The sequence below is a fragment of the Tenrec ecaudatus genome, chromosome 9, assembly GCF_050624435.1.
Source record: "Tenrec ecaudatus isolate mTenEca1 chromosome 9, mTenEca1.hap1, whole genome shotgun sequence".
NCBI lineage: Eukaryota > Metazoa > Chordata > Mammalia > Afrosoricida > Tenrecidae > Tenrec > Tenrec ecaudatus.
In genome coordinates, this window is record NC_134538.1 from 158,717,241 (window position 1) to 158,788,874 (window position 71,634).

Below are 71,634 nucleotides of genomic sequence, written 5' to 3' on the forward strand. Positions count from 1 at the left end.
CTGGTAGGGCATGACCAAGGGTAATGTAACCAAGAGGAATTACTGAAACCCAAATGAACACTGAGCATAATAATGGGACAAGAGGAAAGTCAAAGGAAATAGAGGAAAGAGCTAGGAGGCATAGGGCATTTATAGAGGTCTAAATAAAGGCATGTATATGTGTAAATATATTTATATATGAGGATGGGGAAATAGATTTATGTGCATATATTTATAGGCTTAGTATTAAGGTAGCAGATGGACATCGCGCCTCCACTCAAGTACCCCTTCAATGCAAGAACACTTTTTTCTATTAAACTGGCATTCCATGGTGCTCACCTTCCCAACATGATCACTGAAGACAAAGCGGGTGCATAAGCAAATGTGGTGAAGAAAGCTGATGGTGCCTGGCTATCAAAAGATATAGCATCTAGGGTTTTAAAGACCTGAAGGTAAACAAGTGACCATCTAGCTGAAAAGCAACAAAGCTCACATGGAAGAAGCACGCCAGCCTGTGTGATTATGAGGTGCCGAAGGGTTCAGTTATCTGGCATCAAGGAACAAAATATCATATTGTGAATTAGGGGGAGTGTGGAGTGGAGACCCAAAATCCATCTGTAGGCAACTGGACATCCCCTTATGGAAGGGTTGCGGGGAGGAGAGGAGCCAGTCAGGGTGCAGTATAGAAATGATGAAACATACAACTTTCCTCTAGTTCCTAAATGCTTCCTCCCCCTGGCCCCCACTATCATAATCCCAATTCTACCTTACAAATCTGGCTAGACCAGATGATGAACACTGGTGCAGATAGGAACGGGAAACACAGAGAATCCAGGGTGGATGATCCCTTCAGGACCAATCATGAGAGTGGAGATACTGGGACGGTGGAGGGAGGGTGGGGTAGAGAGGGGGATTCAATTATAAGGATCTACATATCGCCCCCTCCCTGGGGGATGGACTACAGAAAGTTGGTGAAGGGAGACGCCGGACAGTGTAAGATATTACAATATAAGAATTTATAAATTATCAAGGGCTTATTACACAGGCGGGAGTGGGTAGGGTGGGGGAAAATGAGGAGCTGATGCCAGGAGCTTATGTGGAGAGCAAGTGTTCCGAGAGTGATGAAGACAACGAATGTACAGGTGTGCTTTATACAATTGATGTATATATGGATTGTGATGAGTTGTATGAGCCCCCAATAAAATGATTTAAAAAAGAAGAGAAAAATATGAAAATAATAGTAATTTATAATTTACCAAGGTATCACAAAGGTGTGAGGGTAAGAGCCAGAGGGAAAAAAGAGGAGCTGATACTAAGGGCTCAAGTAGAAAGAAAACATTTTGAAAATGATGATTGTAACATATGTACAAATGTGCTTTATATAATTGATGTATGGATTATTATAAGAGTTGTAAGAGCTCCCAAGAAAATGATAAAGAAAGAAAACATCAAGCTTACCCCAGATTAAATAGAATTTAGGAAAGAATTAAGGTAAAAGCATACATTAATGAAATATAAACCGGCCAAATAATTGAGAAAATTTAAGCATGGTGGAAATGGAACGTCTTAAAAAAAACTAATAAAGTTCATAAACACTAGTTATCAAGGGACAAGAGGGATACACTATAAATAGCCCAGGCCTGTGTGGAAACAGGGTTGTGACAGTAGAGGCAAAACACCCTAAAAGTATGAAAGTGGAGACTGTGAGCAGCATTAATAATGATAAATTTGACGATAATGATTAATTAGGTAATTCACTTTAAAAACACAATTTATCCAGATGAAAACAAACTGAAATAGATATTCAGAATGTACCTACATATATTAAAGATATTGAATTTGTTCATAGAAACAATAATTAATAAAAACAGTAATGAAAAACATTCCGATGAAGAAAATTCCTAGCCTATATCTTCTCACTGATGAAAAATTCCAGGTAATTCAGAAGAAATTAACTCCATTATTTTAATAAACTCAAAAGAGTTTTGCACATATGTTGATATATGCTTTGATCAACAAAATGACTTTGATACCAAAACTTGGCAGGGATCTCATCAGAATGAAACACTACCAGCCAATATCTCTCATGAGCAGAGAGGTAACCACACTAAATAAAAGCTTGCAAGGAGAATTTAGGGATGGAAAGAGAGGACATTGTATCTCAGAATTTCCTGCTAACCTCCCCCAGTCAGTCTCCCCAGCATCAGGGCCCTCACCCTGACCGAGGATATCCTGCCCACATGGAGGCAATCTGAGAAATGCAGGGATGAAGGAATCAGGGAGAGACGCAGAGGAGAGCAGGCTCTGGCTCTCCACAACGGTGATGACCGAGGCTTTGAGGAAGGCAGCCTGATGCTGAGGGTCTGCTGACTGGGGAGATTTCAAGTTGTCCCACTAGACCAAACTTTTCAGCCTCTAGAAGTTGATTTCCCTCGGGAGGGAAGGGCAGAAAGTTTCTCTAGTTTAGACTTGACTGCATCCCTTGGGTCCCTGGGAACCTGTGCATATTTGTCTTCCCAGGAATAACACTCCTTGGGGACAGGGTGGAAAGAGAGAGGTGGGTGAGAAATGGGGAGAGGCAGTGAGACTCCCCTCTGCACGGCATTCCTGGACGTTCCCCGAGCTCCTGTGTGAGAACTGGGTTCTTCCTCCCTGTGCACGGAGACAGTCTGGTCCCCTTCTTCGCGTGACTCTTCACTAGCGAGGCAGGTGGAAGTTCAGGCTGATCCAGCTATCCATCAAACTTTCCACCTGCCCCCCCTTTCTCGAGGTAAGTGTCTCCTCAAGCTCAGTGAGAAGGGAGCTTGTGCTGGGAGGGAGGATCTGGGCTTGCATCCTTCTAGCGTGAGGAGCCCCAGGAGTGGCTGCAGGAGCTGCCAAGGGGACAACTGATCTCTGAGTCCCTCCTGCTCAGCAGGAGGTAGGTCAGTCTTATTCTGATCAAACCCAGGAGGAGACTAGATTCTCAGATCCCGTCCAACCCTGCTCGCTCCTTTCCCTCACCTCTTCTTTACATGTGTCTGCCATGTTGCTGGGATCTGCAGGGGGTGAGATTGCAGGTGAAGGGGGATGGCAGGGAAAGCCGGTCCATGTGTTCATCCGTTGGTCGGCATTTTGATTCATTTGTTGATTCTTCCATTCTCCGTTAGTGAACAGCACATACTTCCTGTGCTCAGAGCCAGGTTGACACTGGTAATCGGGCAGTAGACAAGACAAAGTCCCTGTCACTGAGAAACTTTCGTGGGGCTCAGATGACAAATGAAGGGACAGTTAAACCTGCTCCCTAATTTCAAGGTTGGGTGAAAGCTCATACGAATAAACATGTGATGTAGTAAGAGTCAGAGAGCAAAGGCGCATGTGCTGTTTTAGGAAGGAACCCCGAGAAGGAAACAGTTGAGTAAAGACCCGAATGAGGAGGGGACAGAGCTCAGACATCCCAGGCAACCAGGGGCTTCCATTGCGGTGTTTGCCGACCCTCTTCCTTATTGCTAGGGCTCAGGAGAAGATAGATTGTCATAGCAAGTCAATGTCTGGGGACCACGCCAAGACACTCTTAGGACTGAAACAGTGGCAGTGCAGAGAGTGAAGCAGATTGCTCATTTGGGGATCTTGAGCTTTGAGATCTGGGAAGATGTGGCTGTTGACTCTAGCTCACAGCCTCCTGTCTCCTTGCTCCCAGAGAGCACTGTGAAAGCAGATGAGAGTGGACATTCAAGCTTCACCCTCTTGTCCCTCTGGCAGTCCTCCTAGGGTTGTGTCATGTAGCAACAAGAGGAATTTCAGAGCTAGTGCCTACTAAGTGGCAGCTGGAGGGGCCTTGCCATCTTGGGTGAGACACACAACTGAGGATGGAGCTGGGTGTGGGTGTCTCTGTCAGTGGTGTAGTGAAATTGCTTGGTGAGGCTTTTCCATCCATTGTCTTTCCAGAGAAGAAGCAGTGAACTCTATGTTGGGGACTGGTCAGTATTGCCCTTCTGCTGGGTATAAATGTGAGCTGTCTGAGAAGCAGGAACAGGGCAACCCCATAAATACCAAGAAAGAACAGCCCCCAGTGGAGTGTTTGCACGATCCCTGCCTGAAGAGGCACAGGCAGCAGAGGTCACAGCACTGAGAACGTGAGACCAAGCACAGTAACCATGTTCAGGCTGATAGGAGTGGTGGGTTGGCTTCCTGGTCCACCCATGGAGGAAGAGTTCTAGGGACCAGTTGGCGGAGAGGTAAAAACCCGGAGAGACATGCCTGCCAGCATGGCTGAGAAGAGGCTCTGTGGACAAAAGAACTGTACCCTTAGCATTTAGTGACCTCTTCCCTGGTCTAATAAACGTCCCTGGTTATGATCATTGCCTGTGCGTCGGGGTGAGCACTGCAGTGGATCTTTGAGACTAGCAGAGAAGTAGAGGGTCATGGAGGGCCTGCGAGTGTCAGCAATGATGGAGCAGGCTGCGGGGTGGATGCACGGCTGATTCCTGCTTCACAGGAACCATCCTTCTCCAAACTAAGCTGGTTTTCTATTCTCCTAGTTGTAGCCAGCAGAGCTCAGAGATGGTTCCCATCCTGTATTCTCCATGTCATCAGAAAAATGAGGAAGATATGGGTAACCCAGCCCCATGAAGAGGCTCCCCAAATGAGGAATACATTGTTGTTAGGTGAAGTTTGGTCACTTCTGATTCCTAGCAATCCTGTACAGCAGAGTCAAACACTGCCCACTCCTGTCATATGTGGGGTCTCTCCCAGAAAACTGGACCGTTTTTTAAAAGCTATGTATTTAATTTTTTTTTTTTTTACAAAACAACCTTTTCACTGTCAAAGTACTCTCCATTGTACTTAATTTGTCAAATTTGTGATTCCATTCTTGGAAAAAAATTTTCAGGCTCATCCTCTTGGATGGCTGACCGAATCCCTCTTGGTGTTTTGTTATTGTCTTCATCCCTTCTATATCCTGATATCGCTGTCCTTTCGTGTCCCTCTGCATTCCTGGAAACAAAACGTTCACATGGAGCGAGGTTGGGTGAGTAAGGTGCATGGGGAAAGAGAGGCATGCTCTTTTTTGTCAGAAACTGGCTTATTGAGCTGGCTGCGTGAGCAGGTGCATTGTTGTCGTGGGAAAACCAGTCCCATCTGTCACAAATCAGGCCTTTTTTGTCATACGCTGTTACGCAACCTTTTCAGAACCTCTAAATAGAAAGCTTTTTTAACACTCTGACCTGATGGAATGAACTTCAAATGCACTGTGAGTCGATATTTTTTTCCAATTGGGAAGTTGCTGGACTTCCAAAACGAGGTTTGTCGTCAATCAACATTTCATCTTTTTTTGAAACAAGCAAAGCACTTGTACACTTGAGTTTTTCCCATAGCACTGTCCTTGTAATCTGTGTTCAACATCACAACAGTTTCTGTGGCATATCTCCTGAGCAGAGAAAAAATTTCACAGACACACACTGTTCTCTTAAATTGGCCATCACAAGAAAATGAGGTTTGAGCAAAACTGCTTTTACAAATGAACTGTGACCAGAGAGAAACTTCCCAGTCGATGTCAGTGGGTGCACTGACTCAGAGTGAGTTTCTTGATGCTTGCCTGGTGGGAAAAGTGCATAATGTGAAGGCCTTTTCTCCTTTTTTTGAGTGGGGGTACCCCCTTGCATATAAGAACAAACATAAGAACAGTGAAATCTGGTGACTTTCAAAATAGCTTGTATTCTATGCCAGTGCACTGGAAAGATTCTTCTTTTTGCACCTTGTTAGATTTGTTATCTTTGTGTATTATACAGACTACTCATCAAGCACCGAGCCTCAAACTTGGACGCAGAATGGTGGGTTATGTATGGACCTTGGGAGCAGGAGGGGAGAATTTCCTTAACCTGGACATACCTTTAGTCCTTTCAGATCACTATCAGTGTTCTCTCTCCTCTACTTTCCAGGTTTTACAGGAAGCCAGAGTGCACGCACAATGTTGGGGAACTACTCTAGTGCCACTGAATTTTATCTCGTTGGCTTCCCTGGCTCCCGCCAGCTACGCTACAGCCTATTTGCCACCTTCTTGTTCCTCTACTCAGTGACGCTAATGGGAAACTCTGTAATCATCACTATTGTGTGTGTTGATAAGCGTCTGCAGTCTCCCATGTACTTCTTCCTCAGCCACCTCTCTGTGCTGGAGATCCTGATCACATCCATTATTGTCCCTGTGATGCTCTGGGGGCTGCTGCTTCCTGGGATGCTGAGATTATCTCTGAGTGTCTGTGTGGCCCAGCTCTTCTTGAACCTCTCTCTGGGGACCTCAGAGTTTTTGCTAGTAGGAGCGATGGCTGTGGACCGCTACGTGGCTGTGTGTAACCCTCTGAGGTACGGCATCATCATGAACAGTCAAACCTGCAACTGGGTGGTGATTGGATCGTGGGTATTTGGGTTCTTTTCTGAAATCTGGCCCGTCTACGCCACCTTCCATTTCACCTACTGCAAATCCAATGTGGTGAATAATTTTTTCTGTGACCGAGGACAATTGCTCAAACTGTCCTGTGACAACACCCAGTTCACTGAATTTGTCCTCTTTTTAATGGCCATTGTCATCATCGCTGGCTCGTTGATTCCGACAATCATCTCCTACACCTACATCATCACCACTGTCCTCAAGATCCCTTCAGCCTCCGGTCGCAGGAAAGCCTTCTCCACCTGCGCCTCCCACTTCACCTTTGTCATCATTGGCTATGGAAGCTGCTTCTTTCTCTACGTGAAGCCCAACCAAACGCAGGCGGCTGAGTACAACAGGACCGTTTCCCTGATGGTTACTGTGGTGACCCCCTTCCTCAACCCTTTCATCTTCACCCTCCGGAATGACAAAGTCATAGAAGCCCTGCGGGATGGCGTGAAACGCTGCTGCCACCTCATCCACAAGTAGCCCTTCCCTAGGGCAGTTTTATGAAGGCAATAGTGATTGTGCATTGTAGAACATTCTGGGAATTCTTTACTTGTCATCTTGCGCTTCATTGTTGTAAGAGTCTGTGTTCCTGAGGATGATGGAACTACGGCAAAGGGAAAATGCAGAGTAATACTCCAGAGGTAGTGCACCAAACTCCGCCCTCTGTCATGGAGTCGATGCTAGCTAAGGTTCTACCACTCATGGCCTTTGTTATTTTGCTGTAGAAAGGCCTGCTTTCTTCTTCTTATTTTATTATCATTATTAGATGCATGAATATATATAGAAGAATAAGCCTTAAATATTGCTGTAGACTCATAAGAACTGCTATTAAACAAGAATATTTCAGCGTGAAGATGCAATTTCTCCACATATCTCCCATCTGGGTCAACACAGCTCTGAACATATTTTCTCTCCAATGAGCTTCGTGGTGCTGTGGTTTCGGCTTTGGGTTGCTCACTGCATGGTTCAAACCTCGCTGCTGCTCCGTGGGAGAAGGAGGAGGCTGTCTGCGCTAGTGAACACCTGGAAACCCTGTACAGGGTTGCTATGGGTTGGAATGGACTCGGCGGCAGTGCGTTTGGTTTGGGGTGGGACCCTTGTGTGAAGGTTGATTCTGGACCCTCGATTACAGCAGTGCAGACGTCTCGAGGGACTGTCCTTGTGCTTCTTTAAATGCTCCTTGAGTTCTGAGGACTGAAATCAGCGCAAGGGGAAAGATCCCGTCTTGGGGTTGTTGGGCAAAGTTTCCTCGTGCAGTTCTCCGAGGACAGCGCTTGGTGCTGATGAAGAATGCGCAGGCGCACTTCTGTCGGGGAAGCAAAGTTCCTCGGTGAAACTCCCTGGCCGTGTTCAAATCTCTTGAAATTCTTCATGAGACCCCCTCTTGATTGACCTGTCATTCAAGACAACCCACTGAAGTCACCCCGTTGGGCTCCCTGGGGACAATCTGCACCATCTCCTGAGTCGAACTCTGCCTTGAATGGAACTGGCCCAGCAGATACCCCAAGAAACCACTGTTGTGATTAGACCTTCTGTTGAAGGCACCACAATGAGACTAAGACAAGTGTGTTACCCAGAGACCTTGTCCTGCAGACCTTCCAGGATCCCAGAGACCTTGTTTACACATATTTTGTTTGGAATGAACCCATTTATATGTGAACTAGAGCCCTAGAAACAATATCGTTTGATACCTTCATTTATGTGTATGTTTGTGTGTACATTTTATGTTCTCCAAACAGTTTATGTACTCTTCTCAAGCGATAATAAATTTCAGAATTATTTGTTATCGACTTTCCTCCAAATGCATGCAAACATTGCACTGCACCATGAAGTGTTGCCTGGTATCGTACCTTATTTATGATCATTGCTGTATTTGAATCCATCGGTTCTCTTATTGTATCAATCCATCTCACTGAGGGTTGCCGTCATGCTTATCGGTGTCTTCTTTACCAAATATGAAAACGGCATCTCACAATAAAACATTTAGGTATTAAATACAAAAAAACGTGAGTGATATTTAGACCTTCTTTGACTGCAGTAGTCAGTGGCCACTGGACTTAGATTCTTGGGTCATCTTCCCACACATTTCCCCTGGCCTCATGAGCTCTGGTTATATGACCCTCCTGTGCCTCTCCTGGCCTATGTCTCATGCTTTAACATATTTCTGGATTTTTTGACCCCAGGTCCTGTTGCCACAGCACCTACATGGGATGGAAGAAATGCTTTGGTGAGAGACACACTGGTCTCAGCTGGTTCTACTGCTGCCATCCCAGAACCAACGTGGGCTGTGAAGCTGCTGTGCCAGAAACTGAGTGGACAGGGGAGAGCTGACCGTGATGTCCCTGAGTTGAGGGGGATGCTATGCTTCCTGCCTGTCCCACAGTCTGAAACACCATATTGGCCTTGGCCACCTCCTTGTTCCCTTTGTTCACCACCTCTCCTGCCCATTTTCTTTCTGGACTCATGAGTCTCTCTTTTGCTTTGCTTCTAGTTCCCAGCTTTGATTCTGGGTTCCCCCTTTACCTCACCTCTGATAACCCCTCAAATTTACCACATTATTATCCCGCTTTCAAAGCACTGCCCCAATGTTTCCTGGTCGGAATTGTCTGACCTCTTCCCTCCCCATGATCAGCCATAATTTGTCTCCAGTAAGTGGATTCATTTCTTATGCCAAAAGCAGCACTTTGTAGGGGGAAAACATTGACAATGCAATGGAATCTCCATTTATACTTGGTTAAACGAAGCATATTTCATTCATACAACGAGATGGTATGCATTTGTTTAAAAAGTGGAGAAATTTTATAATGGTTAGGAGAGGTCTTCAGTCCTTTACCAGCTGGAGGAAATAAGTGACAAAATCAAAAGACACATGGGCACATCAGCTTCCACAAACCTGAAACCAGAAAAACTAGATGGTGCCCCACTACCACTACCAGCTGCTCTGAAGGGGATCACATTAGAATAAATGGGAGAAACAAATACGGAGCAGAATCAAGCTTATCTGTTGGACAGAGACTGGGGGAACTCCAAGTCTATGGCTGTTAGTTTTCTTTCAGGTCTGAAGTGTAACTCACCCCCTTGTTAGAATAATCAACCATTTACAATAAGGGGCAGTGTTCAGTTAAGGACAAGAGGTTAGGAAAGGAGGAAAAGAAACAGGAAACACTGGGAGGAAGTGAGATAAATGATGGTACGTTGAAGGGATCAGAATGTGTGTACACTGAAGAATGCTAAACCTATGAATTGCTCAATAAACCTTTCCCTAACTCACAATTAATACATAAAAGTATCTCGATTACTCAGAAAAATTACCAAGTTTTAGCGTTGAGGGAGAAAAGCAAAATGCAAGACACTAAGTTTCGCAGGGCACCTTTTATGTAAGAAAGAGATAAGACTGAGTACGGATTCATGCTTGCTTCTGGAGAGTAACAGGAAGCCAGTTAATTGTCAGTGTGTGGTCGTGAGAGGTGGGAAGATGGAGTGGGGGAGGGGGAAGGACTTTGATGGTTAATTGTCATTAGGCTCCAGGTCATGGGAAACCCAATGAACAACAAAGAGAATGTCCTGCTACAGCCTCACAGTTGTTATGTTTTAGCCCATTATTGCAGCCACTGGTCTTCCTTTTAAAACAAGTTTATTTGCTGAGTCCCTCCGTGGCAGTTACATAATTTCACGTCAATTTGAAGATATATAAAAGTGTAGGGGTGGAGTCTAGCTTGTCAATCAGGTCACAGCCTGATGATGCCTCCTTGTGGGCGTGGCCTTCTCATGAGCAGGGTCCTGGGAACCTCCCTTTCTCTCTGCCTTTACCTTCCTGCTGGCACACCTTGATTGCTGCCAGAGCCCCATGATTGGGTCCACAGGACTTTGCACCCACCGGCATATGATCTTTCTGCATTCTTGCATGCGGCTCTGTGAGTCTGAAGAGGGACTTATGGACTAGTGCAGGCTTATGGACTTGACTTGGTCTGGGCTGGGATGTTTTCTCGATGTATATTTAGTTGTTGACATAAAGCTCTTTCTAACACGTACGTGAGTGTCACTGAAGTTGCTTCTCTAGTCAACCTGGCCTCCCACTCTCCTTTACCAAGCATGACGGCCTTATCCAGGGACTGATCTCTCCTGGTAACATGTCCAAACTACATAAGGAAATTCTCACCATGCTTGTTCTAAGGAGCAACCTGACTGTCCTTCACAGACAGATTGGCTTGTTCTTCTGGCAGCGCATGGCATATCCTCAGGGCTCATGCCAGCACCATCATTCAAATGAATCCTTCTTCTCCATGCAGCCTTCCTCTTTCCCACCTTTCACATTCATATGAGGTGCTTGAAAATACCATGGCTGGGCCCGGCACACCTGAGTTCTCAAGGGACAAGAGCCCGTATGTGGCAGACTTGCCCAATGTAACAAAGTGACTTAATTTCTGGATGGCGGCTCCCCTGAGCATTGATCATAGATTCCAAGTAAAATGAAATTTTTGGCAACTTCAGCCTTTTATATCGTCACAATGCCTGTTGTTTCACCTGCATGTTTGTTTATATTGACGTGTAATCCATACTGAAGGCCATATTCTTTGATCTTCATCAACAAGTGCTTAAAATCCTCTTCACTTTCAGCAAGCAAGATGGTGTCATCTGAATATCACAGGTTGTTCATGACTTTTCCTCTTATCTCGATGCCACAATCTTTCAATTTCTCAATTTGTTTGCTCAGCCTACATATTGACTGTTTTGTGAAGGCATACGACCTTGATGCATGCCATTCCTGGTTTTAAGCCACGAAGTATCCCCTTACTTTTTTTCTAGCAACTGCCTTTGGGCTGTGTACAGATTCTGCAGTAGCACAGTGTTAAGTATTCTGGAATTCCCGTTCTTAGAAATGTCAGCCATAATTTGTTACGCTCCACATAGTTGAATGCCTTTGCAAAGGCAATAACACAAATAAACACCTTTAAATATTCTTTTTATCATTTAAACCATGTGTATACATTGCCCATACAAAGATATGTCTCATGAAATGTACTGACTCCCACCTCTTTTAATAATCCAGGAATATCTGTTTTATTTACAGATATCCCCCCATTTTGTTCTTAAGAATTATCTTGGTTAAACTCAACTATAGATTAAAAAAATCATTTTATTGGGGGCTTATACAACTCTTATCACAATCCATCCATCCATCCATGTATCAAGCACATTTGTACATTTGTGGCCATCATCATTCTCAAAACATTTGCTTTCTACTTGAGCCCCTGGTATCAGCTCCTCATTTTTCCCTTTCCCCCATGGACCCTTGATAATTTATAAATTATTATTTTTTCATGTCTTACACTGTTCAATGTCTCCCATTGCCCACTTTTCTGCTGACCATCCCCCAGGGAGGGGGTTATATGTAGATACTTGTAATCGGTTCCCCCTTTCTGCCCACCTTCCTTCCAACTATTGATTCTTTCGTGTAATTTTAGAACCCAGATCTCAAGTTTTGAACAAATGGATTTGGAACCTTCGTTGGAGTTTCATAGATTTCACTGACAACTTTGGCAAGAACACACATTTTTGTTATACTGAGGTATTCTTCCTATGAAATTGTAACTGTCGCTTTATTTAAACCTTTTAAAAAGTCAGTTTGTAATGTCTTTCCTAAATATTGTCCATTTCTTCTGTCTTATTTATGCTTGCTGGTCTTGTAGTTTTTATTGCTATTATGAATGGTAATTTTTCTATTCTATTTTATAATTGATGATTACCATTTATTTGAACATTGTTTATTTTGATCCATATCTTGCAAAATTGTATAAATTGTAATAGTTCAGTCATTTTTCATAGATTTCCAATGTAGAAGTCATACTATCTGGGGAAAATAAGAAATTTGTAATATATATATATATCTTATTTGTGAATTGTGTGAAGGTTATTATTAAATACTTTTATTGGGGGCTCTTACATCTCTTGTAACAATTCATACATTCATCCATTGTGTCAAGCACATTTGCACTTTGTGAACATTATCATTTTCAAAACATTTTCTTTCTTCTTGATCCCTTGATATAAGCTCCTCATTTTTCCCATTCCCTCCCCCTCACCCTCCCTCCCTTCTGTACTTTTGATAAGTTATAGATTATTATTTTCATATCTTATATCGTCCTCTGTTGCCCTTCACCCACTTTCCATTGTTTGTCCCCATGGAAGGGGGTTATATGTTGATCCTTATGATTTATTCCCCCTCCCCCCCACCCTTCCCTAATCCTCCTGGTGTCTCTATTCTCATTGTTGGCCCTGAGGGGGTTATCTGTCCTGGATTCCCTGTGTTTCGGGCTCTTATCTGTAGCAGTGTGCATGCTCTGGTCTAATCCAATTTGTAAGGTACAACTGAGGTCATGATAGTGGGAGGGTAGGAATCATTAAAGAACTAGAAGAAAGTTGTGTGTTTCATTGGTGCTATACCGCACCCTGACTGGCTCATCATTTCTCTGTGACCCATCCATAAGGGGTTTTCCAGGTGTCCAGAGATGGGCTTTGGGTCTCTACTCAATGCCGCCCCCCTCCTTTCACATCGAGTATGATTTTGTTCTGGGTCTTAGATGAGTGATACCTGATCCCATCAACACATCATGATGACACAGGCTGGGGTGCTTCTTCCATGTGGACTTTGTTGCTTCTCAGCTAGATGGCCTCTTGTTTATCGTCAAGCCTTTAATACCCCAGATGCTATATCTTTGGATAGCCAGACACCATCAGCTTTCTTCACCACATTTGTTTATGCAATCATTTTGTCTTCAGAGATTGTGTTGGGAAGGTGAGCATCACAGAATGGTGATTATTAGAACAAAATGTTCTTATGTTGAGGGAGTACTTGAGTCAAGGCCCAATGTCCATCTGCAATCTTAATTCTTAACATATAGATATAAGTACATAGATCTATTCCCCTCTTGTTATATATAAATATATTTACATATATACATGCCTGTATTTAGATCTCTATAAATGTCCTTTGCCTCCTGGTTCTTTCCTCTATTTCCTTTTATTTTCCTATTCTCCCACCATCATATTCAACCTTCATTCAGATTTAGTAATTCCTTGCTACTACATTGCCCTTGATTAAGTCCCACTAGGCATGTGTGAAGGTTTATAGAACTGATCAGTTTTCCATCCAACAATTCATGCGCATCTTGTTTCATGTCATTGATTCCAATCCCCACAATGTAATATCACTTATCCAAATTCCTTGTGTTTCCTTCTTTCTTAGCCCTTCTGAACTTGGTTGTTGGGTGATTACTGCCCCTTTGATCTCATATGTTTGATGGTTCTAAGATGTGCCTGCCTCCATAGTGTTATTAGTCTCTGTAGAGACTTGTCTACTGTTTGGCTGAACACAGCCAAGAGGATGAGTCTCCAGACCTGAACGGACACTTAGGGTTGCAGTTTTGGTTCTGCTAATCTCTATCAGTCCTGGAAACCTGATCTTTTAAAAAAAATAATAATTTTGTGTTTTGTTTCACATTTTTCTCCCACCCCACCCAGGACTTTATAATGTGCTGTGGCAGCCAGTAGTAGCTGTGCCCTTGTTCTCAGAGTTACAGAGGCTGATGTCCATTGTATGGGCCACCGGTCTACTGGTCTAACAGTCTCTGTTGTCTTTCATTTTCTAGACCCTTCTGTCCTCCGGACAGGGAAAGACCAATAGGTACACCTTGGATGGACATTCGCCAACTTAGATGGCTGCTCCTGAGCTTTGAAGACCCAAGATGCTGCTCGCCAATGTAGGATATAGAACGGTGTCTTTGCGAACTACGTCATGCCGATCGAGCTTGGTATCCCTGAGGCTTTGGTCCCCATCCTCTAAAGCTATAGACTCATTTCAAGGTGTTTGACTGTGTTCAACATGCCTTCATAACATCTTCCCCTGTATCCTCCACCATTTTACTGTATATATTTTCAGCAAATGTAAATTCACATATACAAATATCTCCTTTCAAAGCTCTCTCTCCATAGTGGGCATACTCCCACACCTGACTTTCCATGTTGTACTCTTTCCAACGTCAGTCTGATCCTTCAGACTACCTGCACATAGCCCTTACCTGAGACTCTGTTCTGGAGAGGACCTAGAAAACAGATGGCCAGGATGGGATTCTGGACCTGGACACCTCCCTGGTCAGGTGGCAGTAAAGATCCTGGGTGGCCCGGTGGGAGGTGAGTCCCTTTGACATGCAACCGTGTCTTGATTGCTCTGTGATTCCCAAGGTCTAGGAAGAACTGAATAGCACCTGGTGGCACAGTGCTTAAGCAACCCAGTCGTTAACTGAAAGGTTGGTCGCTTCACAGGGGAAAGATGCACCAGTCTCCTTCTCTAAATGGCTTAAACCTTGGACACCCTGTAAGGAAGTTCCACTCTGTCTTATAGGATCTCTGCGAGTCGGCAACAACTCCTGACAAAGAGTCTTTTGGTTTGGAAGGAATTGAGCTTCAGAAGAAAGGTGCAGCGCTGGTACCATAGGTTTGACTCTGTGGGAGCAGAAGCTGAGGCGGACTTTAGGGCATCAGATACGTATCAGTAATCAACCTTTACCAGCCAGGGACACAAGATGTCTTCTAGTCCTGTTCCCTGTCCCTCCTGCCTATGAACTCCAGAGGAATGCTTGTGGTGGCACTTTTCATGGTAGCAAAGACTCACAGTAACCCAGTGGATCATCACCAGGAAGAGTCATGACTTATTCCCAGGATGGCATATGACACTGATCACAATGATCGAGTCTCCATCACATCGATGCATCTTTTAATATGAAGTGGAAAAAGAAGGTCCTCAGAGGATCTTTATAGAAAAATACCCTTCTGTAAAGATAAAAACGATACAGACACAAAAAGTGAGGTAGAGAGGAATAAAAAGAAAAGCAATTGTATGGTGAACACAGGGTTCCGATTGGGGCTACTTGAACTGAGTCTAGGAGAAGATCATACAGGTAAATAAGTTATTGTAAAAATATGTTTCCCACAGGGAATCCAGGGCAGATGATCCCTCCAGCACCCGTGGTGTGAGTGGCGATACTGGGAGGATGGAGGGAGGGTGGGGTAGAAAGGGGGGACTGATTACAAGGATCCACTTATAACCTCCTCCCTGGGGGATGGACAACAGAAAAGGGGGTGAAGGGAGACGTTTGACAGTGCAAGATATGACAAAATAATAATTTATAAATTATCAAGGGTTCATGTGGGAGGGGGGAAAGGTGAAGGAGGTGGAAAATGAGGAGCTGATGCCAGGGGCTTAAGTGGAGAGAAAATGCTTTTAGAATGATGAAGACAATGAATGTACAAAATACTTAACATAATTGATATATGTATGGATTGTGATAAGAGTTGTATGAGCCCCTAATAAAATTATTAAAAAGAAAAAATAAAGAGAAAAAATTTGTTTCCATATTGGGTGTTTTCGTGATGTGTTTTACATTTTAATAATGAAGTAAACAACAGAACAAATACATAAAAGAGAACATGGTTTTCTTGAGTAGGCCGTATATACTCGAGTATATGTGACATGCATGTTCTTTTGCACCCAGGGATGCGATGACTCAGACCCCACTTGAAGGTACCTGACAGCAGCACCCATACGTATTCTGGTGGTGGGAGTGCTTCATGAATGAAAGATTATGCTTATTTCAATTCTTTGAAATTTAGAGAGAAGAGGGGAGGGGAGCCTAGGAGAGGAGAAGGGAGGCCAGAGATCAAGAGCGGTGGCTTGAGAGATACTCAGATACATGCTCCCCCAGGTACACCAGGTGGCAGTGAAGATAGTCTGGTGGTGGTGGTGGGTCATGGTGTTACTGAATCCCGAATTCCAGTCTATGGAAGGGGAAAGCCGAGGGGAGGGAAGCTGGGAATATTACTGCACTGTGCAGTCCGTGCTGAGAGGGACACAAGCAGTGAAGCGGGCTAACTCACAATACAAAGATCCCCAGAGAACACGAATGTGCGAGAGCTGCTTATTACCAAGGAGGCCCTGGGTAATGTAAGGGTTAACGCTCTCAGCTACTATTCAAAAGGCTGAAGATTGGAGCCCCCTCAGAGTTGCCCCAGATCTAAGAACGGGTGATCTACTTCTGGAAAGCCAGTGGTTGGAAACCCTGTGGAGCACGGCTCTCATCTGGCACACAGGGGCTCGGCATGCACTGGTTTTGGCTCAAAGTAAAACATAGGACCTACAACTACTGTTTTCAGTCTTGAATCCTGGGATCACCTACCAACTTCTGAAGGCAGTAGCCAACGACTGGCATCATGGAACCAGTTGCTCACACATGGGACCAGTTGTGGGTGAGAGGAAGGTGTCTGTGAGCTGGAGCAGTAGAATTTTTGAGACACCCCACCTGGACTTAGAGTTCTAGTCCCATATTGTAAATGATGAAGGAAGCCTGTGGAAGAGTAAGTGGCTTGTCTAAATTCAGCTCCCAGCACAACGCACAGCCACTTTTAGGGTGACCGTCTCAACTTTAAATTTCCCAAGGTGTTTCCCTTATTGTGTATTGCCCCTGAGGTATGGTGTGTGTGTGTGTCTTTCTTAATCCACACCCTTTCGTTGAGGTGTGCATTTTATGATAAAGAAACCAAGACTCACATAGGGTAAGGCAGCCCTCGGTCCAGACCCACAAAGCACATGAGCAGCAAATTAGGATTCGAATCAGCTACACCACTGCTGTGTGACAAAGGCCATATTGACCAACTCTTCTAAGGGCCCCAGGTTTCCCCCAAGTCATGAACCTTGTGTGGAAGGGGAACCTTGGAGTATGTACTTGGGAAATCACTGACATCTAAAACATCCGGATTTACCAACTGAAAGTCTGCAATGATTCTGTCATGAAACAGGAAGTGTGGCAGTCCTAGTTCTCCCTTTGTGAAGCAGAAGGACCGCACTTCCTGCCCGGGGATCTGACTCCTGGGCGTGCATTGGTTGGAATCCTGTTTGCTCTGTTTCTTACCACAGACTCAGCTTCTCCTTCGTCCCCTGCCGTCCCTGCCCCTTGTTGATCCAGTCAGAGAAGTCCTGTCTCTGCACCCACTAATATTCTAATTCTTAGAGTCCTCCACTTCCCCCAGACACATACGATTCCCAGAAACTTCCTTAAATCAAGCTGTGCACCTGGCATATGATCCTTTTTACCCCCTTTCAAATTGTGAGCTGTGCTGATGGAGCCATAACTATGAAATTCAGACACACAGGGACAGAGCTTTGTGTGCCCATCCAAGTAAAACTTGCTGGAATTTAATGTAATAGCTGAAGGGCTTCAAAAAGTTTGTGGGACCATTCCCTTGCTTCTTCATTCCATTTTCAAAGAAAATTCTTGAGACCTCTTGTACAGGAAATGCTGCTGTTGGGTGCGCTTGAGTTGACCTTGACCCCCAGCAACACCATGTACAAGAAAGGGACACATTGCCCTGTCCTTTGCCATCCTCAGAATTGTTACTGTGTTGGCACCCATTGTTGATGCCACTGTGTCCGTCCATCACAAAGGGCAAACAGCTCTGTGTAGGCGACTATTTCTTCTCATTGGCTTTAGATGGTTTTTCACGATGGTTTGATGTTCACTCCACTAGATGCATCAGGAGGAGGTCTAGTGCCTCCTTTCCACACACTGAGGAGAAGGGAGTGGAGGCCATGTTGCCAGTGTGGAGAACCTATCTTCCTTCCTCCTGTTTCCCCCAGGATGGTCAGGGAAGCTCCCCATTCCCTCCTCCACATGGCATCTAGTTCCCTCTCTCTACTGTATGTTTCTCCTTGCTCCACCCAATGTTTCCTCTCAGGTCAGTGTGGCAAGACTGGGCATTGGGTCCCCAGTTAGTGCAGGCGGAGACCTCAGTGTCAGTAGATGGACACTGTCAGCGGGAGATCTCTATGACTATGGAGAGGACTGTATGGTGGGGCTCAAAGCCGCTCCCAAATTCTTAAAACACACCCAATGCTATATGGTCAGGCCATCATGGAAGGGAACCTACATATCCAAAATCTGGCCGCAAAGGAGGCATTTATGCTATATTGGAGGGTCAGGTCAGATCGAGAAAACTGCTCAGCTCAAGAGACCCGTTCGGGCTTTGTTGAAGAAGAGAGAGCCAGTTTGCTCAACCACCTGGCTTCATCTCTCTCTTCTGAGACCTGAGCACTCTCCTGCCTGATGCAGGCTCTGTTCTAGGTGTCCTCCCCCAGGCCTGACCTTACTGCTGACAGCAAAGGCCTCTGCCATTCCATTCGGGGGCCCATGGGAATGGGGGTCGGTGGTGTGTTTCTTGGGACCAGGGATGGGGTCAAGCTTAGTTTATCCTCTTCCACTCATAAAATTCTTCAAAGGACCTTCATGCCAGAACAGTCTTCAGTTTTCCATGGTAGCGTGGGCACGTGTTTAAAGATAAAGCTAACCCTGGCCACAGACTCACCGCTGCTGGTTAATCAGAAATGCCAAGTTCTATAGAAACGGACTCCATGTCACACGAGGTGAGTCCTCTCCATGAAATGGACCCTTTTCCTGAGACGACTACCACCCAGCCTCTGAAGCGGAGCCCCAAATTTCATCCCTGACATCAAGCAAGGACATCTACCAGTAGACATACTGACGAAGGGGTCATTGGCCAGATGACTTATGAGTATCTACAATGGACCACAAGGAAGAATCTCACAGGCAGGGGTCTTAGGGACGCTGGCTGAGAATGGGGAGTTTGCCTCAGGTGTGTGCATGCGAGTGTATTTGTAGAGTGGCGTGCGAGCCCTGGGATCCACTAGGGATCTCCTCAAGTAGCCTGTGGATGGCTGACGGAGTGCTTGGAAGCTCTGTATTTCCTGCTCCAGTTGTAAGTGCTCTTTCCGCAGCCTCCCCAGTGTATCTGGTGATCTCATCAGAGACCGAAGGGACGGTGGTCACTTGGCGCTCTTCTCGCAGATCCAGCGGTACTTGATGTCACACAACGCAGCATCGAATGTGTTGGTCAAGCCTATGGTCACACAGTTGAAATTCTGCGAGTAGTTGGTGACACTAGTGAGAAAGAAAGTGTGTTAAGGTCCCACTAGCTCCAGTGTGTTGGTCAAGCCTATGGTCACACAGTTGAAATTCTGCGAGTAGTTGGTGATGCTAGTGAGAAAGAAAGTGTGTTAAGGTCCCACTGGCTCCAGCGTGAGGAGTCTCAGCTCATGTCTCTGAGTTCCTCCTTAGAACCCACCTTCCTTTTCTCTTTAGACTCCCCTGCGGTCCTCGTCCTTCCCATGAGCTTCTATGAATTCAGAGTCTGGGATTAACTCACCATCCTAGTAATTGAATGATGCTGTAATAGAAATACCTTACCACGTGGGAGGCTTTCAAAAGGAGAAGTTAATTCTCACACTGTTCATGTGGCTAAAAGACCAAATTCAGGGCGCCAGTTCTACAGGTGGACTCCCCCTCTATTGGCTCCAGAGGAAAGTCTCCTGTGAACATCTTTGGGCCCAGCAGCCATAGGAGATCAGCAAGAGTCTAGGATGTTCTCAGCACCAGGACCTTGTGTTTATAGGACATGCACCACTGCACACAGAATGGAGATTAAGCGTACAATGTTGGGAATCATGGCCGAGTCAAGCACACACATATTTGGAGGGGCGTATAACAAATTGATCCATGACATTCACTCTTGTGTTTGGTAAGAACCTCTCATGGGTGTCCTTTTTTTTTTCTCCTCAGAACAATGTCCTAGATACTTGAGTACGTACTTGAGCATGGCAGAAGGATGGAAAGCACAGGAAAGAGAGCCCTACTCTTCCCCGAGGGACCAGCTGACTCTGGCATCTCTTGACGATGTTCTTCCACTGTCTGCTATTCAGTCCCTCACAGTCTGACAAGAGTGTTTCATGGAAAAGCCAAGAGTGAGTATCGAATCACATTGTGCCTCTACCACCTCCCATTTTGGGGGTATTCAGCACATTACCGACCCTCTCCAGCCCTCTGTCTAACCATCTGTCAAATAAGGAATAAGAGCCCTTAAAGAAATAGTATGTCAATAGCACCTTGCCCTGCTAAACGGTCATTGCATGATACCCACCTTCCCGACATGATCACTGAAGATAGATGTGTATATAAGCAAATGTGGTGAAGAAAGCTGATGGTGCCCGGCTATCAAAAAGATATAGCGTCTGGGGTCTTAAAGGCTTGAAAGCAAACAAGCGGCCATCTAGCCCAGAAGCAACAAAGTCCACACAGAAGCAGCACACCAACATGGGTTATCGTGAAGGGCAGAGGAAACCAGGTCTCAAACAACAAAGGCGGGGGTGGCTGGTGGTGGGAATATATCACTGTGAATGAGGGGGAGTGCGTGATGGGGACCCAAAGCCCATCTGTAGACAGCTGGACATCCTTGCAGAGGGGTAGTGGGGAGGAGATGAGTCACTCAGGCCTCAGTGTAGCAACAATGAAACTCAAAACCTTCCTCTAGTTCCTGAATGCTTCCTCCCCTCCAAATTATCATGACCCAAATTCTACCTTGCAGACCTGGTTATTACCAGAGGATGTACAGCGGTGCAGTAGGGATCTGGAAACACAGGGAATCTAGGACGGACGAACCCCTCAACACCAGTGGTAGGAGTGGCAGCACCAGTAGGGAAGGGGGTGTAGAAAGGGAGACCCGATCTTGGAGATCTATGTGTAACCTCCTCTCTGGGAGATGGGCAATGGGAAGGTGGGGAGATGCCGGGCAGTGTAAGATAAGATAAAATAATTATTTATAAACTATTAAGGGGCTGGGGGGAAGGGGGAGGTGGGGGAGGGGAAAAAAAGGGAAACCGAGTTGATTCCAGGAACCCAAGTGGAAGGTGAATTTTGAGAATGACGAGTGCAACGAATGTATAAGGGTGCTTTGCTCAATTGATGTATGTATGGATTGTGATAAGAGTTGTATGAGCCCCAATAAAAAGATTTATTAATAAAAAAAGAAATAGTATGTGATGAATTCTTCAGGAAATAACACGTACAGAATGCTTACTAGGGTACCTGGCCTTTACAAGACACAGGTAAAAGCTCAGCTCCTGCCCTCTTCGGGGAGGACCAGGAGCGCTGGTGACACAATGGTTCTGCATTGGGCTGCTCACCGCAAGGTCAGGACTTAGAAGCACCAGCTGCTCTGCAGGAGAAGGACGGGGATTTCTACTTCCATGAAGCGTTAGTCTCAGAAACTCACAGGGACATTTCAATACTATACTATAGGGTCACTATGAGTTTTCTTCAACTTGGTGGCGGTGCGCTTGTTTTTGGAATTTGGGGAGGCCCGGTTCCAGGTTGGCGAGCTCACTTGCTCTCTGTCTGGCTCCATATTCCCATCTGTGCACTAGGTATGCCGTGTTCTCCTCCCACTCTGGGATGATTCATGGGAGAGTGAGTGCTCACAGCTTTCAGTTATGGAAAAGCTCCTCAAGCCGCATCTGAGGAAATCTGTAGTTGCATAGCAATCGAGTGAGATCTATGACCGCGAGAGAGAGCCACCAAATGGGATGTGGGTGGATCCTGAGCGGGACGAAATGTTTCACTCTGTGGATTCTCTTCTCGTGCTTTTGAAGAGTTGATATTTGTTCTGTTACAAAGTATTTGCCAATGTTGTGTCTCTGGAAATAGATGGTTTGTTATGAATTGAATTAGTTCCTCCTCGAAAATGACATTGAAGTCCTGACCTCTGACCCTGTGGATGAGGTCCTGTTCAGAAACGACCTCCCCCTTTGTTGTGTTGTGTCATGTAGGGGTCCAGTGGGGTCTGAATGAATCCATTCTCAGTGGTTTTATGAATAAGGGACATGGACACACATAAGGGGAGACAGCCTGTGAAGTCAGGCAGGGGTACTGAGCAGCACAAGAATGCTGCGGGTTGCTGGTAGCTACTCATAAAGAACACGCACTGCCATCGAGTTGATGCTGATGCATAGTGACTCTATAGGACAGGGTCGAACTGCCCCTGTGGGTTTCTGAGACTGCAACTCTCTCTCTCTCTCTCTCTTTTACATATATACATGTATATTACTTTATTTAAAAATTTTTATTGGTTGAAAAATTTTTGAATATTTTATTGGAGGCTCTTACAGATATTATTATAATCATAGTTCCATCAGATCAGGCATAGTTGTACTATTGTTGCTATCATCATTTACAATCCATTTTCTTTACTCTTGAACTCCTTGATATCAGCTCCCCTTCATCCTCTCCCTCCTCCACCCTACCAGCCCCCTGAATCCATAATAAACTATACATAATCTGTTTTAGGTGAATAAATTCATTGGATGTGTAAGTTATGGCAAAACAACAACAACAACAACCCAAAACCAAGATTGTAACTTGTTATGGGAATCGAAAGCTATGTCTTCCTCTTGAGGAGCAGTTGGTGGTTTTGAACTGCTGACCATAGGGATCACAGCCTAACTCATAGCCACTACACCACCAGGGCTCCTGGCAGCTACAATAGTTGAAAAAATGTTAAGAAGGACCTTCCCCTAGAGCGTACACCCTGAGCTGTGAGGAAATGCATTTCTGTCCTTTCTGTGGTATTTGGCTATTTGGGGACAGCAGGTCTAGCACACTACAGAAATTAGGATGGAAGAAAAGAGGGGCACAGAACAGGAAGCCACCTCCCAGTGTTGTCTTATAGGACAGATGCCCGAGCCTCTGGTCCGGTCAACAAACGGGGCAGGCAGAGGACCCCAGGGAATGATGGGGATGTTCACATACTTGCCATTGAATTTGGAGTTGTTGATCCATCTCCACTTTTTCTCCTCGGGTCGGTACGTTAAGCCGATGAAGTGCTGCTCAGCGCTAGCTATGTTCCTCAGAAACGTCTGAAAGCAAAATCAAAACAAGCTCACTGCCATCCAGTCGATGCCAGCTCATAGTGACCCTATAAGACTGAGACAAACTGTCTCTTTGGGGTTCTCAGATTTTAAATCTTGACACAAGTCGACAGCCTCATCTTTCTCCCAAGGAGCAACTGGTGGATTCGAACCACTGACCTTGCAATTAGCAGCTCAGTGCACAGTCCATGATGCCACCAGAGCTCCCAGATATTAAAATTAGCAACAGAAAGCCCGAGGCTTGACAGCAAGCTGTTACAGCTGCCCACTTTGCGCCAACAGACCCGTGAGTACATCTTATTCTGGGACTCAGAAGGCTGGCAGGGCTGGGGCTGGCTGGCCCCTGGAACTCAGTCCCACCCCAAGAAGAGACCCTCCACCTCCAGAGGTCGGACAGGACTACGATTTGCTAAGACACAGCCTCCTGGGCTTCTGGTTCACTAGGTCTGGTGTGGGGACTAAGAACTTCTGCGGGCCGACCTCAGGGACAAGGCGGCTCGGTTCCAGACCACTGCAATAAATAGTGGGGGTAACACAATCAGTGGAGGTGGGCGAATGCTTTGGCTTTCCAGTGCGCATCACAGGCAGGGGCACACGATACTGTAGTCTGTGACACGAGCAATGGCGTGATGACGAAGTTTGCAATACTCTGAGAATGACTAAGATGTGACGCAAACACAGAGCGAGCACACACTGTTGGGAAAATGGCATCGTGCACATGCTCAGCACAGCCGTGACCCGGCCCTTCTGTTTCTAGAGCCCGCAATCTTCGTGACACACAATAGAGGGAGGAGCTATCAGTCAATCCAATGAGGTCCACCTGCGCATTTAAGAAATTCCAGGTGCCCCTGCTGCCCTCAGAGGACCACACTTTAAGAAGAAAGGGGAGGGTCATGGTGTCATTGGGAACAGGCTTTTCAATTATCGGTTAAATGACATGTGTTTTCTGCATAGGATTGTTTCCATCACCGTGTCTTCTACCTTCTAAAAGAGATGGCTCCAGCAATAGTAGAGCGTGTCCTGTTCCATGAGTACCCAGTAAGGACACGCCACTGGGGGATTTAAAAGCAGGAGACCCGAGGAGACGCAATCAAGCATTGACTGGGTATTTGCTAAATGATACATCTACGTTTGTGGACTAAACAAACAGACCTCAGATCATCACCATGCCAGGAGTCTGTGAGTTCACTTCCTTGTCCCCTCCCACAACCAGTGGGCACCTAAGGCTTACTCCTCATCCCTGCAGTGTCTTTTCCCAGAGTGCCCTTCTCCGAAGTAGCCTACCTGGTTACTTTTTAAAAAATGACTGAATTTACTCAAGTAGCGAATTTTGTGGAGTGTCTGTTATGTGTAAGGAATGGAGCTGGGCCGGGCTGGGGAGTGTGTGTGTGCAGTCCGAAATGTACCTGCTTCTGTTTCAAGTCATTGTGATCTCAGGAGGGGACGAATCCAGATGGCGTCCTGGTTTTGTAAATGAAGTTTCATTGGAACACGGTATTTGTTTATGTATTTGTCCATGGCTGCATTTGAGCCGAAATGATAGGGCGAAGTAGCTGGGATAGAGACTGTAGGGAACGAGACTCAGTTTACCATGCTCTCTCCGTGGCCCTTTAAGAAGTTCTCTGGCTCCTTGCCACTGTCTGATGAGAGAGACTGTAACTCTTTCCAAGGTCATTTAGAAAGCCCCAGCAATAGGATTGAGATCAATATGTGTGTGTACTGTTTCTGGGAAGAGGTGTACAACTTCCCAAAGCCAGTGGGGTGGTTCACCGGCATGGTGAGGCATCCCGGGTACAGTGGTAAGAAGTGTCTGACATAGGCACATCGTGGGAGTGGTCTTCCTAGGGGGACTTGGGCTTTCTAGCAGAACCATGGGTTATACTTGACAGCATCTCTAGAAACAGCTGTTAAGCACGTGAATGGTCGGGATAGTGTGGGTTGGGATTGAACTTCCTCGAAGAGGAGAGTTGGCAAGCCACCTGTGGAGAGCAACGTGGGGTGTTTGGAGCCCTGCAGGGAGTTCAGTGTGGTAAGTGCAGTGGCAATCTGGAAGTGTGCTGAGAGACCAGCCCGGAGAGAAGGCAGAGGAGGGAGAATGCAAAGTTGATGTGCCTGTATGCGCCGGGAGAACTGGCCAGTAATCTGGAGAGTCGGGCTGACATTTTAGTTCCTCAGAGGCATGTCACGTGAGTTCTGTGGAGAGCAGGCAGGCAGGGAGGTAGTTCTCAAACGATCTGCTTGCCAGTGGAACTAATGGCTGTGGGGTCAGAGAGGCTAGGACTTGGGTAGGACTCAATCGAGGAGCCAGGGAGCAGATGAAGGGTCAGGAAGCAATGAGTATCTGAAACGGAGCATCAGCCCCGAGTGACATGGCAATCTCCAGGACTGAGAGGACGATAGAGGAGCCGTGGGGGCAAGACATCGCGAGCTCCGTGTGGAGCGTGGTGAGTTTGTGGGGCTTTTGAAACACCAGGGTGGAACTTGGTGTGCCGTGTGAGCTAGAGAAGGCCGAGCTGGGCAGTAGACTTGAGAGTCAGCGTGACCAGCTCTTCCCGGGGCAAGCGTGGGAGTACAGGAGGTGGACCACGCCAGTGAGAGGACTGGGTTGTACCCAAACTCAGATGGTGAGCAGAAGGAGGCATCTTCTCCCTGTCCAGTGCTCATCGCCATTTCTGAATATCTAATACAGCGCCTGGCACTCAGAAAATGCTTGGAATTTGGAGGAGAGGTGATTGTAAGCAAGCTTGGTTAAGAGTATATTTTGGAGACGAGGCACCTGTATAGAACGCCATGTCTGTCACTTACTAGCTGTGTGACATTGGCCACACAAGGACACCAGTCCACACTGTGCCTGATGGGAAAGGCCACAGAGTGCTATTTTCTATCGCTCAGCTGGACCCAAGAAACATACTCCACTCCACTGAGGCGAGTCTTCATTTCAGGCTCAGAATGAGGAGCATCAATGATCCCTCCCTATTCTCTTACTTCAGCGTCACCCCTCTCATTGCCCTCCTGCCTTACCATCCCCCCAGCCCCCATGGTACCAGTGCAGGGTGGGCTGCACTCCCTCCCGCCCCCACGTCCTGTCGTGCTCTCACCAGCTTCTCTGGGGTGTTGACAATTGCCAGAGTGGCTCCCTCCGCTTCACAATTGCTCTTGCTTCTGTTCCAGGGTAGTTCCGAGGAGGACAAGAAGAAACATCTTCCTTGATGCAGGCTCCACCCTGTGGGGCAAACTGTGCACATCCACGGAGAGAGAGGAGGGGAAGTTGATGGTTGAGGTGGAACCTTGGAACGGAGTCCCGAGGCCATGAGACCTTAGCTTCTTTACAACTATGGTTGTTGGATGACCTTGAACCCAGTCTATTTCATAGTGATCCCAAGGGACGAACTTGCCCACAGAGAAGTTCTGGGGGGAGGGGGCGTTCTGAGGCTGTGACCTTCATGGGGACAGATGACCACGTATTTCTTCCATAGAACCACTGGGGCAGGTTTGAACTGCCAGGTGCACCACGGACACCCACAGGCTCCTGACACCCATCGGAACCTTTCCCAAGGAGGAACACTGAGGCTCAGGCGTTTCTGACCCAACTGGCCCCAGTTTTCCAGTCTGTAACTGGAATGGGTTTAAAGGCCAGTGACCCCTTTGGGCAAAAACCATTCTGTGGGAAAGTCTAAGGATTCAGCACACTACCTGCTCCGTAACTTCCTGTGGATGCAGAGTGGCCCGTAAACATCTGTGGGACTGCGAAGAGAGACAAAATGCGAGGTAGCCGGGCTGCATGAGGGGCGCAGTGCCAGCCTCTCCTGGCTGCCCTGTGGCTAGCTCTGCACAAGAGCGAATTCTGGGCACCTGGCCACTGGGTGCTAGAATTCTTCAAATGTTTTCCTTCTCTGAACCTCCCATCTAACGTCTACCGCTCAGTGCCACCCCCCAGGGTCAATTTTCCCACCTCTTCGAGGCTCGGCAGTCGGTATGAAGTGCTGAGGACAAAAGCAAAGCACCGCAGAGGAAACCGAGCACAATGGCAGAACGGGGCGCTGGGGCCAGCCCTCCGGTTTCCACCGGAATGCATTTCCTTTGACACTGTCCTCCTCTCGATTACTGGAGTCCTCGCCCCCTGAGAATCACTATGTCCTTGTCTGGGGTCCCTGCCTCGATGGGGATATCCCTATTCCTAGCAGGCCAAGGGCTCTTCTCTTCTCTGCATCCATCAGCTCTAAGGACTGCGGTGTGGTTCCAGGACAGGTGTCAGGACCAGGGCGGACAGAAAGTCAAGGGGCCAGGTGAACAGTTCCTAAGTCGGCTCTCTCCTGGTGACCCCACGGGCACCAGAGTCGAACTGTGCTCCCGAAGGCTTCCAGGGGCTGGCTTTTCAGAAGTGCATCTCCAGGTCTTAGAAGATACCTCTGGATGGATTAGAACCTGGAGCCTTTTGGTTAGCAGTCAAGACTTTAGCCATCGGTACCACCTAGGGATGCGGTGGCTGGAAAGGGCCCATGTACCTGTTTCAATCTTCACAGGAGGGCTCTCTGCTTAGGCAGCTGTAGCAGCGTTACAAACCGGTCAAGCCCATCCTCAGTGACCCCGTCGGCTGCCCACTGCATGTACTTTAGCTAGTCTATGTAGTCACTTAAAACTGTGTTGATAAACCAATTAGCCTTCAGTGCCCTGTTCCGAGACCCTTTGCAATGTGTCCCTCACCTCATTTTCATAAGAGATTGCTTGGGGTTTTAATTGCTCATAAGCCCAGTGGGTTTTTGGAGTTACTGCCTGCATATGATTCACTCTGCTAAATGCCTCAGTTAATATCCACTCCACCCGGTCGGTTCTCACTCACATTGACCCTCTCAGACAGGGCTAACTGCTTCTTAGGGGTTCTGAGACTGTCCCCTTCTAGGGGAGCAGACAGCCTCATTTTTCTCTCAATAAATGACTGCTGGAGCAGACAGTCTCATGTTTCCTCTCAATAAGTGACTGCTGGACTTGAACTACTCAACCTGTGCTTAGCCACCCAACAGTTAGCTGTTGGCCCAGTTGAGCAAGAAGAAAACGATCCTTCTTCTCAAGGATCTACAGTAATCAGTGTTTCAAGAGGACTCGAGGGAGGTCATTGAGGGAAAGTTTTCTGGAAACAGGGAGGGGTACATCTAGCAGGATCAGAGGTGCTCACGCCTGTCTTTCAGCCATCACTTCTGGAGTGGTGCCTTATGCTTGACAGGTGATGGTTAGCAAACAGACACTTCCCATTTTCACTTTTCTTCTACCGCTGCTTGAGGAGCCCTGGTGGCATGTCAGTGAAGTGCGTGGCCGTTAGCTCAGAGGGTGCTGGTTCAAGATCACCCAGGGGCACCTTGGGAGAGAGATGTGCTGTCTTTGGTAAAAGTGGTCATTGCTGTGGGCCTCCAGGTGGGCTCTTACTCACTGTGACATGTACAGCAGAGTGGAACTGTGCCAGAGGGTTTCGTAGGCTGTTCTCTTTGGGGACGAATCCCTGGTGGCCCAGCCACCAAGTGCTCAGCTGCTAACCACCCAGTCCCATAAGTCCACCCGCCACCCTGCAGGAGAAAGATGAGGCATGCTGAGCCCATTCAGATGGACAGCTTTGGAAACACACCAGAGCAACTCTGCTCTGTAAGGCAGGGTCACCGTGAGGAAGAGTTGACCCATCAACAAAGCTGGGTTAGGAAGCCTGGTAGCACAGTGGGTTAAGCAACCCACGGCTCACCTGCCGGTCAGTGATTCAACCCCCACCCACCCACTCCCCACCCCCCGCCCAGCGGCTCCTCAGGAGAAGGATGAGCCCGGCTGCTTCCAGAAAGAGTGGAGCTCTGGAAACCCTATGGGCCAGCTCTGTTCTGTTAGGCAGGCTCACTGGGAAGTTGGGTAGGTTTGGGTGTGTGTGTAGTTTGTTTGTTTTTAGTCTTCTTTACGACAATTCTTTATAGGATGACAACACTTTAGAGTGTATAAAGTTCCTTCACAATCACCTGGCAAAGATCACACCCAAATCCCCATGCCCAGGAGGAAAATTGGGGCCCAGAAACATCATCCAGTTTGGCCGTGGCTCCCACATCTACAAAAGGAAGGGGATTAATTAGAAAATCTTTTTGGATGCTTTGAGGAAAACCAGAAATTCTTGGGAAAGGAGACTTTGAAAATGGTGCCCAGGCCATAGAGCAGAAATACTCATTTGTAAAGTGCACAAGAAGTAGAGGGTGGAGAGGGTCGAGTCGCATGCTTTACCTGTTCCGTAGCTCTCTGTGGGGATGATGTGCTCGCTGCCGTGGCCAAAGATCTGCGGGACTGCAAAGAGAACCAGCAGTTGGCCAGCTGGCATCTGACTACGTGACGGGCATGGCAAGAAGGGAGCTAATGTGAAGCACTGAGTTCCTCGGCTCAGGCTGGTGAGCGTGCCAGGCTTGCTGTGCAGGTGTTCACGGGCTCCTGTCCTTTCCTGCTCCCTGAGGCGACAGGAGAGTCACCCTCTGTTTGCATCTCAAGGATGGCATCCCTCACCCCAGGACTGTCTCCTAACCCTACTTCCTGACGTGCAGGCAAACCCTGGGCATTAAACCAGGAAGTCTGAGGAATCGGTGCAGTTGGCACGGTGCTGGTGAAGAACACTGAAAGTGCGGCGGGCCACCAAAAGACCAAACAGATCCGTCTCGGAGGAAGGACAGCCGGAGTGTGCCTGAGAAGCAAGGATGGCATGCCTTCACCTTGGGACATGCTATCAGGAGAGCCGTCTCTGGAGAGGGGCATCTTGCTCGGTAAAGCACGGCAGTGTAAAAAGAGGAAGATCCTTGGGCAAGATGGACGGACACAGGGCTGCAAGGATGGGCACCAGTGTGAGAGCAATGGTGAAGATGGCCCAGGACCAGGTGGTGTTCGTTCTCTTATAAACAGGGTTGCTCGGGGTCAGCGCTGACTTGACGGCATCGAATACCACCAGCAACAAGAACAGCCAAATGTCCTTTCTCTACTGCTCTGGGTTGCGGAAGAGTCGGCTCGCTGCACTCGCCAGAAAGCCCTGTGACCAGTGGCCTCTGCTTCTAAGCATTTGACTGAATTAACGTCTATGCACACAGACCTCTTTCTCTCGGTTAAATTCTATCTCCTTACAATGCAGCAGTGACCACAGCCATATTCAGGCTAAACTTGAATTGCATTTTCAAAATTTATCAACACTGACCATCGTCGCTGAGTGATTTGGCCAGGAATCTCTGGCTCATTTTCTCAGAGCACACACTTTGTGTCAGGTCCCAAGCACGAGTCACTGGTCAATTCTTTATCCCCAAGGCAGAGGAGGGAGAGGGAGGGAGGGAGAGGGACATTGTCAGCCACTTTCAGGTGAAAAGACTGGAGTAATTGACCTTTACGCTTGACCATGCCTGTGATCAGAGTCAGAGAAAAAGACTACATGAGGGCTGGGGAGAGAGGTTGCTCTAATACTCACAGTACAGTAGGAAGAAAGTCATTCCAACGACTTTCAGGACCACCACGATCAGCCCCGAGATGATCATGTGCCAGTTCATGATGGCGATGGGGAGGGCCTGCAGGGACCAGAGCACAGCACCATCAGAATATGGGCGGTGTGGTTTCTTGCCACCAAGACCCCCTAATCTGTTTGCTCAGGGTAGCTGTGGGGTTTTGGAAGACCGGGACACATACCAGGAGGGGGCCCAGTCCCTGCCCAGGGAACAGGCGGGACCTAGTGCAGCTGGGGAGCCTTTTAACTTGGCAAGATGTCCCTCTACCCATCTCCCATATCTGGTCCTCAGTACCATCCTCATCTGCAGGTCCTAAGCTCCTCTTGAATTTACTGTGGACTGTGGGAAGGACAAACAAATCAGCCACGGGGGAATACAGCCCTTATCCTCCTCAGAAGCAGGGGTGGAGAGACCTCGGTTTACTGACTTCGAGCACATCATCAGGAAAGACTGAGGTGGTTGCTAGGTGCCATCGAGTTGGCTCTGACCCAAGCAACCCTGTGCACAACAGAATGAAACACTGCCTGGTCCCGTGCCATCCTCGCGGCTGTTCCTTTGCCTTACGGGAAGGGCGAGTGACTAGAAAATGACATCATGGTCGGCAAAAATAAAAGATTGCGTACAGTATCGAGAATAGCCAAGCATCATGAAGGTGTGCACGGCTGGGCAGTGTTTTAGTTTGTTGTTCGTGGGGGTCACCGTGAATTGGAGCCGACTCAAAGGAAACTAACAACAAACAACAACAACATCATCATCAACAACAACAAACTCTCCTAGTGAAATACACCTGTCTGCTGTGAAGTGGGCCTTGAGCCATAGACTTCTGCTCAGTAGTCTTGGCCATATTCCTTCCAGCCGTTGGCAGCCCCAGTCTTTTAAAGACTATGCCAGGACAGGCATCCCCGAGGGTTTGGGCATTGCAAGAGAGCCCACCATCTGTGCAGCTAGGACAGACATACAGACAGACTCACCTGCTCTCCCCCTGGAGGGCTGGCTGACTGGTGTAGTAGACAGAGGTCCCTTCCCCCAGGAGGATGCCTCGTCTGTTCAGGTCTCGTCCTCCCTCTTCACAGTCTGTGTGGGCACCGCTCCTGGTCAAGCACAGTTTCCTGTTCTGCATTCTTGGCAGAAGGAGTAGGCGGGGAGGGAGGGGAAGGAAACTGAAGTCGTGGCAGAAGGAAGGCCCCTGCTTATGTGTCTGGGGGTGAGGGTGGGGAGGCTAATATCCAGGAGAACATCTTTAGGAGAAGTCAGAAAATAAAGCACCTCATCAGGGGCTCCCCTTGTCTGTGCTGCTGTAAAATGGCAGCAAAGAGGGATTTTGGGAAAAGGGTGTTTAGAAATTCTCTGTATTCTTCTGGAACCCCCTTCTCTCGCTCTCTTCCTCTTTTTTTGAAGGATAAATCTACTATTTATTGCCAGTTTTTCCAAGATCCCAAACTAAATTAGCTTAATTGTTCCTTTCGTCGCCAGAACATAGCACCCCTTTCTCTCTCGCACGAGCAGATGCGACTACTGATGATTTGGATCCCCTCGTGTCATTAGGGACACCGACACGAGTGAATGAAAACATCAGTCGCTTTCCCCAAGGATGGGGTTCATTGCTTTAGTTTCTCACCCCCAATGTACAGGCAGAAGAAAACCAAGGGTGACATGCACCACTGGTTGCGTCAAAATAAGGACATGAAATGTCAATGTCTCATCATTTGAATATTTCTGTATGCCCGATGTCTTTCTGACTCCCTGCTCCTTTCCAGCTAACGGAGCAGCCAGCCTCCACTTACATAGCACCTTCCTGAGAGTCTACTGCATGGTTCTGCCTCAGCTCCTTAGCACGTGTGAGCAAAGTTTCAAACAAAACCACACGTGTTGGCGCTCATGCCTCTGTTGAAAGGGTGAGCTGAAAAGTAGAATAAAGGGGCCACAGGTTCCCCCCAAAGTGGGAGGAAACATATTTCTTTGCAAAAGAGAAGTAGGTTATGTTTTACAAAGGCAAAATGTCTTTGCCCAAACAAAGACAAAACATAACTTAAAGAGCTACAGCTATTCCACAGAAAAGACCCATGGTGAAAATTTTACTAGTTGAAGCAAAGGGAGCTTCCACAGCATGAATTTCTGAGTGTACCTAAAATAGGAGGATCCCTGGTGGGCTAGGAGTTGGGTTGCTAACTGCAAGGTGAGCCGCTCCAGCGCACCACTTGCAGGAGAAAGACGAGGCTTTATAGTCCTGTAATGTGTCTTAGAAACCCACAGGGACGGTTCTGCCCACTCCTGGAGGACTGTGATGAGTTGGAATCCAGGCAGTGAGTTCATTTGTTTGCTTGTTTTAGTGAAAAAAAAAATATTGCCATCAAACCTTGTCCAAATGGTGAGTGTCTGGAGGATTCTCTGGAGTCAAGTGGAAATTATATGACTTCTGCAGAATTAAACATTCACGAATAGATCCTGGTCAAAATACTGTCGATCAGAAGATTGGGAATGGCCGAGAACTTTTTGGAGAAAAATGAAATAATCTCTGATGTGTTACATGGCAGCTGATTGAAGCAATGACAGACATGCTAATATGCTTACTGGTAATATGGATGGAACCTTTTAGGTAGTCGATGAATATAGTAAAATGGAACAGGCAATGTGACAACAACAAAAATGACGCATCTCCGTGTGTTGAGAAAAGACGAATTAGCGAGTGTGACTTGGGAAGAAATCCCGTGATGCTGTCTGTGCGATGCAGACTGGACGAGAGCTTAGAGCTGTGTGGCAATATTTCATGATGGAGAGGAACTTGCTTCAGCCGCCAGGAAGCAGTGCGAAAATAGTCCTGGATGTGGTCATTTGCACAATGTACCAGGCATCCCTGACATCTGGACCCTGAGAACAATCCATAGTTTTAATGATGAGTTGAATTCTCAACAGGGAAACCTATTGCTCAACACACACACACACACACACACACACACACACACACACACACACACCCCAAACATCATTAAAAATGAAGAAGACATGCAGACAGGTATTTCAATCCCTCCATACTTCACGGACTCTGAGCAGCCCAGTGCTGTTGTGCCGGAGACTCTGTCACTGGTATTTTAGATCCCAGCAGAATCTCCAATGGTGCACAGGTGTCAGCAGTGTTTCCACACGAAGACAGCCAAGAACAAACTAGGTCACTAACTTCTGAAAATCAGTCCAAGGAAACATGGATCATCACCAAATATTTCCTGGCTTGCTTGCTCTGGCTACATCACCAGGAAGTACTAATTAGTGGAAGAGGACATCACGTTTGGTGAAGCCGAGAACTGGTGAAGGCAGGAAACCCTCAGGGACAGAGACTGGCACGCCAGCTGCAAGGATGAACTGGAGCACCTGGAGACAGTGAGGATGAGGCGAAGGGCTGAGCACACTTAATGCTGCCACATATATGGTTCATATGAGTCAGAATGGACCCATCTATGCACGCATAAACCTTTTACAAATCTAAACTCTCTCTCTATCATCTATCAACCATCTACCTAAATTATGTCTCTTACCTATTTATAACCTGTAAAATATACTAAGATAATCTCATGAGCCAATTCAAGCCACTGAAATGTTAAACTCCAGCTAAGCCTAAACGGAAGAAGCACACTAGCCCGTGTGATCGAAGGATTATGAATCATTAAGTCCAAGATCAGAGAAAGGAAATGTATTAGAGGTTAAATCCTGAGCCCCTGATTGACAGAAGGCTACGAAAGATAATGAAAATCCCAAATCCAGTTGAAGAGACCTCAGGGGGAGTAAGCCTTCATGGGGTGCCCTGGGAATATCGACCAGAGATGTGAAAAGTCAATTAATGTTGGTACATTTAGGTTAAAATTTAACATCGCTTGTTTTGCCTTTTAAATCATCCTTGTTCTTTTTGAAATTTATATTCTGCCTTCTTTTAAAAAAATATTGGCATAAAATCCACACATTGGACAATTCAGCAATTCATTCATATTAAGAAGTACAATCATCACCACAATGAATTTTAGAACATTTCCTTCTTTCTTGTACACATTGTCATTAGCTCTCCATTTCCCACAACCACCCCCTGCAACCCACCCAAGAAACCAACATTCTGCTTTATTTTAGCAGATCCCTTGCCTGGACTCTACTTTTTATAACAGTTTTATTGGTACATAATTTACATATCATACAATTCAATAGTGTAATCATTCAATCACATAAGGAGAATTGTACTATCATTACCATATTCAATTTTAGAACATCTCCCCTGCCCCATGGTCAACTCGTCTTTAGAATGAATTGTGCAAACACAGTAAGTCCTGGTGCTCCCTCCCAGACTCAGTGTTCATTTTTTTATTTGTGAAATCCCATTCCCCTCCCAATCACCCATTCCCCACTCCTGCATCCCCGATCAGCCCTTGTATCAGTTACTATCACTATGCAGCCACTCTTCCTGTGCACCACAAACTGGGAAAACCAACAGAAACCATAAAAAAATAATTGAAATAAGGTGGTCAGGATTAAAGACTAATAATATAAAGACCAACATACAAATAATATACAAGAAAGAAAGCACCTCCATCAAAAAGCCAGGGAAGAAATTTCTGTCCTGGAATAAGTAAGAGGTACTTGCACCAAGACCGATACAGGTTGGGTCTGTAGGGAGCTCATCTGACCAAGCATCAAGTTTGATTCAGCATATGCAAGACGACAGTGGTCGCTGCCTGGTAGGAAGGCTGTTGAAGATTCTTGCCTTTGGCTAGAGTGGATCTGCCAGCGGTTCAGTCTGACTTGATACTCTGCAGATGGGTTTTGGGGTCCCACTGTCATCTGTAGTCCTCTACACATTGAGTGTTCATAATTTTAGCTCTGATACTTTTTGCCATATTAGAATTTTATAACTGTCATCTTTGGATCAAACAAGCTAGTGTGCTTCTTCTGTGTGGACTTAGTTGACTCCTTGCTTAGATGGCTGCTTATTTGAATACAAGCCTTTAATACCCCAGCCACTACTCTGATCCACAGTCGGGAATCATCTAGTTTCTTCACCATACGTTGCTGTAGCACCTTCTCTTCAGTGATCATTTCATGAGGGTGAGTATCCAGCAGGGCCATGTGATCAGAACTAAGTGTTCTTGAGTGAGGGCTAGAGTCAAGTAGGGGCCCAGACCCCATCTGCTTGTCCGTGGGGTTTGCATGTCTCAAGTTTACTTTGGCTGTTGTAACATGACAAAATCAGACCGTATACACCAACTGCCTCACTAGCAGCCAGAGCCAACCAGCAACCAAATTACCAGGACATACACACCAAAGGAAAAAATAAGAAAGAAAGAACAAAAACAACAACAAAGCAAGCAAGCTACAAGCAGGAAAGCAAAACCCATATAAACACAGGAGTACAGCATTGTCAATCACCCCCAGGGTGTAAGTCAGTTGTTCTCACCTTGTAGGTCGTGACCCCTTTGGGGATTGAAGGACCCTTTCACAGGGGTCACCTGATTCATAACAGTAGCAAAATTACAGTTATGAAGCAGCAACAAAAATAATTATGGTTGGGGGTCGCCACAACATGAGGAACTGTGTGACAGGGTCATGGCATTGGAAGGTTGAGAACCACTGGTATAAGTCAATTACACTGTTATAGCCATCAATTTCCCCAATGACAACACTGCAGACACTGCCGGTAAGAGGAGTCTGTGCGAGTACAGTTCCACCTTGAGCCACAACCCGTGAGAGTTGGTCCTCCACAGTTTGATCTCTCATTTGATGGGCTCTGTTGACCTTAAGTGTGGAGACTGAGACTAGTGGAGTTTTTCCTGGGTCAGTTCTTCCAAGTGTAGATTCCTGCTCATTGGGTCCCAACCTGTCGTGCTCCTGCAGGGTGGGCATTGAGGCACATGGATGGTGATCTTGGGTCCCTTTTCATTGGACACCCACCAAGTCGGGGGTTCCCCCCAAAGGTTCAATGACTGAAACTTCCACAATCCTAGGACAGTCACTTTGCTTCCTCTCCCATCCAAGTACCCCAGCCCTCACCCAAGGGTGCAGGCAGCTTCGAGGAATGGTTCAATTCATTAGTGGGACCTCTATGTTATGTTCTTTTGGTGTAGCCCCTGCATTATGCCCTGCTGCTTGCCAGGTCGGTTTCCTGATCATCCTGGTGTTTAGTCCACCTGGTGCTTTGGTTCACTGAAGGGTGGGTAGAAATGAATTTGTATTGTCTACCCAGGTATCTAAAATCTGTCCCCCCTCCACTCATTGTTTATCATCCCTTCCCACTGGCTGCGTGGTTAGTTCTCATTCTCCCAGCCACCCCCCACACTCACCAACAGACCTATCAGCATCTCCTCCACAAAGTAGCTGGTCCCCTCTGCTTTCTTTAGGATTGAAAAAAAGAGTAACCAGTGCCATTATACAAGCTGTATAGAAATTGTTAAACGAGAACTTGATTTGCTGTGTACATGTTCATTGGAAACATTATAAAATTTTGAATTTTTTAAAAGAAATGTTAAACTTAGACAAAATAGATAAAGACCTGTACAGCAATACAAAAATTGGTTAGTGTGGTAATTACATAAGCTGGTATAAATTTGAGGATTAAGAGTGTAGGGGTGGGGTCTAGCCTGTCAATCAGGATATATAGCCAATGAGACCTCTGTGTAGGTATGGCCTTCTCCTGAGGATTCTGGGAACTCCTGTATTTCCTCCTTGGAGGTGAGAGACACTCTCTATCTGCTCACTCCCTGGGAGACATTGCAGCTGACAAGACGCATGGAACTACATGAGTGCCCTGAGCTCAAGAAGCCACGTGGACACCCCTGCCAGCACTGAGAGGCTTACAATGCCACTGGATCCACAAGACTTCCCTCACCCTGGCCTGTGATTGTCCTGCATTCAGCATCATTGCACGTGTTTCATGAGTCTGAAGAGGACTTTATAGATTGATATCGGACATATGGGCTAACATCGGACTGATGGACTTGATCTAGAGTGGCCTGGGATGTTTTCTCGATATTCAATTGTTCTTGTATGTAAAGCTCTTTCTTACACACATATGAGTCTCCCTGGATTTTTTTCTTTAGGCCACCTGGACTGACACGGTTATAAAAACAGAAAACCGGGGATGCTCTTGCTACACGGTGGCCTTAGCTTTGGAAGACTTGGAAACAAGCATAAGCTGCGGAGAGTTTTATGGTAAAGTGGACATTTTGTATGGTGAGTATGAAGTTTGCCATCACCTTTGGGGAAGATTATTTCTTGGTTTAAGAAAAACCCTTTGAATTGACCAGTTATCCAATTGTAAAAACAACCCCCCCCCCCACTATATTTCGTGTTGGGGATTGGTGTAAACAGTGAGTTCACTGCACTGAGGGTGCAGAAGCTGTGGATGTCACCTTTTTATGTTTCTAAGAGGAGGTGTTCTACTCCCGTGAAGATTTACAGTCTTGGAAATCCACGGAGGCCATTCTGCTCTGTCCTATAGGGTCACTATGAGTCAGCATCAACTCGAAGGTGGGGGTATGAGTGTACCATCAAACATCAATGCCAGGGATTCCCAACCCCCCCCCCCCCCCGCCACCACTTCTTTTTGAGTGACACAAGACTTTTTCCTTTAGTAGTGTTGTGACTGTTGGTGTGGTGGGTATGCATTTGGCAGTGATCCGCAAGGTCCGAAGTTCAAAACCACCAGCCACTCTGAGGGAGAAAGATGGGGTTTCTACTCTCATAAAGAGCTACAGTCTCTGAACCTCAGGGACTGCTCTCCTCTGTCCTGTATATTCACAGAGCAGGCCTTGACTCCTTGGTGCTGAGCTTCATGTTGGAGTGTTGTGACTCATCAATCAGTGATTTACCAACTCAGATGCCTAAAACAGCCTGAAAATCAATAACACAAATATCAGAACTAAAAAGGAAACTTAATTTTTACCGCATTGAACTCATTAACATAATATGTCTGATGTTGGAGATGGTATCTTAAATCAATTGAAAAGCACACATTGAAAAGTAGGACTGTTAATTATTAAACCCATGTTTTATAATTCCATATATCTGGTTGCAGTGGGTTAAGTGTTGGAATGATAGCCACAAGGTTGGTGGTTCAAACCCACCAGAGGTCATAGGGGAGAGAGATTAGGCAATCTGCTTCTGTAACTATTTATATCCTTAGGAACCATGTGGAGCCATTCTATTGTCACTTATAGGGTCACTATGAGACAGATACTGTGACCTGACAGAAATTGATATGTGCCTTTGATCTGGAACTAGACATATCACATATACACACATGTAATTTTCAGCTTCCTATTATTCATTGTGATGTTTAGTATAGAACTCAGCCGGAATTCTCTTGCTAGTGGTAACCCTTAAGTGCATTCTTCTTTGTAACAGGAAATAGTCATCTTCAAGGATAAGCTCTTCTAAATATGAATGGAATCTTTGTCTGAGGCGTTTAAAATCCAAGGACATAGGCTGGAATTTGATATTTTATTTTATGACTTCATTTATTTTGTGCTATCTTTTTTTGATTTTTGAAAACTAATGTCAGTGTATGGAAGAAGGCTAGATTATTTATAGCTAAACAAGTTTCCCCAAAGCACAGTGTTTCTAAGCAAGAGAGGATGATGGGTTCATTTATATAAGATTATACAAAAGCAAGACAATTAGACAAACAAACATGGCTGCTGCTGCATTTCATGTTTACCATTCTTACACAAATTTCTATACTTTTACCACATCCTGTAACCCCATGGAATATGTGACAGTGGTGTGTAGGTCTTCAGCTCTACACACATGGAGTCATGCCTTAGAAATCAACTTAAAACTTGGTTTTCAAAGGTACAACAGCGTGTTCGTGAGATCATCTGTGTTCAATTTCTCTGTGAAGTCATGTGTTCAGTTAGATTCTCTTGAGAAGCACAACTCGTGATGCTTTTTGTGTGTGTGTATATATATATATATATATATTGGTTCACACCATTGTACAAGTGGGCAAGTCCACTTCTCTTCAACACTGTGGGTCAGATATCAGCTGGAGGCTTCTCCTGACTCTTGTAGCTGCAGGGGCTGATGAACAGGGAGCAGGAAGATGAGGCAGGATGACCACAGGCCGAGAGATGCCAACTTGAATGACTTTGAGGATGAATGAATCCAATACCGGTAGTCTGCTGATGACTTCTAGGACCGGCAGGCCATGTAACAGGAGATCAATGAACCAGATGCAGAATCCAAATCCTGCAGTGGCAGTGAGCTAGCTTCCACACATGTCAATTTATACGAAGAGAAGGCCACCCCTGAATGAAATCCCCTCAATTGCATCAAGGCTGTGACCAGATGAAGGGGATCTATTCTTCCCACCACTGGTCGGCTGCTTCACAGAAGAGCCCATCATGGAGCTGGCCCCACTAGGCTAGATCATATCAGGAGAGAATCCTGGACCACCCAAGTTGATCTAAAACCTGTCACAGATAGTATACTAATTCATGGGTATATCAACATTTATTTACCCATTCACCTATGAGTAGGTATTATGGTGTTTCAGAATTAGTCAGTGTTGCAGGTGTGATGTGAAACCATGGAGAACGATGGTTACAAAACCCCCAAGCTTACTCTCTGACGACTCTATGCTGGTACAGCAGGGTGGTTCAGTAGTGGACTTTATGCCTTCCCACTGTTAGAAAGACACGGTCCCCTCTGACTTCATAAGGGTGAAGGAGCACCAAACTCAATATCAGTCCCAAATGGATTATAATGAGGCAGAGGGTAGACACACCTCCCTCCTGTAACCTCTTGACTGGCCATCCTGCAGTGACATTCTTGACTTCTCTCCTCGGTTCGATCACTTGTTGTAATAGCTACACAGAAAATGCAAACAATATTCATGATTATGGAGTCTATTAGGGAAGTTGTTCTTAGGTGCCACTGAGTCAGTCTGATTCAAAGCAGCTCTATGTACAACAGAAGGAAACACTTCCTGGTCCTGTGTCAACCTCACAATTGTTCCTGTGCTTGCCCTCATGGTTGCAGCCACTGTGACAATCTCTCTCCTTGAGGGCCTTCCTCAATCTCTGTCCCTCTAGTTTACCAAGCACGATGTCCTTTCCCAGGCACTGGTTGTCCACAGTATATAAGACGAAGTCTTGCCATCCTTGTCTCTAAGGAGCACTCAGACTATACTTTTTCCAAGATAGATCTATTTGTCTTTGCAGCAGTCCATAGTACTTTCAATATTCTTCGTGCATCACAACTCAAATGCATTGATTCTTCTCTGGTCCTCTTTATGTAATGTCTAACTTTCACACACATACGAACCCTCCCCCCCAAAAAAACAAACAGAAACAAAACACCAAACTCATTACCATGGATTCGATACTGATTCATAGTATGTTAGACAGGGTTCTCTAGAGAAATAAAACCAGGACACTTATGATTTTATATATATATATATATATATATATATATATATATATATATATATATATATATATATATATAGGTTTATATAGCAAGAAGGAATACAACAGCTAGTTAGTACAGAGGGCTCAGTTCAACTCACTTTTGTGGAACAGTTAATATAATGAAGGTCCTTCTCAACTCACAAAGGCTGCTGGTCCAAGGTCCATGAAGCAGACAGTGGAATCTGCCTTTGGGCAAGACAAGCAAAGTCAACCTGAAGGCAGCAGACCTGGCAGGGAGGGGTGGCAACAGCAGGAAGATAAGTGGAGCCCTCGCAGAGGCCAGTAGCTCGGGAGCATAGTGAAGCAGGCCCCGATGGAGCCTTAAGCTCTAGTGATGCATGGCAAAGATACACTATCCATGTGTTGGCTTGGCCCATAGGTAGTGCAGCATACAGTTGAGCTGAAGGACTAGCTCAGGCAGCAGCTCACTGGTCAGATCACCAGGGAGACAGAGAGAGGGAGACTTGGAAGCCTTCCTTGGAAAGCCATTTATCTCGCTGGCCTTTCAACCAAGCCTGGTTTAGGCCTGATTGACAGCCTAAACTCCACCTACATGTTCCTATGGGAGCCATATTGGTCGGAAAACCCAACATAGTGACCCTATAGGACAGGGAAGAACTGCCCCTGTGGGTTTCTGAGACCGTAACTCTTTACAGGAGTAGAAAGATGTCTTTCTCCTGCGGAGCGGCTGGTGGTTTCAAACTGCTGATGTCAGGGGTCACAGCTGAATGTCTAACCACTGCATGAATGTCTAACCACTGCACCACCAGGCCTCCTCACATGCATATAAGGCAATTGAAAAATATCATGGCTGGAATGGGCCATAACCCCAAGGAAACTTCCCTTTTGATCGATTGGATAGTCATATCATGGAAAAATGAGTAGATTGTTTTACATTATTGAAGAGGAGCAAGTCCAGTGTCTGGCAAATACTGCCCGAGATCCATAGCCCAGCCACATGACACAGACCATGGACTCTTCCATGGCCCATCAGTCTAACCCATTCAACTCATAGCCATCTAGTCAAGCCTGATCCATAGTGACCCTGTAAGACAGGTAGAACTGCCCCTGTGGCTTTCTGAGACTGTCACTCTTTACAGGAGTAGAAAGGCTCCTTTCTCCTGCAGAGTGGCTGGTGTTTTGAGCTGCTGACCCCTTAGTTAGCAGTCAATTGCATAACCACTACACCACCAGGGGTCCTTTTAAATCCCGGATAATTTCCTCATTTTAAGATCCTCAAATATATCTACAAAGACTCTTCTTCCAAGTCAGCTAACAGAAATCAGGTTCTGGGAATTAGGACGTGGACTTTTTTTTTTTTTTAAAGAAAGAGAATTCAAATCACCACAAATGTACTTTTTCATCAATGGTCTTCCTTTTTCAGTTTTTCCCACCTCTGTGTTTGGCCTGAGCTCGGGGTCCCTCAAGTCTCTCTGCTGAAGGACTGGAAATAGAACTTCTAGTGGGTGGGCAGGCTCTGGGGGCATTTGTCCAAGGTACTTACCAAGTAGGTAGGGCTTTCTTGTCACAGGTGAACTTAGGCTTGACAGCTATAGCATGCCCATCCCTACCTCAGCCCTTTTTACAAGACATTTTCTCAAAATGTAAGGAAGTAGCACCATTAATTACATACATATACTTTTACTTACATTTAATCAATTGTTAAGATAAATACACCTTGAAGTCAAAATGGATCAAGTAGAATAACATACATTGTGAAAGAGTTTCTAGCAATAACCCAGTCCCCTAGATCCTGTGTGCCTGTACCCCTGAAGCTAGTTGTCCACTGTGTAAATTCCCCAGGGGTGGGGGAGGGGTCTGAGCGAGGGCCTTCTAAGATTGAAGCTTATTTCCGGGTCACAACAGACTTGGATGCTTGTTTCTCCTCTAGATGTCTGTTCATGGACTCTGCCGACATCCTTGCTCTTTTGGTTGCAAGCGCCTGTAATGTATTTCAAATGGATTTAGGCAAAGCTGAAATCTATGGGCTCTTGGAATATGATGAAGAGTGTGCCAGACAAGCAAAGCAGAGCAAGGCTAGAGCCGGATCTCTGGAATTTCAGGAACTAAACAAGACAGGTTTCACTACAGAGAAGTCTTGTTTCTTCTCATTTCTGCTGGTGATAGAAAACCAGAGCTGTGCGAAGCGTCTAGATTTCATGCCTTATGATTTTTTGTTGTAGTTTTTAAAGATGAAATTCCAAGGTTGGATGCGAAGAACCAAGAATATACTCTTTAATATGGTCTGGGAAGGAATTGTTGGACACATCCTGGTTGGAACACAAAAGCCATTGTTGCCAAGTCCACTGCCATCATTCTCATGAACTCTGGCACCCTGCCTCCTCCTCCAACGTCTCTATTCTTGCTAATACTTTCACTTTCCCTCTATAATCCAACTCAGTGACCCTTTTCAGTTGATTTCTATTTGATGACCCCAAAGTCACTTCTAGTTCTACTCTAAATTTCATTTCTTCATTTCCAAAAGCCTTCTGATGTTTTCAGACTAGATGACATGATGTCAATCCAATAATAATAAACCCAAATCCTGTTCATCATTTCCTCCTCACTCAAACGGACTTCCTCTTTTAACTTCTTTATTTATGGCAGTGATTGCATAAGCTTGCAACTCACATACAGACAGATTTCTCAAGGCTCCCTTTTCTACCAACACTAAGTGAGGGCGTTTTCCAAAATCTCTCATATGTGGTCTAACTTTAAAAATTTTTTAAAATTTATTTTGTGGTCTAACTTTTTCATTTCCACTGCCTGCATACTGATTGAAATCTTTTACTGCATTTGGAGTGCAAATGGCTCTCTGTTCTCTACCCTTCAGATCAAACCAACACAGTGTTTATAGAGACACTGTTATACAACCGCTGTTGTGAGTACACCACTGCCCTATCTAAGTTTCTCTTGTAACCAATTCAAAACCAGTTACCAGGGAACCGATTTCAATTCATGGTCACCCGCATGCCTCAGAACAGAATCGTATACTCCATATGATTTTCAGTGGCTAGTTTTCAGTAGTGGGTTGCTAGATCTTATTTCAGATGCATCTGGGGGTGAATTTGCACACCCAACCTTTTGGCCAGGAGCCAAACAAGTTGACCTTTTGCACCACTCAGAGACTCTAAAAAATGAAATACCCTCGATTGTGTTTGGCTTCATAAACTGAACTTGACTAACATTTATGGGATATGCCATGTCTATTTCCTTTTACAAACTTGTGCCCTTCCATCTCACTTTAGCCTGGCTAACTTGAATTTTTGGTTGTTGTTTTGTTACATATGCCATTAGATTTGGGAAGCCTCTTAGCAGTTCTTAAATGTTGCGTCCCTGTTTGTGTCTCTTCCCCAACTAAGCTGTAAGATTCTACTATACACATATCATGCCTCATTATTCATTGCACCTTAGAGCTAACTCACATTTCAAAATTCTACTTAACTGCAAACCTCCCTGATGCTCTGCTTGCTTCTCTCCCCAAGGTATCTCTTACTAAATATTTGATACACACAGCTCATGGGAAAAACCCCTAGTAGAATGTTCTTTTAAAAAAAACCTTAAAGAGATTCAACTGGATAGCAAAAACAGGCTTGGGGTCGTAACTTAATGCACCGCGGAGCTGTCTTGGTACCGCAGAGCTTAATGTAGCGCAGAGCTGATTTGGACTGAAGGAGGGAAGTGACCCAGACAGGGAGCACCAGGCACACAGGTATAAACAGCAACCACAACCACAACAGCACTGAATATATGTTCCTGCTGAAAACGTGATGGATGGAAAATTTTCTGCACGCTGGACTCTCTGAAATGTTCAGTGCTAACTGAGTTATTGGAATACGGATCAGAATTAGCCCAGAGGTCTGAGAGTTTGCGTTCAGAATGTGGATTAGCTTCCGACTTAGGTGACGAGTCACGTGTTATAGCAGGGAACACCTGATGTCCCCATCAGCCTGGCATTCAGTGGTATGTTTAAGATATGGCTTGAAGATGAATAGGATTGGTGTGAAAATCAGACTTCAGTACCAAGTTGGTCAGCATTCGTGGTCACATGAGACATTCCTTTGGATGAGGGTTAAAGGAAGGGCCCCTCCTTGGGAATGCACAGGCAGAAACCTAGAATAAGGAAAAGAGTAATACTTCAGAGAGCTCCTATAAGTCTGGAACATCTGCTGTCACTGAGATATCAGTGTGAAATATAGTGATGAGCTTGGGGAGGTAAAAGAATGACGTGGTGACATCTCCCAAGACCTGGGAGACAAACTTTAAATCGGGAATTTACAAAGAAACTTACACAGAGGCACATCAGAGTCAAATTATGAAAAATCAAAGAAAAAACACCCATCTTGAAAATACTCCTAGGAAACGGACGCCTTGTAGAGGAAACAATGAGAGAGGCGATGACTAACTTGATACCAGGAAAGGGGTGGGGTGCAGTGGGGGATGGTGGTCACGAACACAGTGCAGTGCTGTCAGAAAAAAATCCCAAATGCGAACAGACTTCTATACCTAGCAAAAAAAAATCTTTCAGAGATGACAATCCAATAAAGATATTTCCATGTGCACAAAATGTGAGAGGGAGTGTAGGCAACAGATGTGTAGTACACAAGATGTTAACGAGCAGTTTTCTAGCTGGATGTCACGAGACGGAACCTTTGCTCTGTAGGAGGTGCTGGAGAGGACCAGGACGGTAAATGTATGGACAAGTGTAAACAACTAGCCTTTTGCTTCCCTTAATTTCATTAAAAAGGGGGCTGCTACTATTTGATGTCTGTGAAAGATAACAGATGGATTAAAGTTTATAACATTTTATTGTGGGATGTATAATCGATGTATATGTAAAATATATGTGAAGGATGGCATCAGGCATGGAGGTCAGTGGTCACCGCATTTGACAAGATGAAGCAGTACAATATTCCCTGTAAGTCGACTGTGGTAAGGATTGATATTGTCATCTCTCAAGCAGGCACTAAATATTTCATGAAAAGGGCATAGCTAAGACTTCATGAGGGGATTTAAAATCAAATACCGAAAGAGCTTTTTAAGCCAAAGAGAAGGCAAGGCGGAACAACAACAAAAAATGGGACAAATAAAAAAAACACTCATACCAAAATGTTAGCCCCAAATGCAAGTCTTTCAAAGCCCCTCTACTTGCCTGAGATTGTCCCTTTGAAGTGAGGACGGGAGACTGCATCTGATGTGTGCTGAGCACATTGTCAGGAAAGACCAGTCTCTCCTCTCATGCTTGGGAAGTCAGAGGGTGATTGAAAAGAGGAAGACCCCCAGTGGGATGGATCGACACTAGAGCTGTAACGATAAAGCCACGGTTGAGGCTGGTTCAGGACAGGTCAGTGTTTCGGTTTATTTTGGGTGGTTCGCTATGAGTTGGAAGTGACTGGGTGGCATCTAACCAGAACAACTTGCCCTGGCCATGCAGAGAGCTGGAATTATTTCATTCTCTGAGTGAGTCCATTGTTGTAGAACAAAAGGATGAGAAATTAGAGCAGGGTCTGAGGGTTCCGTGCAGGACTGGAGGCCTGCCCACAAAGAGGCCCCTTTTTGTGCCCACGTTCAGCTTGACATCTGGGCATCTGGCTTGTAGCAGGGCCTTACCTTCAGGCTGCTCTGTGCCCAGAGTAGAACGGTCTCTGCTGTCCTCCTAAGCCTGCCGCTACCTGAGATCAGGATGACCGAATGACCAGAGGGGCACGCTGCCATGACTGCCACACAGACCATGACCCCTACTTTGTCCTGCCAGAGCATGAGAGAGGGCATCGAGAGGAGGGCGGCACAGAACGCCACCACGTAGAAGCAGAGGAAAGAGACAAGTGACTTGAGGGCTTTGATGTGGGCCTCCAGGCTGGGGTCACGAGAGCCACTGGCATGGGCCCGCATTGTCCTCATGTGTTTCCCTAGTGAGACGATCAGCATGCCCGAAGAACCTAGAAAGCAGAGGAAAGGGGGAAAGGACCCCAGGTTGCAGAAGAGGAAGGAGTAAAATAAGTGAATCTCCGTGTTCCCCCTTTCTGTATTATTCACGAGCAGCACGGCTGTGAACATGAATCGAGATCTGTTGAAGAAATCCAACAAACAGAGCACCGTGCAGATGCAGGAGAGAAAGGTCACCCCCAGCAGCACCTGGGGCATCTTCCTGGAGAAAGAGCGAATGATGAGGAGCAGGACGGTGTGGGAGAAAGGAACGATCTTAGAGCAGTAGAAGATGCTGAGGCAGGTGGCCAGCCAGAGGCTGGCTTGGTGGGTAACCATCCAGAGCACAAGGATGATCTGGTAGCTGATGCTCAGGGGGTCCTTGATTTGTTGGAAGTGGGTCAGCTGGATGGCCTCCAGAAACAGCAGTCCATGCAGGAGCAGCCGAATGATGCCGAGACTCAACACCACCAGGTCAAAGCTGCTCAGCGGCTGCTTCCTTAGCATGTCCAAGACGTTCACCACGACGATGAAGGCATTGACCAGGACCCCCACTGTAAACTCCAGGATGGAGAGCAGGAGAAACACACTCTTGGCCTCATAGGACACGGTGACGACGGGGCTGAGAGTTAGCATGGTGTCACTTCTCCAGTTGGCTGAGAGTCTACGCCTCCGGAAGCACCCAGCAGAGAAGGCATGCGGGCACTGTGGGCTGGGGTTATCCCTCACCCTGGGTCTATGCCAGATGGGGTACATGCACCATTCTGACAGTGAACGCAGAGGAATGTCCTGGCCGTAGAGGATAACTTGGAGACACACAAGCACTCATCTTTAGAAGTGGAAGTCTGATGACTCTCCTTGACTCGGAGGGAGACTTGTAGCAAACCCAAGCCTCCCCTGAGCTACCCTCTCTGCAGAAGGTGACAGCACAGTAGTGGGCATGCAAACAAGAGTCTCGGTTTTCCAATCCCGGCTTTGCATGTCCACCTGGATCGGTTGGATGGCGAGAAGAAGAGGAATATTTGCTTATGCGTTTTAAGGAGTCTGTCAGTAGGCAAAGCGGGTGAGAACCCCGACTAGTGTCTTGTTCTATTTGCATGCCTTCCATTACTGCTCAAGCACCACGCTTATCATTTGTTGTTGTTGTTAGGGGCCATCAAGTCAGTGTCCACTCATAGCGACCCAGTGCATTAGAGAACTCAATACTGCCCGGTCCTGCACCATCCTCACAATGGCTCCTATGCATAAGCCCTTTGCTGTGGCCGTTCTGTCAATCCATCTCATGGAGGGCCTTCCTCTTTCTCAGCATCCCTCTACTGTACCAAGCATAATGTTCTTCTCGAGGGACTGTCTCTCCTGACAACATGCCCAAAGTATGCCAGATGAAGTCTCTCCATCCATGCCTCTGAGGCTCACTCTGGTTGTACTTCTTCCAAGACTGGTCTGTTTGTCCTTTCAGCAGTCCATGGTCCTTTCAACATCCTTCATCAGCACCACAAATCAAATGCATCCCTGCATGAATCATTGGTGATGTGTTGATATGGACAAAAGTCTGGTCCCTACTGCAGCCTCCAGGTCTGACTGCAGGCTGCGATGCTATCGCCGAAAGTTGCATTCAACCTCTTTCCTTTGCCAAGTGCATGCTTGGCAAGCGGAGCATTGTGATGATCATGATGGGCACTTTATCACGAGAGAGTCAGGAATTTTGCTGGTTTGCTGCCTCCATTTTTCACTGCATTTCCAGCCTCCCACCTCTTCCCATTTCCCACTAAGCAACCAATCACTCTCTGTAAAACTCATTGCCATCAAGTCCGTTCCAAGTCCTGGTGACCCTATAGGATGAATTAGAACAGCTTCGTCGAGTTCCTGAAACTTTTGAATCTTTATGGGAGCAGACAGCCTCATCTTTCTCCCACAGAGCAACTGGTGGGCTTGAACCATTGATCTTGCAATTAGCAGATCAACACAACAATCCAGTGTGCCGCCAGGGCACCATCAACCACAGTGACCATTAAAATACAAACTCACATCATGCCATCCCTGTACCCAAAGCACCGAGGGGCACTTTATGGTGCTTGAGATTTTAAAATCAATGTCATTTTTGCAAATGAAATATTTAGTAGTCTGTTGCATATGATGGCTCACATCCAGGACACACATTTGCACTCCCAGGGCTACCTCTAACTTTGTGATTGTTGTGAGGCATCATGGAATCCGTTCCAACTCACTGGGACCCTGCACACAGCCGAACATAATGCTGCTGGGTCGCGGGCCATCCAAACGATGGTGGTGAATTTTAAAGCCAACGCTGCAACCACAGAGTCAAACCATTTCTCTTTCACTCACCCTCTACCAAGCATGTTGCCTTTCCCCAGTGATTGGTCCCTCTCACACCTTTTTAAAATATGAACAATGATGTCTCATGATTCCTGCTTCTAAGGATCTTCCTGGGTGTACTTCTGCCAAGACAGATTTGTTTGCTTGCTCTTCTGGAAATCTATGATATTCCACATGTTTTTCTCAAGCCACCATTCAAATGCATTAGTTTTTCTTCAGTTTTCCTTATTAATTATCCACCTTTCCCACGCATGTGAGGTGATTGAAAAGACCCTGGCGTATGTCAGGCAGACCTTAGTATTCAGGGTGACACTATTGTTTGTTTGTTCTAACACTTTAAAGCCTTGTGCAGCAGATTTCCTCCAACGCAATACTTGATTTGATTTTTGGCTGTTGTTCTCATAGGTGTTGACGATGGACCCAAGCAACACGACATCTTTGACAACTTGAATCTTTCCTCCTTTTCTGATGGTGCTGCTTATGGATGAGGTTTTCTTATGTTGTGGTGGGATCCATACCAAAGACTGTCGTCTCTGATCTTCATCAGTAGGTGCTTCAAGGATTTTTCACTCCTAGTGAGCAAGTTGTGTCATCTGCATATCACAGGTTGCTAGTGAGCCTTTCTCCACTCTTGATGCTGTGTTCTTCTTCATGTTCTCCAGTTTCTCTGATTATTTGTTCAGCATACAAAGTGAATAAGTAAGGTGAAAGGACACATCGCTGATGCAACCTTTTTCTGATTTTCAACCCTGCAGCGTTCCTTTGTTCCGTCGGAGCGACTGCTTCTTGTTCTGTGCACAGGTTCGGTACGAGTGCAATGAAGTGTGCTGGGATTCCCATTCTTGACAACTTTATCCATACTGTGTGAGGATCTGCACAGTTGAATTCTTTTGCATAATCAATACAACACAAGGAACCTGCTTAGCTTTAATGTCTGCAATCCAGCTTTCTTCTCTTTCTTCTGGCATCTCTAATCCTCCTCAATCCTTACAGGAACACCTACTGTCCATGATCACACCCTGCACACCTGTACATGTCCTGGAAGTTGCCCATCATGATCTCAGTCCAGTCCCCTTTCAGAGAGACAGATGATGTTTCATGACATTCTCCCCAACTCTGGGGATCCATAACACACATTTACAAATGTTTACCTTCTCAGCTCCTTATTGCTCCTCTCTGTGACTTAGCCAATCCCTCATTCATATTAAGGACTCAATGTGGACAGAAGGACAGGAGGAGCCAATGGATCTGCCTTTGGATCACTGTGACAGTTACATCATCTTCTGTCAACTTGCAAAGGGGTGGAGTCTAGCCACTGAGGCCCCTGTAAAGGTATGGCCTTCTGGGAACTCCTGTCTTCCTTCCTGGAGGTGGGACACACTCTCTGCTTCACATTCCTGCAGACAAGCCACATGGAGCAATGCTGATGGAGCCAGAGCCCTAGAGCTGGAGGAGCCATGTGGAGACCCGCACCAGTGTTGAGATGCTTCCACTGCCACTGGATCCACAAGACTTTCCACCCACTGGCCTGTGATCTTCCTGCATTCAGCATCATCGCATGTGTTGTATGGGTCAAGAGGAATATATAGTCTGGTATTGGACATATAGTCTAATATTGGACTCACAGACTTGATCTGGACTGGGCTTGTTGTTTTCTCAATCTACAATTGCTCTTTTATATTATATAAAGCTCTTTCTTACACACATACGAGTGTCAGTGAATTTGTTTCTCTAGTCCACCCAGACTAACACAGTCACTCTCTGTTGTACAGTTGTGTTTGTTCTAAATGATGGGGTACTTCCATCCATCCCAGGTCTGCCACCTGTTCTCTATGTGACCTTGGGACATGATAGAACTTCTCTGCCTTAATGCCTTCATTTCTGCAACGGAGGGCTGCGAGGATGACCTGGATGGGCATAGCTGATGTACTTGCCATTGGGTTTGGTGTCCATCCAATGAATGCCAGTTATTATGACCAGGGCTTTCTTACATTTCTCCTTCATGCTCATATATTCAATTTCCTGCATGTTCATTTATGGTTTTCCTTAACTTGAGAGTTCGATGTGCTGCCCCATTTGGTTCTGTAGACCCTTCTTCTTGGTCTTCTTCATGTTTTCTTTCAGTTTATGCGTCTTTATTTGTAAATAAGAGGCCACAATCAGCGATGATTAAACTGCTCTCTCCCATTCGATTCTGACTTGTTAATGCAGACATGCAGTCCTTCATGTGCATAACCACATAGCAGTGGTGCTGTACTTAGTTCACTGTGTCTGTGGCCCCCTCCTTTGGGATACTCACACCCACAGAGTGCCAGACTTAGAAACACAAATTCTGTGCTTTCAACAGAGGCTAGGTTTCCTCTTTTCTCAGCCACACCAGGTGGTGTGCTGTGCCAAAGTTGGAGAGGAAAATGCCTCTTCCCGGAGCATCCAGATGGAAGCAGCTTGCTCCATTGTACAACTGGAGTTACATAATCCCAGAGCTATAAACGCTCCAGTCAAGACCTTCCAACTTTCAACCTTCCAACTGAACAATCAATAAAGTTGTGACCCGTGGCATATCCCACAGTCATCTTTTAATCATTAAGCCTCTTTGAGAGAGGAATACCATAGCCTGGTGACCCCTAGACATTTGACTTTTGATCTCCAGTGACTGAGACTTTGTAAACAGTCTCATGGGAGGGTCCATCATTGACTGCTTTCTGGAAACTGGTCTACCCAGGAAGCACAGAGCCACACAGAGCTGCTTAATTAATCTCTGAACTAGTGGGAGCGGCAGCAAAAGCAGCTCGAGGTGTCACACTTTGAGTAGGTATTGTGCAGGAGATCTTCTCAATGCAATGTGCTTCTTGATTTTGTGCCTGTTGTTTCCATAAACATTGGTTGTGAATCCAAGTAAAACGAAATATTTGATATCAATATTTTTATAGTTTTTCATGATGTGATTTATTGATCTAGTAGTAGCATCTTTATTTTCTTTCCATGAGGTGTAATCTATATGAAGGCCGAAGTCTTTGTTTTTCGGGAAGTATTTCACGTCCTTTTCACTTTCAGCAAGGAAGGTTGTGTCATTGGCGTATCATCAGATGTTAATGTACCTTTCTCCAATCCTAATGTCACTGTCTTCTTCACATAGCTCAAGATGATTTGCTCGGTGTGAAGAATGAAAAAGTATGGTTAAAGGACTCACACCTTTCTGATTTTCAATCACATTCTGCCCCCTTGTTTTGTTGGGATGACTGCCTCTTGGGCTACCTGAAGGTTCTATGTGAGCACAGTTAAGTGCTTGGTAATGTTCTCCATGGCCTGTTATGATCCACAGGGTTGAATCCCCTTGCACAGTCAATCAAGCACAAACAAATCTCTCCTTTCATCCAAGAGCCATCTGATGTCAGCAAATATATTTATTATGTCACACCCTCTTCTGAATCCAGTTTGAATTTCCAGTAGCTCCCTGCTATTGATGTACTGCTATAACTATTTTTAAAATTTTCTTCAGCAAAAATTTACCTGAAAGTAATATTAATATGATTGCTCAGTAATTTCTGCATTCTGTTGGGTTGCCTTTCTTTGGAATGGTCACAAACACAGATTCTCTTCCTGTTGGCTGTCCAGGGAGCTGTCTTCCAAATGTATTGCCATAGATGAGTGAGCGCTTCCCATGCGTCATCAGCTTATTGAAGCATATCAGTTGGTATTCTGTCCACTCTAGAATCCTTGTTTTTCACCATGCTGTCAGTGCAGCTTGGATTTCTTCTTTCACTCCATGAGTTCCTCATCATGTATGTTAAGTCTTAAAGTGGTTGAACACTGGCCAAGTCTACAATGGCTCTGTGTACTCTTTCCATCTTCTGCTATGGGTTTTTGCATCATTCAAAATTTTGCCAATAGATTCCTTCAATATTGCAACTTGAGGCTTTAATTTTTTCCCTTCAGTTCTTTCAACTTGGGAAATGTTGAATGTTTTCTTCCTTGTTGGTTTTCTAGTTTCAGGTCTTTGCACATTTCATGATAATATTTTACTTTTTCTCCCCAAGCCGTCCTTTGAAATTTTCTGTTCACCTCCGTTGTGTCATCATTTCTTCCAGTTGCTTTGGCTTCTCTATGTTCAAGAGTTAAGTTTCAGAATTTTTTTTCTGACTTTCGTTTTGGCCTTTCCTCTCTCCCTCCTTCTGCCACCCTCGTTGACTTTTAATGCTTTTTGTGTGCTTTTTTCCCATATATGATATGCTTGGTGTTATTCCACAGTGTTCACTAGTGCTCACAGCCTCAAATCTATCCTTGAGATGGTCTTTAAATTCAGATGGAACACGCCCGAGGCCATATTTTGGCTCTCATGGGCTTATTTTAAATTTTCTCAGATTAAATTTAATTTTCACATGAGCAATTACTCTGTTGCATAGTTGGCTTCTGTCCGTGTTTTGGCTGATGATGTGGAGCTTCTCCACTGTACATTTCCACAGACGTAGTCAATTGCATTTCTGTCTATTTCATATGGCATGGCCCATGTGTGTAGTCATTGTTTATGTTGTTGAAAAAAGACAAGTGCAATGAATAAGTCTTTGGTCTTGCCAAATTCTGTTATGAGCCTGTCAGGTTGTCTTACCGTGGTAGCTGTGCTGCAGTGATGCTGGACGTTATGCCTCGGGTGTCTCAAATCCTGGTAGGATCATCCAGGAGGGACAGCTTTCAGTGGAGCTTTCAGACGAAGACAGATTTGGAAAAAAGAGAGGTGGATCTCTCCTAAAAAGTTAGTCATCACACGCAAATGGCTAATAAGCACAGGTCATTAGCCAGCAGGGATATGCACATCAAAAACAACTATGAGAGACCACCCAATGCTCATAACTGTAGGCCAATTTAAAAACAAAACAAAACCGAGGACAACAAATGTTGGAGAGAGAGTATAAAATAGGAAATGTTGGTGGATTTGTAAATATGTACAGCCACTGGGGAAGGCAATATGGCAGTACCCAAGAGAGATGGCAATTGAAATACCATATGGCCCAGCAGTACCATTACTGGGCATGTACCCCAAATAAATAAGAAACAGATCTTGAACAGACATGTGCTCCCCCATGTTCATCGCAGCACAGTTCACAATACCACAAAGATGGAAACACCTACATTCCCACCAAGAGAAGCGCTGATAAAAAACCTCTAGCACATACACACCCTGGAACATGACACACCCCTACCAAGAGCAACGGAACCATGAAACACCTCAACTTGTAGCGGGATCTGGATGGCATTGCACTGAGTGAAGTTAGTCAAGCACAAAAGGACAACTATTGTGAGTCCACTGCGGTGGGAGCAAGCAGCAGGATGGGCATAAGCTCAAGCTTGCAGGGCAGCTAGTTCTCTGGCCGGGGACCAGACAGTCTAATAAAGAGGGCGACCAATGGCAATGAACTACACGTCAGGTAAGTATAGTGAAGGTCACTTGGCCAGAGGGCACCTCATGACAGCTGGGATCTAATGGACAGGGGAGAAAGGCGGTGTGTGCGTGCTGTCTGCCGAGTGCAGCCATGGATCTGGAGTGAGGTTCCCCTGGAGAGAGAGGCCACCCTTTCAGAGAGATGAGGCTTACTGATAGGAACGCAGCATAGGACTGGGGAGATGGAACAGTCACATTTAGGGGGGAAATAGGTGCATGTCCGTTGAGGGGAGGAGAGGGAGGGCTGACTTCCACATGGGAGGAGGAGAAACAGAGGATGTTCTTGGGAACACTAGGTGGGAAGGGTCTTTAGTGGCATGCAGCAGGTGGGCAGAATTGACCTAGGGCATCTGGGGGTACCCCAGGAACCAAGGCCAGGTGCCATAGGATGCTGAGACCCTGAATCCTGGATCTTCGGGGTGCATGGCATGGTCCAGAGGCTACATCGGTGAGAGCCCAAATGGGAACTCCACTGGGTGAACTGGGCTCTAGCTCAGTCACACTTGTAACCTGAGGACTTAGGCTGAAACAGCCATGGTATCCGAGGAAGCAGAAGACAGCTGTACCAAGACTGGGGCACTGTTGGCTGGCAGACAGACCAGGTCTTGCTACAGAGACACCCTGTATGCTGTATTAAGATGCGTATTATTCTGGCAATCCTGTGACAGTCACTCTGTTACATTTTGCTTATGCTTTTTCATCTTAGGGTGTACACTGAGGTGTACCACCAATGGGGGTTGCCCTCTTGAAGCTGTGTTATTTGATTTTCTGCTTTTGGTGAATGAAACCCAGGAACACTGTGCCTGTAGGGGAAGCAAATCTGACAAAGTCTTGGGGAGATAAGTGGGACTTCACAGAGTCCAGGAAGGAAATGAATGTTTAGAAACTGATTATGGAAGCAATTGTTCAATTCTGTTTGAAGTGATTGAACTACGGAATGATATGACATATGTATTAACTCCCATGGTACAGCGAAGAAGAAGAAGAAGAAATCCCAGCTCCAACTTAGCAGTGAGTTCTTGCATCATGGCCCTGCTTGAGCCCCCAGGAAGGGAACACAGAAGATACGGGCGCTATAACAAAACGTGGCAAATAATTTAGATGGTGCCAGGCTAGCGGATAAAATAGCATCTGGGGTCTTAAAGGCTTGTCTCCAAACAAGTAGCCATCTAAATGAGATGTCAACTAGGTCCACACGAAAGAAGCACACCATCATCAGTCACCAAAGGATTGAAATTCATATAATTGGAAGTCAAAGGAGTCTAAATTGTGAGAATCCGGTGTGCAGAGGGTGATGGATGACAGTGGGGGCCTAAGATTAATTTTTGAAACTATTTAGGAAATAAGCCTCTGGAGCACTCCCCCATATTTAAAATTGAGGGATGGGAAGAAAGTGGCCACTAAACAGAGTGCTTGTGAGAGAGAAGTATAGAAAATCGAAGATATAAACCTGATCTGAACAGTTAAAACTTTGTCAGTAAATTCCCCCTGTGATGTAGGCTGGACCTGATCTGGTTTTCAAAATTTTTGGTTTGTATTGTTTGTGGTTTTTGATATTAGAGTGTATCTCAGAGGTGTTATGTCGATGGAGGTAACCCTCTGGAAGCTGTGTGATATGCTTTTTTGTTTGTTTTTGTTTGTTTGTATATGCAGCCTAGGATCGATGAACCTAGAGGGACAGTGAGTAGAATAAGGGGTTCTGGGAGAGAGGGGTCCAAAGGAGGACGATGTTAAGGAGTCCATGTAGGAAGACGTTATTTGGAAACAGATTGTGGTAGCAATTGTTCATTCTACTTGACGTGACTGAGATGTGGAATGATCTATGTATTAAATCCCAACTAATAAAAAACAAACCAAAACTTTAAAAAAGTAGCTGTTTTTACAAAAGTATCCCAATATAGAGCAATTAAAAACACTTTTTTTAACTACAAAAAATAAAACTAAAAGTTAGTCATCAAAAGCCCCATGGATGGCAGCAGAATATTGTCTGATCTAGTGTCAAACAATGAGCCTCTAAGGTTGGAAGGTGCTCAAAGTATGACCGAGGGAGAGCTGCCTCTTCAAAGTAGGACTGACCCTAATGAAACAGGTAAAGAAAGCTCTCAGGGCCTTCATTTGCCGGTGGGGCCATGTTTAAAACGAGAAAGAAACAGTTGTAAACACCCATGTCTAGTCGAAACATGGCATAAAGGACGCATGATCTAGGAAATTGCAAGGTGTCAAAAATAAAATGGGACACGTGGTGATTGACATTCTAGGCATCAATGGGCTGGAATGGATTAGCACTGGCCCTTTTGAATCAGAAAATCCTCTGGTCTGCTCGTTGGGTGTGATCATTAGGCTTTCTGTCATCTGGGGTGGACCAAGATTCTCCTGCAGTTTGATCTAGCAGAGTGCCATCAACTCCCCGATGGGGCTTTGGAAGCAGCTGAACAGTTGTTACAGAAGATACCTCCTCAATCTGCTCGCAGCCTCGATCTGATTGGGGAAGGTTTCGCTCGGGGTGTGGCCTACTCTCACTAGACATCGACAAGGTGTGGAAGTTAGCTCACCCCTGAGGCTGAATTTGGATTTGGCACCTGATTTCTCCACCTCATATATCTCCTGCCCATGCCAGGAATAGACTGCCGGCCTTGGGCTCGTTCAGATGGGCATCCACTAGTGTGTGGCCTCCCGGTTTCCTGCTGCTACAGGAGTTGGGAGAGGCCTTCACCTTACATCTCATCCATGACCTTGACCTGGACTAGCTGACCCACTTGTGCAGTGTGTGATGATGATGATGAGAGGACAGTGGCAGTGACGCTGGTGGCAGCATCAGCACGACAGAGAATGAGTGACTGTGGTGGCAAGCAGACAGCATGATGCTCTCTGAAGAGCCCCTCCCCTCCCCTCTCTGTGTGGGCTGTGCAGCTGGAGGAGGAAGCAGGTCTGAAGAACCGGGAGGGGCAGCCCGATGACCCAACGCTTCAGGTGGCAACTATAAACTAGGCTGCGACAGGAACTTCAGCAACAGAATCGAGTTCTTCAAAACACGCAAACCGAAAAACCAGACTCACTGGCATCCACCATGACTCACAGCAGCCCTGCAGGAGAGAGCACTAACTGACTCCCTCTGTGGTTTGGAGACCGTGACTCTTGATGGGAGTGGACATCCTCAAGGACCGTCCAGTCGCAGGGCCACACAGTGTGGTTCGCCACCCAGTGCATGACACACACAACACCAAGGTTCCTGCTCAAAGCACGAAGTTGGTTTAGTTACCCAACGGGCACTGGGTCAGTTTGCTGTGGCTCTCTTGGGTTCAAGGCCCAAGAAGGATGTGCATTCGCTTTCTCTTTTATTTGTCTGAACTATTTCACTGATATATAATTCACATATTGTATCAATCAAGGGTTCAAACACATCAAAAACTGTTGTGTGATTCATTGCGACAATCCATTTGTCGAACATTTTCTTCATTCTTGCGTCCATTGTCATTAGCATCTGATGGGAACCTCCCTTGCCAGAGAACCAAGGAACCATGGGCTAGTTGCTTTCTCCTTAGGGTTTGCTTTCCTGGATTTCAATAAAGAAAATTACACAAGAAGAAGAAAGAAGAGGGGAATGACCCCAAAAAGCAACCACAATTAAATAAGACACAGAAAGATCTCACTCCAAAAGAAAGAAGTAATTAAAACTAGGAAAGTCAAAAAAGGGTCAACAAATGGTAAATGCTAACTTTGAACACAAAGTGTATCTATATTCACCTACTTTCCAATTCACCCTGTCTGTGAACCAGGCTGTTCACAACCTTGCTCAGTGGTCTGAGGGAATTTAATAGAGGCAAAACCCCAGGGGCACTCTGCAAATGGATTCTGGGCTTTCCCTGCCATCCTTAGCCTTCTGCAATCTGGGTATTCGGAATCTAAACTCTAATGCCATTCCCTCCTCTGATCTTGGTTTTCAGCATTCAAATTCCTTGGATTACACTGCCTGGTGTGGTTCTTCCACGTGGACTTAGCTGTAACCTCACTTAGATGGCTGCTTGCTTAAGACAAGCCTTTAAAATCCCAGACGCTAGTCTCTCTGATAGCTGGACACCATCCCATTTCTTCACCACACCTTGCTCTCACACCCATATTTTCAGGGTTCACTTTGTGAGGGCAACTATTGAGCAGGGCCCGTGTGTGCGTTGTTGAGACAGAGTGAGCTCTAGGCTGGACCATCACTGAGCTGAGGCGATTGCTCTATCAGCAATCCCGGCCCACACAAGAGGGCAGGGCAGCACAAGGGAGGCCTGGGGAAGTAGGACAGTCCACCAGGGCCCATGAGATCATGGGCAGCTTGGGGGAAAGTAAAGGGGCCGGGTGATTTAATGTTCCACATGGAGCCTTGGTGGTCCTGTCAGGTAAGCATTGGGCTGCTCACTTCGAGGGTGGGCATTTCAAACCCCTCGGGTGCGCCAGAGGAGAAGGGTGAGGCTGTCGGCTCCTGTAAAGATGTACAGCCCATAAACCCTATAGGGGGTCGCCATGAGCTAGAATCCATACGATGACAGCAGGTGTGGTTTATTTGGGAAATCACCACAGACCTTTTGGTTGCAGTGTTAGCCAAACAAGTGATGTGCTGTCAGGCGGGCAGAGAGCTTGTTAGGAAAGAGACATCTCATCTCATCCCCTCCCCTTCTCTCCTCCCCCTTAGCTCCCCCTCCTCCCATCTCCTCCCCTCTCCTCTCAACTCACCATCTCCCCTCACTGCCACAGAGTCAATGGGACAGAGTAGAACTGTCCCTGTGGGTTTTGGAGACTGTAACTCTTGATAGGAGTAGAAAGCCTCATCTGTCTCCCACAGAGCAGAAGGTGGTTTGTAACTGGTAACCTAGAGGTTAGTAGTCTAACATGTAACTCACATATCACTAGGGCCCCTTAGGGAATAGACCTGGGGGGTAGTTATTCTAGAAAGAGCAGCTGGGATGATGGGGTGCTCTCTGAGGAGACAGGCCCAGGAGGAGGTGGGAGCCTGGTTGCTCCTCAGGATGAATGCCGGCTGGCTGGGGCTCCTCTAAAGCCCCCTGTGATTGGCTTCCTATGCTTCTATCTGCCCCCATCCCAACCTGAGACTGGCTTCAGCTCTTGCCACCCGGGTGGGGATGTTGTTCACAGTCCAGGTGCTCTGACTCATGACCCCCCCTCCCCCACGCACAGCAGGAGGACCGTTGCCCAGCCCTGCACTGTCTGCACCATCACTGGTGTACTTGAGCTCATTGTTGTGGCCTCTGTGCATTTTCAATGCCTTCCAACCAAGAGGGCCCGTCTTCCAGCATGGAAGAATTACAGTCTCAGAAACTCACAGGGTCAGTTCTACCCTATCCTATAGGGTCGCTATGAGTCAGCATCGACTAGATGGCTGTGAGTTTATTGTAGTTGTTGTTTTGTATTAGCAGGCAGTGCATGTTCTGCTGTGTTCCATAGGGTATTCATTGGCTGGTTCTGAGAACTGGGTCACCCAGCCTGTCTTCCTAGTCTGTCTTAGTCTGGAAGTTCCCCTGGAAAATGTCCCCCAAGGGTGAACTTACTGGTTGTTGAAAGACTGATGGCCGAGCTTCCAGCATCACAGCTCCCCACAAGCCACCACCCTGCGGCAGTCCACCAGGGAGTGATGGTCCTTGTGGACCCAGGTAACTGGCCTGTCCTGAGGGAGCGTGGCGCTGAGGAAAGCCCCCTCGTCTCCAGCCAACAGGCAGGTAATGGGAAGAAGAAACAGACAGTGAAAAGAGCGTTCTGACCCTGGCCTTCTGCACCCTGGGCTGCCCGCTGTGCCTCGCGGCCCACCAGGTGGCACCAGAGCACATCCGGCCTTGCTCCTGCCTGTAGGGCTTGCCCTGAGGACTGGGCTCTGGATAGACATGGGATGCCATGGGCTAGAGAGCAAGGAGGTCTGATGGTGCATCGGTTAAGTGTTGGGCTACAAACAGCAAAGTTGTCAGTTCAAGCCTACCAGGCATATGAAGCTGCTCCTCTAAAGATTTGCTGTCTTGGAAACCCCCCAGAACAGTTCTTCCCCTCCTTATGGGGCTGCTATAAGTCAGGATCTACTCAGGGCAGTGGGTTGTGCCATAGGGTGCCTATGAGTCAGCAGTGAGGTTAGGTTTGGGGCTCGTGTGTCACAATATCCTCATTCTGGACTCCACTTAAACCGCTGTGGGAATTGGGTATCCTCTGGCCTCACCGTTGCTTTGTGGGGAAGTCAACACCACTTCAGTATCACTGGGCAGAGAGGGCTTGCTGAAAGTGGACTGGCCACATATTTCCAATGAGGGAATTGACCTAGAGAGTGAGGGGCCGGGATGGTAGCCCCAAGGGAGTTAATCTAGAGGGTGAAGAGGCAGGATCCCAGCCCCAAATGAACTAACGTTGAGAAGGAGGAGGTGGGGCTCTAAACAGGGTGAGGAGATGGTGTCCTAGCCCCAAATGACTCATCTCAGAGTGGGAAGCTGGAGTCCTCGCTTAAAGAGAACTAACCCAACAGTAAGGTGTTGGGGTTCTAACTTCAGGCGCTCTGTGCTGCCTTCTGCCTCTTTACTCTAAGACTAGCTACAATCCAGATGTATAGTGACTGAGGGCCTTGCTCTAGTGAGATGCCTGGCGTGTTAGACTGGGGTGACTAGAGAAACAAATGCAGTAACTCTCATATACTGCTTTATATCAAGAAGCAATTACATGTTAAGAAAGCATGCCAGCCCAGTCCAACTCAAGTCCATGAGGTCAGCCCTAGTCCATACGTCTCTCTTCAGACTCATGCAGCCCATGCCATGGTGCAGAATGTAGGAACATCACAGGCTGGTAGGTGCCGAGTCCGGTGGATCCGAGGTTGGTGGAAATGTGGCAGGGCTCCGGCAGCTCTCAGGGTCAGTGGCAGAGTCCCAGCAGGCAGGAAGGCAAGGGGGCAGAGAGAGGGGGAGGTTTCCAGGGCCCTCCTTACAGAAGGCCACCTCCCCAACGAGACAGCATCAGACTGCGACCTGATGGACAGGATGGATTCCACTCTTACACTTTCATACATCTTTGACATAAGATTATCTGACATCTATACCTGATAAAGCCCCCCCCCCCAACCCAAATCTCAGCTCTATTTGAATGGGTTCATTTTAGGGTGTGCTGGTTGAGTAAGGTGAGCCCCCCCACCCCCCAAACCAACCCAAGTGGTGGAGGGGCAGGGTGATAGTTTTTTGCCATTTCTGGGAAAGGTGGGGAAGGCAATCTGGAGTCTGTACCTCAGAGAACTGACTCCCTCCCCCACCTCTGTGAAGGCTTCTTAAAGGCCAATGGAATCTGTTTGTCCATGGAGAGTCCATCTGCCCATCAGGTTACATGCAGGTCTCAGGAAAATAGGGCTCAGAATTTCCACTGGCAGCCCTGCAGTGAGGCTGCAAAGTGGGCTGTGAGATTTCCCACCTCTGATTTCTGTGTGCAGAAAGCACTTTTGGATTCCAGGGGCCAGCTCATGTAGATTCAAGCAGGGTCTTCACCCCACGTTCACAGGAAAGCGACGGGGATCCCGGGTGTAACATGAGGGCTGCTTCTGTGTGTAAGCACCCACTTATGCAAAAACATAACCAGACACACAGCTAGATCCTCCACAGAACCGAAGAGCCGAGACTGAGTAAGATACACAACCCTGCTCCCAAGAGGCTCAATGTACCTGACGAGACTCATGTTCGAACAAGGCATTTTCATAAAACTTGGTTAGTTTTATTTCATAAAACTCGAACTGGTCTCTCCTGACAGCAGGTCCAGAGCACAGGAGAGAAAGCCTTGCCATTCCCACTTCAAAGGAGCATTGTGGCTGAACTTCTTCCAAGACAGATTTGTCTGTTCTTCTGGTGGGCCACAGTGCTCAGTACGTCCAGGATTCTGACCACAGTTCAGTAGTCTGACCAGCACCCTAGTGTGAAGGTCTCCATTAGGAGCAGAAAGCAGGACATCCAGGGAAGGGAGGGAAGGAAGCATGCTCATGCTCCCTGCCTTCAGGGATGCACTGCTTGTCTGCTCTCGCGTGCCCACGGGAGGCGCAACACATCCTGGTGGGGAGCTGAGTGAGGCCAGGGTTTCTCCCACAGCACTTGCATTTCCTTTGCATCATTTGCTCCTGCTGCAAATCCATCCCACTAAACATTCTCTCTGGTTCTTCCCAGTCAGAAAGAAATCAGGAATCATCTCTCAGGTCATGCCCAAAGACCCCCGGGGCAACAAAGGCGAAGAATTAGGCTCCTAAAGAAAGGTTAACGCAGTTGCTTCATGAGAAAAATGGGAGACTTTCTGCTGCTTTCAGAAAGATTTATAATCTTGGAAACTCACAGGGGCGGTTCTACGCTGTTTAATCAGCTTGCTACGAATGGAGTCCACGCGATGGCTGTGAGCTGGAGTTTCGAACTTCCATGTTCGCAATCTAGGAAACCCTATGGAACAGCCTCCCTCTGCCCTTTAAGTTTCTCTGACTCAGAACCAAATGCATGGCAGTGGGCTGTGCAGTTGCTTTAGTTGTCAACATACCCCTCTGCAGGATGTTGGCCACATTAAAGACGGTCAGGTACTGGGCTTGGTGCCCACTCTTGGTTCAGCCAGCTTCTGGATCCATGTGGAAAGTGAGACTAAGACAAGCACACCATCACCTCCTCAGCAGGGAATCTCAGATGGGGGGGTTCCTGAAGAGCCACCTCTGGACCCTTGCCGAGTTTCACTTTGTCCAGAACCATGGCCAAGCTGCAGTGCTGCTCAAGCCATAGCCGGCTCGTTCTGTACATCCACGTGCCTCTGGAGTAAAATTGAAAGTGAAAATAAAACTGCTCTTCAGATCCTGGCAATTTCCATTTGTTAGTAAAAATATATTTATGGCTCTTGAATAATTTTTAAATTGTTCCGAGGGACAGGATTGGCTCTTCTGTCTCAAAAGTTTTCCAACCCCAGAGCTATGAAGGGGTTCTGAGTACCAGCTGAAACTTGGGTAATTCTTTATCTGGCTACGTTTCTCTCCTAACGATTGTGACATTGAGGAATAGGGAAGCCTGGCACTTTGGGGTTGGGGGTGTCTCTCTGTAAGCAGGGACAGTGTCCACAGAGAGACTGCAGCACCCTCAGTGGAGATGCGAGGGCCTGGGGAGTCCAGGGGCATGAGCAGGAGAAGCAGGAAACATGTGAGAGGCAGAGTGGAGCCAGAGAAGAGGGAGGCACGAGGGAGCCTGGGTCTGAGGGAAGAGATGTCAGCACCTTCCTTAGGTGCTTACATTACATCGGCCTCTGGGGGCCTCTGGATGGAGGGTGCCATCCCTAATAGAGGCTTGGCACTGGGTGACGTTCGGTGTTTTCTCTGGAAAGAAGTGTGTGGACTTGCATGCCAAGGTATGGGATCATCACTCTTTAAGTAGTGGACAACATTGATTCAAATGATGCATTCTGCCCCACCAGTATTTTTCAGAAATGGAATCTCCAAGACATCAGAATGCTCCTACATTGCTGGTACGAGCAACCACCATGGAGAGCAGTACAACACTTCCTTAACAAATGCAAATACGAGTACCTGACGCTGCTGCCATCCCTCTACTGGGCACACGCCCTAAAGAAATAAAGAACACAACACAAACAGGCCTATGCACACCTAGGATTAGAGCGTCAATTCCCAGCCTAGCAAAAACACGGAAAGTCAACAACTCTGATTACAAAGGAACGGATGAACAAACTCTGGTACATTCATGCAAAGGCATATTATGCGCCCCCCAAAATGATGACACATCTCGACAATCCTGAAGAACATGGACAGAACTAGACAACATTATGCTTAGCAAACGTACAAAGATATAGATTGAGTGGCACCATTTTTATATGGAAGAGCAAAGTAAAAGACATAATTTTTGCACCAAAACAATAAGACTTTGAAGACTGCAAGGAGGGCAGGGATGGAGGGTGGAACAGGGAAAAGGGAGGGCTAGGAAAATAGAGGGAAGGAGATAGGATGGGAGGGAGAAAAAACAGAAACACATTTATAGAGGGTTTCATGGGATATTATTACTGACTCAATGTTTTTTAATATTTAATGTTTTAATACAATTTTAGTATATAATAGTTCAATACAATTAATACCATTTTGATACAGTTGATGGATGGGTTGTTACAAAAGCTGTAAGAGCCCTTGATAAATTGTTTAAAATATATATACGATATTTTTATTGACCAATCTTACTCATTCCAATAAATCCCTTCCCTTCCCATACAGTTCTGTTGTTCAATACTGATGCAGTTGGCTGAGATGGGTTGTGAAACTACATACATTTCTTTAAATAAAAAATGAGCGTGAAGACCCACAATCTCAAACCCTCCAATTTCCTTCCCACTTGGATCTGAATATTGGTCTGAGTGGCTGTAAAAAGGAGGAAAAGTAAAACTGAGGTGGACTTGGATACCTCAGTGACATACAAGTTCATTTTTTACACGTGAAACAAACACCTGAATGTCCAAGAAGATATCCTTGTGGCCCTCTAGTGATATATACCTCCACCTGCCCTCAAGGGTCCAGGCATCTAGATCCCAACAGTACAATGTGTGGAGATGCCAAACAACATGGAGGGATGTTGGGAACCGGACATAATCAGCCTGACAAAACCGACTCCATATTGCCTGCCTGGCAGCCTCAACCTTATCTTACCCTGACAAACACCAGATGGCCCACCTTTGTTTGCTCCAGCACCAGACATTCCAACCGTAGATTTGTGTCTGCCTACTCTGTGTGCTCTACACCCCCACCCTTCCTTTTTTTTTTACCTTCCCTTGGAATTCCTTTGTTTGCCTCACCCTTTAAAAAGAGGCTTGTGTAGCAATAAACTGAGACCTTGACAAGAATCTGCTTGGTCTCGCTCCTCTCTCTCGCCCGTTTCTCTTTCAGGCTGGATCCCCCTCGGAACCTCTCGAATAACTGAGTCCTGCTGGTCCGGGGCAAGTGGCGCCCAACGTGGGGCCCGAGGTGTGGACCCTTGCCGGACGGACCCCAGCTCCAGAAGAGCTCCCAGAAGAAGGAAGAAGACGCCCGGCCGGGCCCCGATGAAGAGATAAAGAAGAAGTCGTGGACTGTCTTCGCCGCTCACGAAGACTGATCAGCCTCGGTGAGTAAAACTTCGTCCGTCCCATAGAGATGGGCCAAAAATTAACTAAAGAGATGGTCTTTATAAAGGACCTTAAAGTTTCCCTCAGAGAGAGAGGGGTAAGAGTTAAGAAAAAGGATTTGATAAGATTCTTTCTTTTTGTAAACAAAGTCTGTCCATGGTTTATAGTGAATGGGCCTGAAATTCATCGTGGGAAATGGCAAAAGGTCGGGAGGGATTTAAATGACAAACTGCATAAAGAAGGACCCGATGCTGTTCCCGCCGTGTTTTTTTCTTACTGGGGATTGATCAGGGACATTGTTGAGGCCGCTTCTGAGGACCCGGATAAGCAACAACTTCTCTCGGTGGCAGAATATTGCCTCCGCCCACTTTCTCGCTCGGCCTCCGTTTCTTCCCTTTGTTCGGATAAACATCCCTCCAAATCTCCCTCGGTAATCATAGAAGTGCCAGGTTCACAAAAACCTGACTCAGAAAAGCCCGCTGCAGGGGAGCCTGCCCCCCCTACCTCCCGTTACCCTCCCCTCCCACAAGAGAAGTATAGCCCCAAAAAACTGCCTGCTACCTATCCCGTGTTTTCCAAAGCCACTAATGACGAGCCCCTAGACCCTGAGGAGGTGGCCACTCTGGAGGAAGAAGCGGCACGTTACCATAACCCTGACTGGCCCTCTGTCCTTTTAACCAGACCTCCACCTTATAACAATCAGATATGCGCCCCCGCTCTCCCAGTTCCCGCCGCCTTGATGCCCGCCCTCACTGAGACAAAGGCAAAACTTTCCTCCCAAGTCGCTGAATTGAAGGAAGTTTTAAACCTCCAAAAGGATTTCGCCCGCCTTTCCGCGGAACTTTCCTCCCTTCAAACGTCCCTCCGAGAAATTATTTTTTGTTCACCTTGCCAGGCAGCACACCCTCGCGGGTCCCTAAGACAAAGAAGGTGGAACCCGCCCAGCTCTTGTTCCCCGTTCTCACCCGCTCCACCAGGTACCTTTTTTCTGATTTTGGGACGCGCTTCAACCACCCTAAATGGCATTACTGTTCACCCCTCATTGGTAGACAGTGATTATGCAAGAGAAATAAGGATTTTGGCAAGTGTTTCTAAAGGTATTGTTTCCATCCCGCGGGGGCAGCGCCTGGCCCAGGCCCTACCGCTGCCTCTAAACACTTCTCACCCGGCAATAAGCAATACTCGTGGTGCCTCCCAACCGGGCTCCTCTAACCTTTATTGGGTCCAGGCTATTACTAAGGATCGCCCAACACTTACTCTTAAGATCCAGGGAAAGGCCTTTGAGGGCATCTTAGACTCTGGAGCAGACTCCACTGTCCTTTCTCAAAGCTCCTGGCCTTCTGCTTGGCCTTTACAGGCCTCTCTAACTCATCTGCAAGGGATTGGGCAGTCAAGAAATACCCTGCAAAGTTCCCAACTTCTAATCTGGAAAGATAGCGAGGGCAATACAGGTACAGTTCAGCCTTTTATTGTTCCCGGTGTGCCCGTCAATCTCTGGGGCAGGAATGTCCTTTCTCAGATGAAGGTTTTTATGTGCAGCCCTAACGAAGTCGTCGCCCAACAAATGCTTTCCCAGGGTTATTTGCCCGGGCAGGGATTGGGCAGACTGGGTCAGGGAGACTCAAAGCCCGTCGCAGCTGTCCCAAAAAATGATCACACAGGCTTAGGATTTTCTAATCATTTTTTGTAAGGGCCATTGCTCCTCCTGCACTCCATGCAGAAAAGATTACATGTAAGAGTGATGAGCCTGTCTGGATTGACCAATGGCCCCTCCCGTCACATAAGTTGTCCGCCGCCACACAGCTGGAGGCTGGACACATTGAACCCTCCACCTCGCCCTGGAATACGCCTGTGTTTGTTATTAAAAAGAAAACAGGGAAGTGGAGGTTATTTCAAGATTTAAGGGCAATTAATAAAACCATGGTTCCCATGGGCGCCCTACAACCAGGTCTTCCTTCGCCAATAGCTATTCCTAAAAATTTTGTTAAACTAATTATTGATCTTAAGGATTGTTTTTTTTCTATCCCTCTTCACCCTGATGATTGCAAGCGTTTTGCATTCAGTCTCCCTGTAACTAATTGCATAGAGCCTTCCCCTCGTTTTCAGTGGCGAGTCCTCCCCCAGGGGGGGGCCACAAGCCCTACCCTGTGTCAAAAATATGTGGCATAAATGGTTGACCCCTTCCGCTTGTCATTTCCTAACTTATATATTATCCACTACATGGACGACATTTTGTTGGCAGGGCCCTGCGAGCAACAGCTCCATCAGGTTGGACAGCAACTCATCATTGCCCTCCAAAATAGTGGTCTCCAAATTTCCCCGGAGAAAATTCAAGTCCACCCCCCACAATTATTTATGGGGTTTGAATTGTTACCTAATCGAGTTTATTCTCAAAAGATCCAGTTACGTACTGACTCCTTGCATACTTTAAATGACTTCCAAAGGTTACTCGGGGACATTAACTGGCTCCGCCCTTACTTAAAGCTCACTACCAAAGAACTTAAGCCTTTATTTGACATTTTGCGAGGAGATACTGATCCATCCCTCTTCCCCTCGCACGCTCACCCCCGAGGCCCAACAAGCTTTAGCCCAGGTCGAGCGAGCCACTAACAATCAAAGCATTGGTTATTTTTCCCCAGAATTGCCGTTCAATTTTATTATTTTCCCTACCCCCCATTCTCCCACAGGGTTGCTCTGGCAGCTCAAGCCTTTATTTTGGATCTATTTGCCCGCTTCCCCTAACCGAGTCGGAGCTTCACAATGGTCGTGGCCATGGCCAAGCCCCTGTACTAAGGCATAATCCGGCTGCTCCTACAAAAAGCCCCCCTATCACCCATTCCTCAGCATTGTTTCAACCTACCCTCCCCGTAGAACCCCCCTCAACCGCGGATCTTTTGTTGGCAGTAGTTAACACCTCGGTGCACGCCCTTCAAAGATCTAACCTTACCTTTTCAGATAACTGCTGGGTGTGTTATTCCTCCCTTCCCCCTTTTTATAAAGGAGTAGCTCATTTTGGCAACCCAGTATTCACCAACTCAACTACTGAGCTTCGATGGGACCCTGAGGAGCAGCAGGGCCTCACTCTCAGACAGATCTCAGGGGTAGGACTCTGTCTTCTAGGACCACGCATGTTGCCACCCAAAAAATTCGTTGATATTTGTAACCAAACCCTTATAGTGAACGCTGCTTTTACGTACGTTTCTTCTACAAATCATTCCTATTTTGCTTGCTCCTCAGGATTAACCACCTTCATAATCACTGCCACCTTTTTAAAGAATAAGGAATATTGTGTTCAAGTTTTACTTTTGCCCCATTTAACTGTCCACAGCCCCGCAGATTTTTTGCAGTTTTGGGAACAAAAAACGCCTCCCCCCTCAAGAGTCAAACGTGAGCCCCTCACTGCACTCACCTTAGCTGTGGTCCTCGGCCTCGGAGCCGCTGGGGCAGGTACTGGAGTTGCTTCATTGATTACCACCAATCAACAGTACACCCAGTTAAGCGCAGCCATCGACAAAGATCTTCAAGACCTACAGGCGGGGCTTGCCAATCTCAAAGATTCAGTGAGCTCCCTCGCCGAAGTAGTCTTGCAAAATAGAAGAGGGCTAGAGTTGCTTTTCTTACAAGGCGGCCTGTGTGCCGCGCTTAAGGAAGAATGCTGTTTTTATGTGGATAAGTTAGGATTGGTGGAAAACAGTTTGCAAAAGGTCAGAGATAGCTTGGAAAAAAGGAAAAAGGAAAGAGAACAGCAGGAATCGTGGTATGAAAATTGGTTTTCTACTTCCCCTTGGCTCTCCACTTTACTCCCCAGCTCGTTGGGACCTCTTGTAGGTCTTATCCTACTTTTAACTTTCGGCCCTTGGGCCTTTCATAAGTTAACCAGTTTCGTTAAGTCACAGATTGACGCAGCCCTTCGCACAAAGCCGGTCTCTGTCCACTACCACCGGATCAACACCCGGGACGCTGATGAAGAGGAATCCTCCGAGGGCGTGTCTCGAGCTACAGAGACCCCCGGGCTGCAATTCTCCACCCTTGCCTCCACGGTCGATCCCTCTCAGTCCTGGCCGCACAGGGCCTGGAATTGGGCTAAAAGCCATTGATAACATTGTCAGTGCATACAAACATCCGTTTTGTTCCCTCCCCTGCGGCGCGTGACCGGGCCATGGTTGCCCTTATCGGGGTGGCATATCTGACTAAATTGTAAGACCAAGAGCAGCATATTTGTCAATTGTAAGACCCCCCCCCCCCCGCCTTCAGTGCTGAGTTTGCAGCCAATGACGGGTAAGGACTGGGGGCACTCTTTACCAACCTAGGACAGGCGTTGGCCGCTAAGAGGGCCTCCTAGCCGATGACGGGTACGGACTGAGTTGCGCCCTAGCCACCTAAGACAGACGGAATTCCCTGAAGGATGGTCACTGCACGCCGTACCCCCCTTTTAATAATGTAAGGAAGGGGGAGATGTTGGGAACCGGACATAATCAGCCTGACAAAACCGACTCCATATTGCCTGCCCGGCAGCCTCAACCTTATCTTACCCTGACAAACACCAGATGGCCCACCTTTGTTTGCTCCAGCACCAGACATTCCAACCGTAGATTTGTGTCTGCCTACTCTGTGTGCTCTACACCCCCACCCTTCCTTTTTTTACCTTCCCTTGGAATTCCTTTGTTTGCCTCACCCTTTAAAAAGAGGCTTGTGTAGCAATAAACTGAGACCTTGACAAGAATCTGCTTGGTCTCGCTCCTCAATCTCGCGCGTTTCTCTTTCAGGCTGGATCCCCCTCGGAACCTCTCGAATAACTGAGTCCCACTGGTCCGGGGCAGAGGGAATTTGTGGAGATTTGGAAGTCCAATTTGGAGATTGGAATTGCAAATGGATGTCAAAGACAGCAAAACACAGGTGATTAGGTATTCTTTGTTCCATACAGGGTATGTTGGATTTGTTGGAGACTTTTGGTAGACATATTTTACGCTGGACGAGGGAGATGCGGTAATTCCCTTTCGTGTCTGGGCTAGCAGGCCCCGTTTTACTGTCCAGCACAGAAACTCACAAACGCTGACCCCAAGTAAATAAGTATGATGATGACAACGGGGACACGAAGGAGAGAATTAGAATGGTGGTGGTGGTGGGAGCAAGGCTAACGGCGGAGACGGCGATAGTGATGACGGTGGTGGTCATAGTTCCGGTGTTAATGTTGGTCGTGATTGTGGCAAGATGGCGGTGGTTATGGATGTTGGTGTTGATGGTTTGGGGGATGGAGCTGGTGATGGTCGAGATGGTGGTGGTGAAGGTAGTGGTGATGCTTCTAATAGTGGTGGAGGTGGTGATGATTGATGGTGGGGATAGCGGTGGAGGTAGTGCTGGTAATGCTTACAGTGGTGGTGGTGGTGATGGTTGATTATAGAGGTAAAGACGATGGTGGTGGAGGGGTGGTGGTGATGATGGTGATAATGGTAGAGGTAGTAGATGGTAGTGATGATAATGGTGCAATATTAGTGGTGATGGTGGTGGTGGTAGTGCTGATGGTGGTGGTGGTTTTGGTGGTGGTGTGGATGGTGGTGGTGGTGAACAGGATGATTATAATGGTGGAAATGGTCACGATGACAGTGATGGGAAGACTCAATCATCTGTGGGCAAGAGTTAGATCTATGGTGGGA

General features: G+C 46.6%; 3 protein-coding genes and 1 non-coding gene across 4 annotated transcripts; 2 read left to right on the top strand and 2 right to left on the bottom strand.

The window, feature by feature from the left end:
• Positions 1–5,926: 5,926 nt before the first annotated feature.
• On the top strand, positions 5,927–6,871 carry LOC142456221 (olfactory receptor 9A4-like). The gene has a single exon (XM_075557414.1). It carries the CDS (start codon positions 5,927–5,929, stop codon positions 6,869–6,871), a length of 945 nt encoding a protein of 314 aa, XP_075413529.1.
• An 11,740-nt stretch (positions 6,872–18,611) lies between these two features.
• Positions 18,612–30,754, bottom strand: CLEC5A (C-type lectin domain containing 5A). The gene is made up of 5 exons (XM_075557759.1): positions 30,676–30,754; positions 29,463–29,522; positions 26,315–26,451; positions 23,098–23,204; positions 18,612–19,398 (listed from the first exon to the last, which is right to left on the bottom strand). The coding sequence occupies exons 1-5, from the start codon at positions 30,752–30,754 to the stop codon at positions 19,284–19,286; spliced, it is 498 nt and encodes a 165-aa protein (XP_075413874.1). The 3' UTR covers positions 18,612–19,283.
• Positions 30,755–46,719: 15,965 nt separating this feature from the next.
• On the bottom strand, positions 46,720–47,712 carry TAS2R38 (taste 2 receptor member 38). Its single transcript, XM_075557416.1, has one exon. It carries the CDS (start codon positions 47,710–47,712, stop codon positions 46,720–46,722), a length of 993 nt encoding a protein of 330 aa, XP_075413531.1.
• A 17,481-nt stretch (positions 47,713–65,193) lies between these two features.
• On the top strand, positions 65,194–65,315 carry LOC142457622 (small nucleolar RNA SNORA61). The gene has a single exon (XR_012786324.1). It is a non-coding gene; the product is annotated as a small nucleolar RNA SNORA61 (small nucleolar RNA).
• Positions 65,316–71,634: the final 6,319 nt, after the last annotated feature.

Coding starts and splice junctions, on each gene's coding strand:
- LOC142456221 (XM_075557414.1), top strand. CDS start 5,927: ATGTTGGGGAACTACTCTAGTGCCACTGAATTTTATCTCGTTGGCTTC.
- TAS2R38 (XM_075557416.1), bottom strand. CDS start 47,712: ATGCTAACTCTCAGCCCCGTCGTCACCGTGTCCTATGAGGCCAAGAGT.
- CLEC5A (XM_075557759.1), bottom strand. CDS start 30,754: ATGAACTGGCACATGATCATCTCGGGGCTGATCGTGGTGGTCCTGAAA. Junction 26,452..29,462: donor CACAGAGAGCTACGGAACAG/GTAAAGCATGCG, acceptor GGATGTGCACAG/TTTGCCCCACAGGGTGGAGC. Junction 19,399..23,097: donor AACTCCAAATTCAATGGCAA/GTATGTGAACAT, acceptor CTTTCTCACTAG/TGTCACCAACTACTCGCAGA.